The 72089-nt window shown below is 35.5% G+C and overlaps 1 long non-coding RNA gene across 1 annotated transcript; it reads right to left on the bottom strand.

The window, feature by feature from the left end:
- Positions 1 to 1278: 1278 nt before the first annotated feature.
- Positions 1279 to 34834, bottom strand: LOC125690724 (uncharacterized). The gene is made up of 5 exons (XR_007375757.1): positions 34763 to 34834; positions 11932 to 11990; positions 5417 to 5482; positions 2106 to 2209; positions 1279 to 1601 (listed from the first exon to the last, which is right to left on the bottom strand). It is a non-coding gene; the product is annotated as an uncharacterized LOC125690724 (long non-coding RNA).
- Positions 34835 to 72089: the final 37255 nt, after the last annotated feature.

A 72089-nucleotide genomic window follows, 5' to 3' on the forward strand; every position in this document is an offset into this window, starting at 1 on the left:
CAAACCCTTGGTCTTCTTGCAAGAACCCCTTGGGTTAACAGCAGCCTGCTGGAGTTTTAAGATCTTCTAGACCCCTATCAGTAAAGCCTCCATAATATACTGTAGAATGGTACTTACTAATTTGTAGTCTTAGAAGAATTCCCCACCCTCCACCCTTGCCAACAACAACAACAACAACAACAAACAACAAAAAAGGTTGTAAATTCTTTCTAGTACTTGTTATGGATTTTTTTCATTTGTTGCTGAGCTCCAATTTTATCTACATCATTACTGATAAGAAGAACTTATTTCAAATTTTGAAGGAGAGGTACTTTTACAGGCAGCATATAACAAAATAATACATTACTTATCAAGTAAATAATTCTTGCAACACTAGAGATAATATGTAAGAAGTTTCTACCTTCTTGTTTGCAGCACCCAAAGATTTCAATTAAACTAGGAACCCTTGATTATTATAGTATTCATTCTGAGATGTTTAAAGCAAATAATATTCTTGTTTTCTAGTTTGGTTTGGTTTGGATTCCTTAAGTAAGTTGGGGAAAAATTATTTCATTAAGTAAAGATTTATATACACATACATGTACAAAACAATGAATATATAAGTAGTTATGAAATGCTATTTCCTCAACAGAAATATTCACTTAAGATTAGACAGTCCCTCTCCTGAAATCCTACTTCATTCCACATTCAGTACTTGGAAGATTATAATGGATTTGGGAAAAGAATAGTATTACTTAGTGAAATAGTAATATTGATGCAGAGCTACATAAATATTTCCCCTTGCTTTACCATAATATCAATAGAATATTAGGAAGACTTCCTTTCCTCAAAATCTTAGAGATTCTAAACTAAAGTATGTGGGGAAAAAAAATTGAAGTTAGGACAAAACATGGTTATAACAGTAATACATGTTTTAATCCTACAAACAGCATCTTACTACATTTGTTAACTTCTTTTTCTACCATGGCACAAGATATACTGAAAAAGTTAACTCTACGCTTCTGTCTGCTGGCACTAGAAATTTTTTTCCAAGGCTCATGTGTAAAGTCTGATTGTGGATTTATGCCATGCAAATAACACTTTAAACCCATTTAATTATTCTAACGAAATTAGAAGCAACCTTACTGTTGAACGTACATTATGACAGAAAAGCCTGAAAAATAAGCTACTGCTTTGCCAGCTGAAATTAATTAGTTCCAGGGATGCAATCCATTCTGATATCCCAGTTCCCATCCAAAGCCTGGGAAACTCAGAAACCATTCAAGGTTTGTACTAGTATATTCCAAAAAATACTTTGCATTGGCTAAGAGCCTGGAAAAATACATCCTCTAGAAGTCAGGTCTTACAATTCATGATGAAAAATGCCTGGGGGGAGTTTAAATCTTCAGATAATTCAGTTCTTTAAAATTACAATTTTATTATATATATATATATATATTTTCAAATAATGATGTTTTAACATCTACTGTACTAATACATGAGCGGCTATTCAAACAAGTCTGTTAAGCATGTTATTTAATTACTTCAGTAGATGGGTATAGTTCTAAACAGCATCAAAATATTTACAATATCCATTTGGGCTGTAATAAATATCAACAACTCTGCCAAAAAAAAAAAGAGAAAGAGAGTAATTATAAGGTTAGAATTGGAAGATGTCTAAAATGCATTGTGCACATGAACAAAAATTCTGATATCTTTTAAGTAGTACATGACATTCATTTAAAAAATGTAAACACAGACTACATTCTAATGACAGCACATCTGCAGATTTTTTGTTTACTTACGTTTTACAAAAAAATTTGACTTTTCCTAAAGCACAGTTTGTATCTAACAAAAATAACAACTAAACCAGCTTTACAATGCCATATCTGACAATATTATTTTCTCTGTAGACTATTTTTACTTGATTACATAATGAACTTCAAGTACACATACAAAAAGCAATCTTTTTTTTTTTTTTTTTAATTATTTTCTACCACTAGAAATGGGCACATTTTTCTAACCCTCAACCCTAACACTCAAGGCCCAAATAATACACCTTGTCTATATGTATCTTCAACTTCAGAGTAAGGTGCTTTTCATGCATGAGAAATTATATACTTTACCATATTCACATGTGGTAAAGTTGGAAACATGCTCCAGTTTTCATGAAGCCAGCTTATGCATGTATGTTTCTTCCTTCTGCATGACACGCATTTACCACAAAAACCTGCATAAAAATATATATTTTTATATTATTAAGATGAAAAGAGTACTGATTTTTTTAAATGTTTTGTTCCTCTAAAACAATTAAATGATATGGAGCGATAGTGTTGTAATATCTATTCATGTTATTTCCAAATTGTGAGCATAAGTACATTTCATCTGCAGTTCTTTATGACCCTGTACTCATAATGCTTCTTCTTACGTTAAACAAGAATGGCTTGTCCAAAGAACACATCTAATTGACAAATTTAAGGAACATTTGAACAAGAGCAAACCTCTGAACTGCAAAAAAAGCTTGAATTTAAAAATAACATTCAACTCTAAGGTAGACATATCTGTCTAACATATTCAAACAAGCAACTATTTAATAATCATGGTATGAAGATCCTTCTGAGAGAAAATTATTTTTCCCGCAATCACGATAAGAAGTGTAAATAATTATATATTATTTTTTGTGATAAGTATATGTAAATATGAGAATTTCAAAGATTTGAATATTCAGTATCATAGTGAGAAACTGCACCATGAACCTGTGTATCCATCACCTCTTATCATTACTAGATTTCACATTATAGTCAAGAGAGATAGGATGGTTGCTGACAGAGCAAGTCAAAATTATTTAATGACTGACGGTCAAAACCTGAAACCTAAAGGAAGCCACTACCAGGTTTACTGAGAATTCTCTGTTAAATGGTTAAATTTCAGCCAGTGTGAGAGGGCAGGACTCACACATTAGCATGATCAGCAGTATCGCTTACAGAGGAACAAATAAAGGTATATTTTGCTGTGAATGATATATAAGGTTGTTCTTAATTACATGAGATTCTTTCTTTTACTCTTGCTCCACACATATCAGTACTTATAATTTAAATGTCCTGAAGATTCTCTTTCTTCTTTATTTAGATACTTGAATGCCAACAAATCAGTAATTTTTATTGTGGTGAACAACTCGTCTTTTCTTTTGAAATATATATTTTTTAGTCTTCTGATTTTTTGTTACCCTTTTCTTCCAGAGAAACACATTCACTGAAGCATCAAATAAACTAGAGGAAAAAAAAAAAATCTGCAATGGTTAAACAGCCTGATTCATAATATAATTTAAGTTAGTATGGTATTGTTACTCACTGTAATTCAAACTGTCATCTCAGTTATCTCACTTCTTATCAATATGCTAAAAAAGATAAACCTTTCTTCTTCTGTATGCAATAAAGGAAAATATTTTTTTAAAAAGATTTCGTTAGCAAACCTTTCTCAGGGGAACAAGATTAAAAATATTAGATTCATTTTAGAAAATAATTATTATAGTTCAGAGAAGAAATTATATTACATGAACGCGTTTTGCAGTTGAGTTGGTGGTACCACGCAGTAATTGTGTATGGTCTTACTGAAATCCTGCTTCTGTGTTGACAGAAGAAAGCTACTTTTTAAATCAAATTGGAACTTTTATTGTATTAAGTCATTACAGAACTTAAAAGATAAACAGATTACAAGTGTTGTTTATGACCTTCAGCCCTGATGCTTTCACCACAGAATATGAAAGCCATAACAATTTATCACACATCAGGTAGAGAAACCTACTATCTCAAAGCTGATGTCAAGAGCAGGTACCTTTAAAAACATTACAACTTGTCCAACAAAACAAAATGGCTGATGTTAGGCAGGGCCTCTGTGTCCATCTGGTCCAACATCCCTGCTGAAACAGAGCCACTCAGAGCAGGGTACCCCATACCATCCTCTGGTGGCCTTAGAAGATCTTCAAGGAAGAGACTCCTCTTCTTCTCAGGGCAACCTGTGCCAGTGCACAGGTCATCTACACAGTAAATTAGTGCATCCTGATATTCAGAACAAACCTCCTGTGCTCTAATTTTTGCTTATTTCCTCTTGAACTGGCAGAGGGCACCAGTGAAAATAACCTGTTTCTCCTGTGAGTTTCCTCTTGTGCAAAATCAACAATTCTCTCAGTCTTTTCTCATAGTAGAGCTGCCCTTCATCATCATGTTGAGTCTTCACTGGGCTGTATCAATTATGTCCATGTCCTTCTTGTACTGGGTGCCCCAGAACTGAACACAGTACTCTAAGTGCAACTTGAACAGTGCTGAGACAAAGGCTCACCTCTCTTAACCTGCTGGAGATGCTTCATCTACTTCAGCCAACATTAAATCAATTAAGACTCAATATCTGCTAAGGTAACCATATTAAGGATACTGTAATTGTTATAAATTTACTTTGAGAATATACCTATTAGCCAATCCTCTGAAAAGATATTTTAGAAAACACAGCATTATCTATGGGAAACAAATATAAAGAAAACATGAACACAAGGCTTGATTATTCACCTAGTGCAGTCAGTTATATTGATTTTCTATAGACACTGTATTTTCTTTCAAACAGGGATTAGGCTTTTTTCTTTTTCTTTTTCTTTTTTTTTTTTTTTGTTTGTTTGTTTGCAGGGTTTTGCTACAACAGCTTATACACAAATGCAGTTCTAGCTAGGACTGCACTTTCAAATCACATTTTGCAGTTATTGCTGACTTATCTATGGAGTCGTAATGTGAACAGTGTTATTTAAGGATGAAATAAAACTAGAAGATATACTGCAGAATTTGGATTAGTTTGAAAATAATCCAAAGTAAAAACCCCTGAAATTTTATGTCATGAATTCAAGAAGGAGCACTTAACTAAAGCAGGAAGAACCAAGAGAACCCATCAAGTGTTCACATTAGAAATTCTACCCATGAAAAATCTTTACCTTTTCATGAAAGAAAAATCAATCAAATATTTTGATAGCCAAATGTTTGTATGAATAGATAACAAAGGAGGGACTTTCTGGCCTGAGGCTTCTTACTTTTATCTAAAGTAAGAAACAGTTTATAATTGATATTCTGGTGAATATTTAATTACACAAAGTAGAAACATTTCAAAGGCAGAGCTGAGAGTACTCCTCTGCTAAATGAGGGTGAGACTTCTTTAGAAAATACTGTTGAGTATCCTTACAATCCTGCCACACCATAGGAAAGAAGGTTGCTGCAAGAGCTGATTAGAAACAAAATACTCCTATGAGTATACAAAGACCTAAACATTTCAGTTCAGAATAGGAACGCACTTATCTGCAAGTGAACAGTGATTTTTCCCACTTCAGCTCTGTGGCTCACATTGGAAAAAAAAAAAAAAAAAAAAAAAAAAATCAATGTACATAAACATCATTGCTTACAGAGGAAGTCAAACTGGAAGATGCACTCCAGAGATGAACAGAATGAACCTCAGCTCCTTCTGTGCCCTACAGAGCAGATCAGAATAGATACACTCAGAAATAAAGTTGTCAACAGGTGTAGTGTAGATTAACAGCACACTCAAAATCAACTGCTTCACTCTATAATTTATCTCCTAACACTTAACAATATTTATTAACATGGATGTACTCTGAAATACAGGTGTACTCTTCTCTCATTTTTAAAGCAAAGACTCATTTCTGCTATATACTATCAAATTTACTTCAGGCTTTTAATTTCTCACTGACACTGAACTAAAAAAGATGATTTTAAAATTTGAACAGTAGCAAACAAGTCTGCATGTACCAGCACCATATATATATACACACTGTTTTGCTCAGACATCAAGTTGAAATAATTACAAGCTTCTGCACAGATAGGAAGCCTTCTGTCTTGCAATTACTTTTCCTTCCAAAAGCTTAATCAATGTATTTATTGTTTCATACTTCTAGCTAAGCTTTTCAAAAGAAAATGAAACCCAGCAAAAGATAAAGCTTTCAGGAAACTAAGGAATGTAAAAATTATGATGAATTGGCATCTAAGTAAAAAGGTAGCTGAGCCATAAAGACTGGTAACACTGTAAGTAGAACATTTCACTTTATTTCTTGCAAATAAATGTAACTAATAGCTCAAATTTCAGCTTTATTAAGTGCATTTGGCACGCTTGAAAGGCTTTCTTTTTTAAACACTGGTAAGAAATAAGTTTTTCCCCTCGAGCTATCATGCCTACAGGATGCTCCCTGGAATTATATGAGCTTACCATTCTTCCTGAAGCCTGGCTTGCTTCACTAGTACAAACGGAAAGCCATTTCCATCTTGATTAACATTTAACACTGATAACAGCTACTTACTTTACACTGCAGGACAGCAATTTAATTTTATTTTATAATTGTATTCTTAACAGTGAATTAGATAGTTACCTCCTGAACAATTTGTATCAATACAGTCTGATTCACATTCCAGAAAAGCAAGGTTAAGTGCTAACCCTCAAACGAAGGAAAGCAGCAGCTGAGGATGAAAGTCCATTTGAAAGCACAAACCTTAGGCTAACATACTAGCTTCTTAAAGCAAGTCTTACAGGTTTAGAAATTGCTGTGTAGTAATGTTTAGTCACTTGTAAATCCAAGCATGATACACAGCATGTCAAAGGATAAGAATTTCCAGTATAATAACAATAAGTAGATGTCAACCAATGTCTTCTTTTTTTTTTTTTTTTTTTTTTTTTTTTTTTTTTTTTTTTCCAAATATATTTCTCAAAGAAGCTAGTAAATCCTTTCAAGTTTAGGCTGATTTGAAAATTTAAGCTTTCCAAGTTCAAACTCCTGCTTAATTTCTGGAACCTCACAAAGTGTCAAACGCTTTGATCTTTTAGCTGCTTTACATTGAAACTTTGAGCTTCTAGTTCTTTTTATGTAACCAAAATATATAAAAGTTCATGATGAAAGACTACTTTTCTAATTACACGTACAAAAACATAGGCCAGATACATGTTTCCAGAAAGTAACATTTTGCCTGCATTTTTGTGTGCAGGTGTTTATGCTCTGGATTCTACTTTCAAGAGTTTTTCATACTACTTGATAATGCCCCAAACAGGCCTACTTTTTCAGACAAATTGATTTCCTATCCATTACGGTCATTATATATCCCATGGTATATTTTTCAGTTGGATGCTCTGTATCTCATCTTCTCAAATAGAATGTTCTTGAACTACACTGTGCCTCTTATTACTATCTCTCTGCGTAATTTTCTAATAGTGAAGGGAATATTTTGCCACTAAAGTGGTTGTATATTACTGCTATGATGTTGTGCACAATTAAACAGCTGTTGCATAAGTAATGTCACAGAAGTGACTATATTTTATTGTGCTCTGTGGGCATATTTTCTTGTATACATCTCTGATAAGGATAGACATGAGACAAATTGCATTTATCACGTGTCTCCTTACCTTCACTCTGCACACTAATCCACATCCCTTAGAGCTATGTCTAGTTTAAATGAACTTTAACTAGCCTCAGAAAAGTCTGCTGGAAAGATATTCTTGGGGACAGTATCTTACTCTCCTCAGTGTTGTGTGAGATGAGTAGAAAATAGAACTCAATTGATTTTCAAGGTAGCTTCTGAAAATGCATTAAAACAAAGGACACTCAAAACAACAACAAAACAAATACCAAAACATCACCTAAATCCACTCATGTAGCCTTTTATCTGGCTAAAACACTTTTCCCTTCAGTAATTTTATTCCAAAGAAATATGGTGTTGTGAAAAAAAAATTTAAATAACAATATTTGTGGAGTTTCTATACTAAAAAAAAACAAAAAACAAAAAACAAAAAAACCCATACTTCTGGAAGAAGTAATTTACTACTCATCCTTCCAGAGATAACTTGCACATGAATAAAAACACTTATATGTCATTAGTTAAGATAATAATCCAGGACAGAGTATGACAGAGAATTAAAATCAAATATGCTGAAGTGAACATCTCATCCACCAATTTATGCAATTAAGTTTGCAGAAACAAAAACAGATTACATTTGTTGTGCATTTACTCTAAGTCTCTCTCCATCACATGTGCAATAGAAAATTCATTAAGCATAATAAATGCCCTCAACAGAGATTCCTGTTTGGAAATAATCATTTATATCTAAAACATAAATAGACACTGAAATAGCTAAAACAATTCCACAACTCAGTAGAATAATTTTGAAAATATTGTTTAAGTCCTTTATAGGATAAAATGCAATTACATTTAAGTTTTCTGTTTTTCCTTGATGAAGACTCACCTTATTTTGGAATTAGAAGATATAAGTGTGTATCAACATACATTCAAAAATTTGAAGAAGACAGTTTTAAAGAAAACTTGTCATTCATCTTTTTAATTCAAATATTTAGTTTTATTATGGTTTAACCAGTAGGTGGTTGAGAACCACATTGTTGTTTGCTCACTCCTCACCTCTTCCCAGTGGGATGGGAGAGAGAGCTGGAAAAAGTAAAGTAGAATTCACAGGTTGAGAAAACTATTTAATAAGACAGAGAAAAAGAAAATTGTTATGACTATGTATGTATATGAATGTTTATAACCAGCGATGCACAAGTAATTGCTCATCACCCCCCAGTCAACGCCTAGCTAGCCCCCAAGCAGCTGAAGAGAAAGAGAGATGAACTCCCACCTCTTTCAAAACACTTTCTGTATGATGTCATCTGGTATGGACTATCCCTTTAGAAGTTTAAGTCAGCTGTCCTGGTTCTGTTCTCTCCCAGCTCCTTGGGCCCTGCACTGTGAATAGCCTTGGTTCTGTACACTGAAGGCAGAGGAAAACTCTTCCTGAGTTCCATCGTATAAAGAATATAGGAAGCTGAGTTATACAGGCAAATGAATAACACCCTCAGTACAGTGCTTGATTTACTTTCATATAAATGCTGTTTACTGTACAGGCTGTCCCCAAACTTTCAATTTTGATGTGCTGTATAATTTTGCTCTGGAAATACTCATAACTTTGTTCAAGTTGTTAAGGGGAAATTTATCCCTCCAAAGAGTCACCACAGATTCTGAGAGCTGTATCACACGCAATGCTTTTAGTATGGATGGAAGATGCAATCAGTGAAATTCACTCACAACTGGTATGTCATAACAGTATGTATTAGAAAGCAGAAAGACAAGTGTCTCTTGTAAAGGAGTTTCTACATTTAACAACAGCGCATTCTCCTAGCAGCTGTGCCAAGGACTGAAGCAATAGGCTATGCTGAAGAAGTTCTGGAAACCCTGATGTTTGGAAATCCAAACAAGCAGTGGCTCCATCTTCCACTCTGTTATAAGCATTGGGCGGGTTTTTTTTGCTCATAATAATCAAGCATTCTGTAGGCCTAACAGTGGCCAAGGTACATACTGTCTTTATGCAAGCCTTTGCCTCTCTAATCAGTACTTCTGTACCATGAGAAAAGTGCTAATTGGGTCTGAAGGATAGTTGGAAAAAAAAAAAAAAAAGACAGTGTTATATAAGTGAAATAATGATAGCACAACCAGCACATTATTTAAAATGTCAGAAATACTTTCATGGGCTCTTAACTTAGATGTCCCTCCCTCAGAATGTTTTCTCCTATCTAAAACCTGTTTTAGACAGGAGATTGCACTTAATATGCAATTTTCTCTTCTCCTATGAATATTTTTAGAAGACGGCAGTTTTTCTGTGATTCAAAAGCTCCCAACATTCTTCACTGTTTTTTAATTTTTATGCTAACAAACACATGAATATTTAACAAATAAAAAAGTATTGGCAGACGGAAGAATCCATCAGCAAGACATTCCTAAGAGCTTTTCTTCAGTGAATTTGGAATGAAAATACTGTTAGATTTAATAATCATCCATTCTCTTCAATGGTTGCTTACAAAAATTAGGCTTAGTAATTAAAGAACTGGCAAAGTTTATAAAACCAGGTGAAATAAAATTAAACACTAAGAGGTTGCATTAACATAAGCCTTGATTTTGTGGTGGTCCAAATTGCCAATTTTGGAATAAAAACATTAAGTATACCATACTGCACTTTGTATTACATGAAGAAATCACTCACTTGAGCTCCATATCACATTAGTAAGTCCAAAGCAATCCATACGAACACACTAGTCCACTCCCTATCTAATTCATATACTTTCACTTTTCTCCATCCCTGCTCAGCTTCCAGGAAAAAGGAGAGGGAGAGTGAGGAAGTACACTGTTGCACAACAGTAACTCTTCAAAATGCACCTGTAAAAAAATATTTGGCTAAAAATCTCAATATGAAATAAAATATTTTTATTAGAAAAGAGATCTTATTTATCCTTGTGACATTTATAGAATTGTTTGGGTTGGAAGGGACCTTTAAGATTATGTAGTTCCAAACAACTGCTATAGGCAGGGATACTTCCTACTATACCAGGTTGCTCAAAGCCCCATCCAGCCTGGCTTTCAATGCTTCCAGAGAAGGGAAATCCTCACTGAGCAACCTGTTCCAGTGCCTCACCATCCTCACAGTAAATAATTTATTTCTAACATCTACACTAAATCTACCCTCTTCCAGTTTAAGGCCATTTCCCCTCATTTTATCACCTCATGCCCTTATAAATAGTCCCTCCCCAGCTTTCCTATAGGCCCCCTTCAGGTACTAGAAGGCCACTGTAAGATTCCCCTGGAGCCTTCTCCAGAGTGAAGAGTTCAGATCACTCAGCCTGTCCCTGTAGTGTTGACACTGTTGACAAGTGAAAAATGCCTGTTGTGGATCACTTATCTGTAATGTAATGTAAAAGGAGAATTACTTATAGGCTGATAAGCACAGATTTCTGCAGAGTACAAATCAAACCCTAAATTTTCATCGACCACAGGAAGCAGCAGCTTGCATATTAGGATCCTCTTTCATAGCATTATTTAAATGTATGCTAATTTCAAATATGAGAAGACCTAAAGAAGTCAGGGGAAACATTTACTGCATACAAATTTTAAGAGACTGCACCACACTACTGATAAAAGGATTTTCTCCCTAGAGGTTTCAGCCCTTTCATCTCTATAAATGCAGCATTAAAGAAAAGTACCAAAACGTAGTTTATTTTTTGTCCACATCAAATGCATTTGCTGTTTTTCTCACATGGGCAGTCTTTACATTTACTGTAGATGTGCGTATATAAAATCCAACTTTTATCCGTAGATTTATATAGCATCATCCTTTATACATTACTTGGGAGTAGCAAAATATGAAATCACTGTATCTAAGGAATCGGCATCCCAGCTGAAATCAAAAGGGTCTGTGTATTTTAAACACAAAGAAGAATTTCTTTATTTATCCCTATGAATAAATGATTAGTGAAAATTTAGAAATCCAAGATGTGAGAATAAGTGCTTTGTTGTCGTTCAGTTGCTCAGTGCTTTATTTTCTGTAATATAATATGTTGATGTACTTCAGCTTTCTGTCCAATGATTTAATGTGCTCCCTCTGTATCATCTTTTTTGCCCTTCCAAAACCTAATATTACATGAGTATTTTTAAGAGATTTACTGATGAGTGTGTCCCTCATATATTTTTCTTGATATGTTCCTTTACCTCTGGAAGTGCTTGCAATTAGAAGATAAAGAGCTTTAAATATCCATAGAAATTGCAAAATAAAATTAATGTTAGGCTATTTAAAAATAATAGAATTCCTGAATAGGGCAACAAATTATTCTTCAAAACAATGATGGCAAGTACTTCCTAAGATGAGACCTTTCCATTTTAATTAATTTAATCATAAGTATGCTCCATGCCTTGCAGTTATTTCTTCACAATATTATTGTAACTTAACAGCTCTATTAATTTTCTTGCCCAATACCTGTTTTATTCCAGTGACAACTGAATCTGTCATAATTTTTAAAAAGCAGAACTTAATCTCACAGTGTCACATTTACATATATACACACACACTATTCACATGGCACATCGCACACATTTCACTTACAGAGAGATAAGTACGTGTATTAGTTTGGTCTTAACCATCTTCAGACTCATCATGCGTCCCTGAAAAAAAAAAAAAAAAAAGAAGTCTTTTAGTCACAAGTACTCAGAGAATTAGGTTGATATTCTTAATGTTTCCTATACCTATATTTCTGTTTACAGATGTACGTAGGTTGCTCCTAAGTAACGCCTCCTATTTATTTCTATCATAATAGATAGAAGCAGCACAGTAACATTTGATGGAGAAAATTCTCAACTACGAAATGATATGTTTTCAACACAGTCACTAACCTTAGCTGTGCATTTTCACCAGTAATGAACAAGAACCTGCATGCTACACTCCTCAAAATCTGCACAGCTATCTGGAAAGAAGCTTGTATTTCATGTAGCTGCATCTAAATTGACAACATATGGCCACATAATGTTTTTTATGTTAACTTTTCCACCACCAATTTTAATTAAAGGAAATGTCAGCAAATTATTGACTGCCGAGGAACAAGTCCAGGCAATAGGATACTTTCTGTACCTGTTGTAGTCCCTGGAACTTAAACAACTATGCTGAAACGTATGTAGCTGCTGCTCAAATGTACATTAGCTGCTGCAATGCAGCACTAAGAAAGCCTTCTATTCTTAGAATTGTCCTTCAGTGATCTGTTCAGTGGCCATCATCAAACAAATCATATCAATCATAGCATGTATGTGTAACCTCTAATATAAATAAATATTTTTGTTCCACTATTCACATTTCTCACATGGCCTGTTCGGATTCTTTAAGTCATTAGCATGCTTCTGTCTTGTTTACTCGAAAATCCAGAGAGGAAGTCATTTCAGAAATACTGAAATGCATGAAGATGGCAAGATTTTTTTTTATTATTTAGAACGTTCATACTTATCTTTTGAAATAAGTAGTAGTCTAATAGCATTTCTGAATCCATTGCGTAAGGTATAGCTATTGATAAGAAAATAAATTTGATTTTGTGAGATAAGGTACGCAAACATGTCCCCACTCCTAGAATGAAAACAAAACCTGACATACCATATTAAGAAAAAAAACTAAGCAGTTCCCAAGAAACTTCCTTTTTCAGATAAAAAATGTAGCAATTTCATTATTCATATGCCTGCAGATAATTCAGTGCAACTATTAAGCTTCATAACTCATCGGGGAGTAACGTTAAGTCTGTTTCACAGAAATCATTGTTATGAAGCACTCAGTGACAACACCACATGCCAGATACACTTGCTTATGATTATTGTCATTCTCTTCCTAAACTCAAAGACAATGGAACAACTCTGGAAGAGTATCTTATCTTAAACAGCATCAGGTTTAAGAAGTTGCACCACCTATTCATTCTGACAATTTCCCAGAAGCCACTGTGCTCAGATGGAAAAATAAAATCTGAAATGTTATGTGCCTATTTAAGAGCCCCGAGAGCCAACAGCAGTACCTTAGACATTAATCTATCTTCGATCTTAACAACCATCTAGACTCCTTTTGTGCACTAATAGTCAAAAGCAATATTTACTGCACTAGCCTCAGGCCAACAGCTTTTGTTGTTTTTGTGTTGTTGCTTTGTTTCTTCTAAAAAGCTCTTTACAGCACTCCTCTAATATTGCCCAGTACTATACTCTAGTGTTGAATTGAGAAAAGGCAGTTTTCTGAACCTGAAAATGGCTTCTGGAGGGTGAAATATAAAATTCTTAACAATGTAAAGTAAAATAATTTCAGATCAATAGTTTATTCACAATTGCATTAGTTAATTCAGCCTTCCTTGTCTCTATCCATGCTGTACACATACACTTCTATGCATTCTTAAATTACCATGTAATTAATATATATATTTTGAATACAGCAGGATAAAAAAAAACAGCCATCCAGATGCTTTTTAATTATTGTCTTCAGGATAGTGCGACCAATCTCATTCTGCTATCAGACTAAGGTAAGGACATCTAAATGAGAAGTCAGATAATAGACAAATCAGGTGTACAAGATGCTTAGGACTTTGACTTTCTTTGAAGATCATGGATTTCATATGACAAATTTCTAACATCACTATCCATAAAAGAAACGCTAGCGGACATTTGAGACAGTGTCCTAGCTCATCCACAGACAGTTCACAGGCAGATTTAAGGCTCTGGAACACGTGAAGATGCAACACTGACTGTAAATCCCAGTGAGAGAATATTCTTTTATCTGTATTGCTGTCTGAACACCCCTGTGTAAAAGGGAGAGGCTGTTATGACAGATTGCTCTCCAGATTCACCAGCTTTCTTCTTCAGTATTCTATATCCAGGGCCCATTTCTCTCTGTGCTTCAGTAGATCATTCAGCTGTTCTTAGCAAGTACGTTAATACCATGAATACTACGCAAGGAGATCCAAAACATCTTTTGTTGGCTTTTCTCTCTTTCAGACACCTTACTTCACAGACTGATGGTATTATGCATCACTATTATTCACAGGCAAAAAGTGAAATGAAGTGCTGTTCACTTTCCTGATGTATAATAGAGAAGTGGCTTTTACTACACCATCTTCAGGGAGTAATGTAATAGAAAGACCACTTTTTGGCTAACCTATTCAAATTGGCCCTCAGAGCCACTAAATATATTCCTGACATTTGTATCTACAGACTTTCCATCCTTAACAACTAAATAAAGTTTTAAATATAACCTATTTAATTTAGCTGAAGGTAAATTTAATGCTAGAAAAATATTGACTTGAGAATTTAAATTTAAGCCTTCTCAAAGAAGAAACACAAGATTTTCTGCAAAAAAACTGCCTGTGGATAAAGCATGTGATGAATGTAGCAGAGCGTTCCAGTCACTTTTTATGTGGATAATTCTGTATAATCAATTTCCACTCATTTATTTTTGTCACCCTGATATGTACATCTTGACTTTTTTTTTTTTTTTTTTTTTTAAACTTTTTGCCTAGGACCTCTCTCTTCTCTACAGCACTGAGTTTCAGCATTATTAACACTTACAGATGATTGAAAATGATTTCCAAATAGACCTCTTTCCTCAGTTTTCCACAACGATGTGCATGAATATACACTCAAATGATTGATACTAAAAGGTTTCCTAAAGTATCAGATTACGTTCCCTAGTCATAGATACTGTCTCCCATTAATTTTTAAGAGACATTTCTGCTGAAGATGTGAATATAACGCAGTACTTGCCTTACTATAGTCGCATTTACAATAAAAAAAATGAAGAGAACACGTTATGGTGACAAAGCCAAAGAGACTGGTAAGAAACAAGTCAGCAGATAGAGAGTTAACTAAATTCATGTACATAAAACATTCATTGTTAACTAAACAGAAGAAATCTAAAGAAGTTATCAAGATGATACATTATAAAACTTCTATAATTTTTTTTTAAGAAAAATACATTTTTACATTTGCTCATCCCTTAGTTGAAGTACGCTGTATTACAAATATTTATCCAGATTTGAGATAGAGAATAATTTACTTTCCTTTATGATCACATAAATATTTTACTTAATGTTTATAAATATTATAAATATTTATATTATAAATATATACATAAATATTTTACTTAACTTTATGATCACATAAATAAAAGAAATCCCAAGAATTTCTATCATACAAGAGCAAGAAGCAGTCTAGAGTAGAATACATGTATGGAGCAGTACATAACTGAGAAACTCCATTGCACTGTGCTTTGACAACTTCTTTCAAGAAAGTACAACCCATCCCATAAAAGGACAATCAGCTAATTTTATGAAGCTATTCCCTATCCCACAATCAACTATTAAACTTGGATTTCATCATCAGTCACTTCAGATTCTGCCTTGGGAGCTTCAAACATATGGTTCCCTACAAAACTTTTTTTTTAAAAAAAAAAAAAAAAAAAAGAAATCACCAAGATCCTGCCTGTGCAACTTTTTTTTTGGTTTTGTGGCTATCTGCACTCTTGCTAGTATTAGAAAAAGTTCACCTTAGATGTCCACAAGTAGTTCTGCAAAGCAAGAACTTATAACTAGATTAAAGAATAAAGCATACATACACCTGTTTTTGGCCAAGTACATAAAACTCAATTTAGCCTTTGACTTCAAAAGTTTAAATTAGATCATAGCTTCATGATATGAATTATTAATACACTAAATCTCAAGATGCATGTTAAGAGCTACACTAACATGTCAAATCAACGTTGCCAGAAGGTGGTAGAAAAAAGTACTAGAGGAGAATGAGTTTAACAGAAAAACTCCAGCATGAATGGAAACTAAGGTAAAAACACTTCTTCTAACACAATGGAATACAAGAGCACTATAACTTCTTAACAGGAAAAAAAAACAAAAACAAAGAAAAAAAAAAAACCCAGTAATACCATTGCAATAACATCAGTAGGTCAATAATGTTTGGCATAGTATGCTTTGCAGATTGAGTTGTGCTCATTGAGAATGCTATTACAATACCCCACAGCAAGGGAAAGACAGTGCTACATGTAAAGAGTCCGGGCTTTGCTTAAAAAAAACTAATGTACTTGAATTATTAAGGGAATTACCCATGATACAGGAATTACTTGATATCAGATCTGAACGTTAATAAAATAATTAGGCTATCAAGCACGTTCAATAATATATTTATTAGTTTGGCTTCATAGTTTTCAAAAGTAACTTTAAACTTGATAGCTTTCTTCAGACTAATTCCAGCTACTCCAATTTTGTTCTAGCCTTTGAAATCCTCTTTCTTTCTCTTCTTCTCAGATATTTGCCATCTAATTTTAACATTAGATCAAATTGTTTTTTATCACCCAGTATGCTGAATACTCAGTTTGATCATGTGTTCAGGCAAAAAAAAGTAGTAACATTTCACTGCCTTTATTGCTATTGAAATACAATTACCTCAACAGTCACATGTGTAACATTTAACTTTTCTTAGGTAAGAATGTTAAATCTAGCCCAAAATATGTTATTTCCTTGTTTCTAAACACGTGGGACTTTTTTTGTTCATTTGTTGGTTCTGCTTTCCTCTCCCTTCTACTGGACAGCATGGCCATGCACATACACATTTTCCAGCTAATTTTCAGTGATTCAAAGCTTCACTCTGCAGTCATTTTTAGTTCTCAGTCTTGTTCTTCTTATTATTTGCTACCACAAAAATATCTTTTATGATAGATTAAGGGAAGCTTTTTCATCATGGCACAGATTAAAGCTTTAAAGCTTTTCGTTTGAAACTGCAGCTGTCTCCTTGATCTTGAACACTTTGGAAGCTGCTTTCATACTTTCTATTAAGTCAGACTTAGGATTACCTTTTCCTTTAAAATTTTCAAACTTTCACAGAAAAAGGAGGCAGCCCACTTTGGAAATTTACAATGAAAGCAAAATCATTACAAATGCTGTCACTGATACTTTCCTTAGAACTTCTAAGGGCTCCAAAAGTAATGCCTCTTGTTTTATGATGTTGGCCAGTGACAGCAGAGATGGATGTTGGTGGAATGGCAGTAGAGGCTGAACCTTCCCACTATTATTCCATGACATTTTGTTGCTGTGTGACATATGGCAGCAGAGGGGCAGTCTGACAAAAATGCATCTGACAGAAGTGTGTATGAAGCAGAATAGTGTCACTGAATTCCTCAGTGAGGAAAAAATTGAACACATTGACATTCACTGATGCTGGGTTTTGATGGAGACCAACCAGTGCACATGAGTACAGTGAGGTGATGGGTGGTTCTTTTTAACAGTGAAAACCGTGGCAGTGTGTCATCTTCACTAATGCAGATTTTTATGAACACAGCAGGCAGGCTCTTGTTCATGGATGGAAAGAACACATAGCTAACGGTGATAGCTATGATGAAAAATGGTGTTTTGTAGCTGACAATTTGCTCTATCAGACAATGTCATCGTGCTCACTGTAGTTCTTGTAGCTTCTGTGGTAATAAGTAGGAGGCATTACTTAAGAGCAACCTACAGATTTCTCAAATTCCTTAAAAATCAAGCAAATACTCCACTTGTTTAGTACCATAGATCATGCTCATATCAAAATGCTATTCTACAGTAAAATTCTCAAACATTCTTCAAAAGAAAATATTTAAAATGCAAACTTTTGCATTGTAACAGCTACTACAAAAATGAAAATATTCAGTTTAGAACGCTCTCCTCCTGAACAATTATAAAATTATAATTCACAGGCTTGTGCATACTTGAATATACGCTATTATTTACTATACTTTTAGCATTTTATTTCAAGTAATTTTCTCATTTTATGTTAATGATAAGCCCCTAATTATTATAATATTTGCAAAATAAATAAGAAGTAGTAGTAGTAAAGTAGTAAAACTAGTAATTAGTAGACCAAGTTACATGGCCAATCTACCTTCCTTCAGCCCTCTGAAAATCCCCAAACCCTGAAGTTTAAGTAATGTGAAGGACTGTAGCAACTTATAAAGTTAATAAATGACGCAGCCAAGAGGTACGACCTTTCTCACTTTTGATTATCATAACATAAAACAGACCACAGGATTACAGCACATATATCAACTGGAGTACTATGAAAGACAAAACTGCTTTTCTTTTTGTCTCAAAACTTACTTTGTGAAGCCTTTCTGGTGATAAGACTCTAAGTGACAACTGCAAATTATCTAGGGGGGCAAGTGGTGGCTGTCATTGTGCCACAGAACATCTGCTGATGATTGTAAAGATAAGCAGAAGCAGGACAAACAGTCTTTTTCCAGGGGTGTGGCTTGAAAGAGCTGACCACTGCAAAAGGTGATAATGCTTGTGCATGGCAACGAAGGGATCACTCCCTGCTGGCTTATCTGCTGGCTTATCTGCTGGGCCAGGTATGTCACACTAACAGAGAGAAAAGAAGAAAAAACCCAGAGAAATGGGGGATAAAAAGGCCTTCACTAAACTGAGGATTTTGGAGAAGAGCACCCAAAGAAGCCTTTGAAAAATTCCCTGAGAGGAAAACCTCTTTTGAAGAACCACTCCCCCTGCACTCCCAGGGCCTGCTTGCCGCAAAGCTTGCTGGCTTCCTCCCATCCCTTGTGGTGACCAGATGAGTTCCTGAGACCTTGCTGGACACACGGTGGTGACTATCTGTCTCTGGCTTTCTATAAAGATTCCTTGCTTTTTATTTCTTATCTCTTCTCTATCGCCCATCTCCCTTTCCCTATATCTCTAGGAACTAGGATTTGTAATAAACTGGTTGGGCTAACATTTGATCTGCTATGTCTTAATCTCGCCATTGAGTATATTAAAAGAACCTCTTCTCCCTCCTGTAAATTGGAGTGAGACAAGTATCGTTTTCCATAAAACATATTTCTGCACTCTGAAACACAACTTCACTGCAGTTGACTCCTCCTAAACCTTTTGCATGTACTGTTCAAGTGCATTACTAACACTTTTTTTTTTTTTTTAATATGCATGTAATATGAGCTTATCTAGTTTCCTGTAATTGCAGCTAGGTATGTCATCTTGTTTATTACTTAACTGCCAATTACATTAAAATGATGCATCTTCTTATCGTCCCTTATAATCTAGATTAAGCAAATGTTTGTAACCACTCATACCAGCTACAGATTTATTACACTGCATGAGCAGAAAACATCAACATCTTTCTATCTCAATTTTCTTTGTAGTTGGATGCCAAAGAACTTTAAATAACTTACTTTTAGCAAAATTGAAAAATCTTACTTTTTCAGTTTTATTCATTAGCTGAAATGTGTTTAAAACTATCTTTGAAAAAAAAGCATTATTTTGATATTTTTATTTTTCCCTTAACAACAAGTGCATTTGTTTTGAATATCTTCATACATAATCCACCATGAGAGTGAGATTTAATACCAGTACACTAAGGAAAAGGCACAGAGCTTAAAAAAATAAAGCAAGTAAAAAAATTTTTTTTAAAAATGCACAACAGTACAAGTTTTTTGTGGTTTGTTTGTGTTTTTTTTTTTTTTTTTAAGGACTGTTTTGTTGACATAAAATTCTGATTCTTAAAAATAAGAGTGCTACTGACTGAATTTAAGACTAAGCATGCTCTCTCTGTATTGGTAATACATATATATTGTTTCAAATTATATGTCAGCTGACCCAAACTACTGAAAGGAGGAAAGGATTGCTTATCTACTTCAGTGAATTCTTCTCTCCAATGGATAATGACTATTATCAAATGAAATACATTGAAAAAGCTGGATTAGTCACAATTTAATTCCTTGATTACAAGGATTTTTACTGGAAAGTTTCTATGCTATGACAAACAGCTGCAACAAAACAATAAATCAAGGAATTGCCAAAGGTGAGTTGTTCTTGACAATTAAAGAAATCTGACCAACTTTTTCACTCAATTTAATGTTTCTCAGAAATAAATGCAGACTTGGATACTTCTCATCTCCCACCAAAACAGCAGTCCTGGGACAGGCATCATGCATGTGTCACACCTCCCTTTTGCTCACCTGCAGTTTGGTTCAAACAGTATTCCCAATATCCATACTTTAATCACATCCCTTTCCATCTTCATAAAACCCTTACTCTTTATTCAGACTCAGTTGATACTGCACCTAAACATCTAGTATACAGTACTGGCACACAGTATGAAACATCTTAGTGAGCATTCATTTTCCTGACAACCTTGAACACCAATAGGAATCAACAACGAGCAAAGAGCACTAGAGAAGCTAACTTCCTTAATGTGAGCACTAGAAACTGGACTAAAACAAAAATCAGAAAAGCTGGCCTTTTCTTTTTATGGAGATTGCACATTTGAAGAACCAGAAATTTCAATTTTGTATCAGGAAAAAAAAAAATCAGGGCTTTCAATCACACACTTTCCAATCTTCCGTTGTAACATGCTGAGCCAGCCAACAGCAAAGACATGGCCTATGTACACCCTCTGTTCCCATAATATTTTAACACATTCTTATCAAATGTGACACAGCAGAAGTGTTAACATCCAGCAAGTCTAACCTTGTAGCAGCCAATGGCTCTGAGCCTGGACAGCCGCTTCCCCCCCATCTCCTCCGTGCTCTCAGAAGCCTGGCAATGACAAATCCACTGAGATCACAGGCAGTATATATACATGTATATACTTGCATTTGCTCCGTTATGAACTAACTACTCCTTTCTTGATGACCTATTCTGCAGATACGTTAGCAGCAATAGCCATGCTTTTCTATGTCCAATGCCATTTTCTTAGATTTATTATCCATACAGGGGGGAAAAAAGAACCAATACCATGAATTCCTTGACTGAATTATTTCTAGCAGTAACATAAAAACACCAGCAACACATTCCCCTGTTCTCCTTCCTCTTCCCCTTCTCCCCTCTACACTTCTTTTTATTGCTCCCAGAGCTATTAAGCTTCTTAAAAAATAATCAGACTTGACAGTTCTGGGGTTAAGCATAATATCTTGTCCTCTTATGTCCCAGCAGACACACACTGAGCAATTTGTCACAGTCCAAGCAGCAGGGTTGTACTATCATATTAAATGCAAGAGCTTTATCTAAAAATGCGATCCAATGTGTGTTTTGTGAATTCAGTTTGAAATACTATGTATTTATTCAGATCTCTGTTTCAGTGTTAATCCTTCATTTGGCAGCACCTCCAAATCCCTCCTCTAAATACAGAAAAACAAATGCCATTTTATACTAATTAAAATGAAATATTTCAGCCATTATTTATTAAACCAACCGAGATGCTTGTAAATAAGACAGAATCAGGGCAAGGGTGTGGAGGGAATGGGAAGAAATTCTTCTATTATCTTGTAAATTGCAAAACTGAACTGTAGAGTATTAACTTTTGTCCATAAAAATCAATGATTTATAGCAGAGCTAGTTATTTCCTCTTAGAATACATCACTTATTACAGATCAACTATGAAGAAACAGTAATTTTGATGCAGTTACAAGTGTAATAAATATACCAAGATGTAATATTTTGTAGATAACAAAACAACAAAAATAATTGACTGTGAAGGGCTTACCCTAAACTTGACAAATTGGAGTAGCACCAAAATATAATTGCAGAGAATTTCTTACTGGACTACATAACATTGTTAATTATGTATTATCCTATGGAATTTCTATCTCATTCTTCATTTCCACAATCATCCCCTTAGACAGGTACATAACAAAGCATACACATACCTTTATGTATATATAAATGCATATACCCACACGCCTCTCTTACGCAAAGAACGTGCAGAATGTACAGAGTTTGACACTTTGATCCTTCCTGCCTATTTGAGTCAGGCTAGAACATTATTTTGCACATATCTCTCTGTTGTGTCTTCCTTCCCTTTTCAAGAAGAAAAAAAAAAAAAAAAAAAAAAAGGCAACACAGTCACATTACCTACAGCATGAACCCTCACTAAGTATTTCGGAGGAAGGGAACAACAAAAGCCCTTCTGTCACCTGAAGATGAAACTTCATGGTATGGGAGAAAAGGTCATTTCCAGAGGGAGATTTGCAAGACTTTGGAAGACTGACCTAATTCTTAGGAGCATTCAAATTTGGCAAAGAAATCCAGACTGAAAATAAACCCTAAAAATCAGCCTGTTTATCTTCCTGCCAGATAGTACTGCAGTCACATCAGTACATTTCTCTACACCTAACCTAACTATCTCTGTACCCCAGCAAAGTATACAATCTTACTCACCTGTAAGTTCAAGAAATAACTCACCTATATACCTACAAATTACAATGTGTTCCTACCTTGAGGAACATCTTCCTGAAACTTAAGCCTGAATTAATTCTTCTCCCTCTTTTCTGCATTACAAATCTGTTTAAATGCATCAGTTTGGCTGTGAACTCCCAGGTTGATTTGTAGAATCTATACTAATTTCTTCTGGAATGCCAGTTATTAAGATAGGCAGGTACTACTTGCTGATGTTCTTAATTACACAGAGGAATAGCAGAGATCTTTTGTTTTATATAAATAAGCAGTTAGACCATAGTGCCTGCTGTAGTTTAATCCACCACACAGCTAAGCACCACACAGGCATTTGCTTGTTCGCTCTTCCCACCGCACACATAGTAGGATGGAGAAGAAAATCACAAAGTAAACGTGAGAACTCATGTGTTGAGATAAGGATAAATTAATTTAAAAAGAAAGTTTTTCACAACACAGTCTCTCACCATCACCCAATCAATGTCCAGTCTCCTAGCAGTGTCGGCCCCACCAATCACCTCCCACCACTTCTATCATTCAGCACAATGTTACATGGTGTTGGACATACCTTTGGTCAGTCTCAGTCAGCCATCCTGACTATATACTCTTCCAGTTCCTCTCATACCCCTAGACCCTTGATGGGGGAGCAGCACAAGGAGCTGAAATGTTCATGATTTAGTGTAAGGACTGCTCAGCAACAACTTAAACATAGATAAGTTATCAACACTGCTCTTCTCCTAAACCAGAAACTTAACATTATACCAGCTACTAGCAAGAAAATTAACTATCTGAAGCCAGGACAATCTCATAACAAAGACTTTTCATGGCTGCAGGTAACTGTTTCACCAAATAAATGGATCTTAGAAAAATTAGAGCTACATCATATATCTCAATAAAAAGATATTTAAAGAACAAGACCACGTAGTAATTTCCTATCGATATACCTTCGCTCAGTTATGTGAAAGCAACTCAACTTTTTCCCCCCATGTTTCCCTGTAGCCAAAAATTATACTCATGAGTACAATTCTTGTGTGAGTTCTTAGTCTGCTACAGCATTGTATAGAAAAACTGTAGATTGCAGTTTTTAGTGTCAGCCAGAAAAACTTCAAATATTCTTTATTTAGTCCTTGCTTGTCTCTAGAGTAATACATTTAACTTTTTCTAGTGAGTCACTATACATAATGCTTTTACTGTTTTCTATTATATTAGTATTTTTTGTTTTAAAAGCCTCTTGTATTCAACCATATTTTATCACAGAATGCCTTCGTGCCAAATCCTCCTGCATAGCACAGTATTCCACTGTGACTGCTCTCATTTGGAAGTTTTCATTTACAGTGAAAATAAAAGTGATTAAGGCATTTGCAGCCCTGATTTAAAGTGTCATACTCCCTTAGGAATTTAGATCAAAGCTTCCATAGACCTCTTCAATTGCTTTAAGGTAGTGAAAATGGTTAGCCATGTGCAAAACCATTTATCAGAATTAACGTACTAATGAAAAAAAAATGAAAAAAATCCAGTGCAGTTTCCTTGCACTCTACAACAAGTAACAAAATATGTTTATAGATAACAAAAAAAATCACTGCAGTGATATCAACTGAACCAGTATTTAATGAACCATCAGCAAAAGGAAAACATGTATTTAGAGACCATAATGTTTACCTGAATCTGGGCATTAGCAACACTGATTGTTTTAGTTATTATCTCCTAACTTCAGAATTTATTTCTTGTCCACATCTTCAGGCCACATTTTTTTCCTCCTTTGTGAGCAGACTCCTACTTCCACCACTTTTTGAAAAGGAACAAGAAATTTTCTCACAATAAGATGACACTTGTATACGTATTCTATTAGACAACTCAATATGATGTACTTCGAGAACTATATCCACTACCACAACAGAAATAGAAGTGCATTACAGACTGAATGTTAATCCAGACTTAAGAAATTTCTGGCTACCTTCTTTGCTCTGCTGGAAGATTTCTGTATGAGGAGCTTGTCTGTAGCAATTAAGTATAATTTATCTGCACCTTAAATATGGTACTAGCAAATAAATAAATATGGTACTAGATTTTTTTTATCCCACTCTCAAATTTTCTTAATAAACAAACATCTTGTAAGTTCCTTGTTGAGTGTTTTTTGTTTTTTTTTTTTTTTTGTTTTTTTTTTTTTTTGCATTTCTGTGCAGAGATTTATCTTAATTTAGAAGCACAGGAAAATATTATGATTATTTTGCTTCTTCTGAGGATAATTTAAAGTAACCTACTATACCCAAAGGCAGTGAAGCAAAGTCTGACTAAAAACTGTTGTTCGTGATTATGACCATTCAAACAGGATTATATTTCAACAATTCAGAAAATAAGACCTCACATTAATTCACTTTGTGTTTTAAGAATTAAAAGTAACTTCTAAAAATAATGCAATAAATTGTTATTTTTGTGGAAGAATTTATGGGACTAGAAGTCGGATTGTTTATGCCTTTCTCATTCTAGAATACCAGTGATTCTCCCAGTGATAGATTGGCTTAATTCTTGATCCTACTAATATGACACATTTTATTCACACCATTTCTTCTAAAGAAAATGTAATAGTTTCAAGTAAGGTTTAAGAATGATCATAGAATCACCAAGATTGAAAAAGATCTCTAATACCATCTAGTCCGGCTGTCCACCTACTGGTCAGTATTTCCTCATGAACCGTATCCCTTATATACAAGGGTATCTAAATTTCCAAGCCATTTTTATAGTCATGTACAAGAAATATTAAATTGAGAGGGTCACTATTAACAAGCAGAGGCAAAGCATCCAGTCTATCAGTGAAAATACAAACAGTAACAGGCTATACTTCACACATATTTGCCAATATTAACATTGAAATCCTAACTTCAGGAACCACAAAAATCCAACCTCCTAGCACTCAATTGAACAATGCTGGTATTAAATAAATGAAAGGGAGTTTGATGGTTTTGCTTTTAGTCCATTAGTTACTTAACCAGGAAGCCTCAGTGCTGAGCTAGATTTTCAAGTATACCTAAGTTGACAGTCTCTTAATGGCTTTCTGTAGATCAAAAACAGCTTGAGAAGAAACTTCAGGATACAGCATACAGAAAAGAGAACTGCAAAGGTAAAACCTCTATTGAAATAAAAAACACTGAGCTCTATGTTCCATATTTTCTTTTTAGGAGTTTTTTTTAAAAGGTATTATTTTTATATAAATAATGCTCCTGGAACAGAAATAGAAAGGAATTCTCTTGTGATCTCAGCTTTGAGAAATTCTGCAAGCTTGTAATGGATTCAGCACCTTTGATAACCACTGGACTCTGTATAATAAATACTATATGAAAATCAGTTTTTTCTTTTCTTTGGACTACAGTCAAAGAAACAGATTTCAGATACTTAACATTTCACCTTAATGTCCCTGAGTAACCACCAAACAAACATCTTATCCCATATTTTAATCCTTCACTATTAGCTTCTTCAAAATTAGCAACTATTTTACACTATTAAGTTACATATAGGTTGTGTTTTGGAATTACTGTAGTGTTTTACCCTGGCAGCAGCTGTTTGCTTACTTCCCCCCCAAGCAGGACAAGTGGAAGAGCTAGAAATAAAACAGAACTCATGGGCTGATACAAAAGCCATTTACTAAGGCAGAAGAGGGAAATGGAAATAATTATAACATATATTAAATATATTCCTAATACATTATATTCCTAATGCAATCACCCAGTGATGAACATACAACACCAATACAACGCACTACTAGCAACCCATGGAATCACTCTCCGTGACCAACACTCTACAGTTCCCAATCAGCAAATAACTCCCAGGTAACTGCCCACAGCATTCTGCCTACATCATCTGGTATGGAACAATCCTTGACCTAATGCAGGCACCTGCACTGGTTCCACACCATCCCATCATGGCAGTGGATTTGTCTGACACTGTCTGGGCTGGAATAAGGATGATGACAAAAACCACAGAGCATATATGTTTATCTGGTTAACTTGCAGTAACTGGGACATGTTCTGTATCAAGTCCTTCATCTGTGTCTCCCACAGAATATTTCCAGTCATTAATGTCACAGCTGACAAAATAGATGGATTTGTGGGAGTGTATTTAAGATCTCAAAGAAGAAGCTTTAATGGTGATCCACATGCTAAATGCCCACTCCACTAAATTACAGCCTTCATTCTTATAGTAGAAATATTGTAGTAGTAGACATACTATAACGGTATATATACTGTACTATTTTTTTTGTAGCATAGGTACTTCCATTTTGATCTTCTAAGCTACTTCTACACTACTCAGGTTGGATATTTGGAAAAAAATTTATTCTCCCCAGGGAGGTACTGGAACAGGTTGCCCGGGGTGGTGGTTGAGTCACCTGAGTCACCATACCTGGAAGCGCTCAAGAAACATGTGGATGTGGCACTGTGGGACATGGTTAGTGGGCATGGTGGGGATGGGCTGACAGTTGAACTAGATGATATCAGTGTTTTTTTCCCAACCTCAGTGATTCTATCATTCTGTGATCTCAATATAATCTTGGCTAGGGGCAACATTTTGGGCCTGAACAGACTTCCTATAAAAGCATGTGATGTATATATTTATATATATACAAAATGTGTTATATTATATATATATATATATAAAACACAAAACATATGCATAAATTGATGCCAATACAGTAACAATCAGATTTCCAGAGGCGCAATAAGATTTTAAATAGTCTCTGACAAAAATCTATAATTTAAAACTATTTGGTGAAATATCATGATAAGCTTAAAGATCTGAACTCTTCTCTCATTGTTTCTTTAACAGTAGCCTCTAAAAAACTAAGAAAGGATGTCTTCAAAACTGAAATGTTGCCTTGCCTCCTATGCTACTAACCCTAACCAAGTCAGGACCAAATAACTGCACATACACACCAATATGATGAACAGCAAAATGGCGTTTATTAGATGTGAAACCTAGCTTATATACCCTATGTGCCTCATCTATGCCCCTGAAGCATGTGCCACACATCAATCATAGAGCTTGGGAGGTCCTGCTGTGTCACATCCCGACAAGTGTCTTGCAGTTGCCTACTACGCCGCAATTCCTAATTTGATGTTCAAGTTTTATAAAGAAGTTTGCTTGTCATTCTTCAGTTTTGCAGACTCCTGAGACTGATTTTGAAGTTTTCAAAAGACTGGTGCTGGAATTTTATTAAAAAACAAAAACAAAACACTATCCAACATCTATAAATAGTAAGAAGCATTGAGCTTTAAAATAATTGCACTAAGTAAACAACTAGCTTTGAAAGCCTCTGTTTAAATGTGTTTACTTATGTGTGACATTTTTTTTCTTGCCCTGCCCTGGTCCTATTAAAATAGTGCCCATGTTTCCTTAAACGAAGCTTATTGATAATACATACCTGTCCTGACATTCCCTTTGAGTGTTTAGGGAAATAAAAATTCATAGCAATTGATTGTCCTGTGTACCCCTGGCTCTAGTTATCCTTTCAAATATTCATAATGATCTTAAAGGGGTCCCTGTGGACCCCAATTGTCTGCTGTATATTTATATAGCCTGCCAGTCTTCAGAAAAATTGTCAAAAAAAAGTCACTTTTGCAGCTAGATCTTATTGACTCTTTCTACCTTGTAGACTTTTGTATTCTCGTGCTGTGTACTGTGAGTGAAAAAATGGAAGATGAAGAAATGCTTATGAATATAATATACAGTCTTAAAAGTACTTCATTAAAGCTAGCTGCTTGAAAGCTCTTTCTGACAATAAATAGATGAAAGAAAATGACAGAGGTGTTAGAATTTGAATCGAGTGGAAAAAAGTCTGAGATAAAAAATGAAGGACAATAATGTCACATTTCCACTCAAAATCAGACCACTGAATTCAGAGTTACGTGACTGCTGAGCAGTCAAAACCTCTTACTGAGATCAATGTGAATATGAAATACAAATATAAAGCCATTTTCTGAAGTTTAACTTTGTTTTAGAAAGTATTTCAAGGGTACCAAGTTTGTGAAACTTATCTTTCTCTCATTCAACTGGCTATTTAAAGGGATCCTAATGAGTTATTCATTTGCAGATTTCTGAAAAAGTTGAGAACAACCTCTAAGCCCTTTTTAGATGCTTTATCTTACCTTTTCTATTCAAAAAGCTGTTAACCAGAAAGAGTTCACCCAACCCCATAAAAAAAAAAAAAATCCATATCAGTTTGCAGGATAAACTTCTAGACACAATGATTTAGGAGTTAGCAACCAGTTTCCATTTCTGTCTTTCATACTTAATGAGATTTTCAACTCCAGTTTTTTTCTTAAGATGTCAAATGTGTGTTCAAAAAAATGTTCTAGAGAGAAGAAAATGGAAAACTAAAGTGCTCTCTGAACTTTTCAGTCCTTATTCTGTTCTGCAGATCACAAAGCAAGCAAACAAGGCACTTCATAAAAAGAAAAAAGAAACAAAAATATTGGGCAATTAAAAGAACGAAAATGGTTTGGGAGTAGCCATTTTCCAAAGCTGCTCACTGTCAGCATCTAATGCCAGCACAGAGAACATTTGTGGTTTAACCTGGCCTGCAGTGAAGCACCATACACCTCTTCACTTGCTCCCCTCTCCCAGAGGGATGGGGAAGAAAAAAAAACATGGTTTGGGATAAAGAACTATTTGCTAAGTCAGAAAAAGAAAAATAATAGTAATGAGAATACGTACAAATATATATTTACAAAACAAGGGATACAAAATATTGCTCACAACCCATTCATACCCATTAATTACCATAACCTTTCCTGTCATTTGATACACACATACATATATCATTCCAGTGTTTCATGGGTTGTCCTTTTAAATTGTCTGTGGACTTGACTTGGTCCATGATTTGTGCTTCACCTGTTGCTGGACAAACCTCAGCCCAAGTAAAACTCCTAAATACCAATGTAGCATTTAGAAGGCATTATGTATCCAACACTGTAGTAGAACATAGGGGGTGTTTTCACCTAACATGTACTGCAGCAGAACAAAGGTACATCCTTCATATGCATTCCAGTAAACTATGACTACTTGTTTGGAGAAAAATCTGCAGTAGTTTTGAGATCTCAACCCCACCTCTCACATTTACACACATTTGGTTAGTTCCAGCAGACCAGATAGATGCATTAATTTTCAAGATGCTCCCAAAAGTCAATAGCCATACAGACAGCATATCTGTCACAACAGCCCTTCAGGGCAGAAGGTATGATTAGCAGTATTGTTGGACTGTTGCATGCTGATGCTAGTTATAGTTCCATCAGAATTCATTCTAGTTCAGTCTGAGGTTGAGTCTTTCTTTATTTTAATTGATAGGAAAAAAAAAAAAGAAAAAAAAAGAGAAAAGATTCTCAAGCTTGATCTACACCTTGAATTAAGTCTGAAAATAACTGCTAGCCATTGTCATTTTATGTGCTGGGTATGCTAATTTCTCCTGTCACCTTAGTGGGCAAGCACCATTTGCTGAAACCAAAAGATTCTCTCTCATACAACTAGGACTATTAAATCTGAATGATGATAAAGTGGAAAATTTTGTCCTGAATACACTGGATAACATCAAGGGTGTGGGAGTTGCCTTGTGAATAGTACTAAAAATTTCAGTAGATATTCTAGGATATGCAGAAGTTGCTTGTTATGCTCCAGTTCACAATCTAACATGAAGACAAATGCAAAAAAATGTGACCATCTCATCCTCACATAAATTCTAGTGGAATTGTCTCTGTTAGCTTCAATGTGAGAAATATCTAGTTCCAATAGGCTCATGCAGAGTTTGCTATGAATCACAATTTATTTAATGTTCTTGCAAGAGCGGATAACCTACCCGCTGTAGGCATACCACACTGGAAAGATGCAGCCATTTATGATCCCTATTGCCAAACTGCAAGTGAGCCTTTCCCCCTTTTCCCATTGGTACTTAGGGTTCACATTCTTCTTGACTAGCCTATCATGCAGTCATCACCCACTGTAGGTATCCCTTCGGTCATGCATACTTTGTAATTTGGATTCAGAGTTCATTGCTTTGACCAACTGGAGTTATCTCTGCATGTTGTTTGACAAAGTCCATCTCCCTCTGTCTTGTCAAGCAGGGAAGATTTACAAGTAATTGTCAAACTAGCATCCCCTGCTATATATCTATAAGATAAGTTTATTTAACCAATTCTCAGGTTTACTTTGGAGGACACCTTACCCTTTGTTCTTTGAACTCAATTTCCCCTTTGTCCTTTTTACCATGGAGTTGTCCTTGCAAACCTTCTCCAACAAAGGCCTTATTATTTCTCACTGGTATTCATCCTGTTATCACTCAAGGACACATATTCTATTCTTGGGGTCTAACTGAAAGCTGAAACTTAAATTGTATCACAAACCCTGAGGTACATCCCTTTGGTTTCACAATATTTTATTGTTATGCAAAAACATTCTTCCCTCAACTCTCTACAACTCTGCAAATTGTCTGCCAAAAAAAAAGTTGCTTCCTCATGGCAGTAATTCCGAAGGAAAAAAAAAAAAAAAAAAAAAAAAAAAAAAAAAGGTATTTAGTAAATGGAAAAAAAGGAGCAGAAGAAAAAAAGAAAGTTAATGCATTTAGGAGATTCCACCAGTAGAATTTTTATCTTCTGTATTTTAGGTCATACCTCCCCATTTCTTCTCCCTGTTTACATCACAGACATAAAAGTAACTCTGGTGAAAAATCTGTTAAATTCATGCTGCATTGTGCAATCATCATCTACAGAGAAACTTTTGTGATAAATATATTCAGACAACCTATAAAAGAAAACTTTGGAGTGACTTTCAGTACATGTGTAAATACACTACAATTTTAAATACATTCTCAAACCCTTAAACTTCTGATTTCTGAAACAGAAAATACTTCAACATTTTCTTCAACTAAGAATGAGAGGCAGGAAAAAAAGAAAAATTGAATCAGTATCACAGATGGAAACCACACTCCTAAGAAAGAGAGGGGATACCTTTATTGATGGGATATAGTGATACAACAACATTTAATTTTTTTATGACAGCAATTTGATGGCATTAGAAGTAGCAAGGCACTCTTGATTATTTACATCATAGAGAATAGAGTCAAACACACCCAGGAGGCTCTCCTGTTGATTCATAAGGTTTGGAGTGAAGCCCACTGCTTTCTGACCTTCCTGAACCAGAGAGATAAGGAGCCCAGGTGCAACTGAATCCACTCGTAATCTCAGAGTTGGTCAGTGATTTATGTCTGAAGGATTACATGTGCACAACCAATCTAAACTATAATCTTTGATGAGCTAGCAAAGCTTAAAGCTATTCAGTTACAAAGGATCTCTATCAGTAAGGAGCCTATTGACATCAAGTCCTAAGGAAACTCCGCAGCAGGCATAAAGTCAAGACGCATCCCTATTCAAAGGAACATCCTGCCACTCAGCCACTTGCCAAGCAGAAGTGCTTAAGGGATTTTCAGGATTACCTCTATTTATGGAGTAAAATGACTGACTCAGTCACAGTTCTGTTGAATGCTCAAATGGCCTTCCAATACCAAACCAGGTTTCATGTATGCCATCAGTTCTTTGAGCAGTCCTCTGAGCAACCAATTTGAGACAGTTTGACCAATCTGAGTTTCAGAGGAATTTTTTAAAAAGCATCTACTTAATCAAATTGAGAATGCACATTTACTATACAGCCAAAATTAATTGTAATGTGTCCATTTCTCCTCTAATTTCTATGTGCTCACATATCAATTTTCTACAATCCTTCATTCAACACACAAGATGGACTGTGCTTTGGAGCTGAACAATTTCTAATTAAACATGATAGGAAGATTCACAATTATTAAAGAAATTGTAGTCTAAGACATTAGTATGTGAAGTGCTACCCCGAAAAACTAAAAGTAGTTCTGCGCAGATTTTGAGAAATACTGTGTGTTTTAGGGAAAAAAAACCCACAAAATTATACTTTTCCAGGGTTCATTGTAGCTGTGCCCTTCTGCATGCCAACAAGAACTTGGGACTCTGAAGTTTGTTCACTAAGACATTGTTGCAACATTTTGAAAAAAATCAGATTTAAAATAGTGACCACCAGCTGACAGCAATAATTTTGATGTAAGGGACCTGTTAGGAAAATTACTGTTCCAAAAAGCTTGCTCAGTCATCTTTATCCCAAAAAGAGACAGACAGAGGAGTCCTCAGCTTTCTTTATTTGAATAAAGGGAGAGTCCACTGGGGTATACCCTGAGGGGGACACAGCCCCTCTTTTATCCCTGTATCCTGATGCTAGTGAGCCCTTTGCCCTTTCCCCATTGGCTGAGTTACTTGGGGTTCACATTCTCCTATGTTCACCCATCAGCCATCCCCCCCAGTAGCTACTCCCCCCCAGTTTCCTCTTTTATTCGTACTTTGTAATCTGGGTTCATAGTTTCTTATTTTGCCCAACTAGAACTATCTTTGTATCTTGTATAGTCTATCACTCTTTTCTGCCCAGCAAACAAAATTTACACATAGGTGCTAAACTAGCATCACCTGATATGTAAATTTGTACAACCAGATCCTTGTGACAGAAACTCTTCTCAGCTCTTCCTTTATCTTGTTTTGGATAGACCACCTCTATCCTCCCTTTGTTCTTCCAAAATTTTATTTTGCAAAGACATTTTTCCTCATTTTTCCTTCAGTACTCATTTTTGTCATTGATAAAATTGTTTTATTTTGCCAGGAAGGCAATGATTTTACTCTAGTGATAAGACTGGTATTCAACCTTTGGTTAATGGTACAAAAGAACTATATCAATCTCACCTAAGAATTCTGATTAGTCACTTCATAATATTAACACTGCAACAGACGTTAAGTGGCTAAGATTTCTAACTGCCATAAAATAGAGATTCACTGCTACAGAGGGTTTAGAAGTGGGTATTTAAAGCAGCCTGACACCCATCTATCATAAATTTAGACACTTAAAATTCTTTAGTAATTGAAAACGTGAATGGGAAGAAAATTCAACAAAGAAAAGTAGAAGCACGTGTCTAAATTTTACAGAAGACTTCAGAATAAAAAACTGAGTAGAAAAGTACTGTGTAGAAAAGCACGGACTCTTAGTAAAAAGCGGCTTCCTACTCCCTTTAGTTGTCAGATTTTACTGTCAGTGTTATTCTATGCAAGTTTATAAACTGGTTTTGTGCAAGTTGATTGCTTTTATTCCTTATACTATTATTACTAAAAATTTTTGCACAAATGCTAAAATGATAAAAAAAAAAAAAGGACATGAATGGACAAACATCTATTCTGACATATCTGGAAAACCTTCAGAGTGCTAAAAGCTTAATTTACTACAAAAGATCTAACACTAACAAAGACAACATTAGTAAGAGAAACTGAGTAATTTATTTGTGGTAAGGAACTGAAAGAGGGATTCTAGCCCTTTGTCAGCCATTAAGTCCATAGACATTTTGCAAAGACATTATCACCTTTGGCATTTTATGTTCCAAACACCTAAGGAAGCCAATAAATTGATCTGTTGCTTCATTAGCACTCCTCATGTTTAGAGAAGGACATTAAATCTCTCTTACTGAAGACAAAATAAAGTGTTACCTGTTTAAAATGTGGTTCACTAAGACAAATATGGTGAAAAAAGTAATAACTAGAGGTCCACAATGTTAGATACAAATCATGCATCAGGCAATTTACTACAAACTTGATGTAAACAATGTATTACCCAAGCTTTTCAACTGAAAAATTATGTTACTGTGTTTGGTGAAAGAGAAATATGCATCTTACTCTGTCATTTCAAAGGAAGAAACAAATTGTGCATATGTATTCAGTCCCTGACACACTGACTTCTGCACGCATTGAGCATAAATTTAAGTTATGTTTTCATATTTCTTCCAATACTTTGCACAGTATACAATACCCATTGAAAGTGTTTTGTGAAAACCATCATGGCTTTGAATTCATTCTTCACAGTTACATTAATGATCTTAGTCCATTTGAGATTAAAATTTCCCATCTTATTTTTAATTTCATCATAAAATAACAGCTTCAATGTAACTCTTTTTCTCTTCATGATAAACGAGACCAAATCAAATAAATTCTGATGCAACATGAGGTAAAGAGCAGCAATACCAGCAGAGCAGCAAGGCCTACAGCTACAGCAAGTAAGGATTTGCTTAAATACAGCAGCCCTAGACACAGAAACAAAGGAACAGAAATTATTTACCTTCAGAAGGCCTAAGGTAGGCATAGATCTCCAGCAAGAAACCCTCACCTCCAGTGCCAATCCTTAAATGAGGTCTGGGAAAGGATGGATCCTGGCTCCATCCCTTCCCTCAAATGCATCACATACACCTGAGCTCCCCTAGGTTGGCCCTGCCTTCCCACCAGGTGCTCAATCACTGGTTCAAGCTATGACTCAACATTTCCATTACAAGGGAGTAAGTACAAGGCAATCATTTGGTTTCTTAGATGTTTAATCAAGAAAAGATGTGCATAAGATTCCATTAGATAAAATTACTTTTTTAAAAAAAGCTGAGAGAAAAAGCTCTTAGACTTGTTATGTATTTCCATCAATGTGTCCAGTAAGACAGAAAGAATTTATCAAAAAATAACTTTAAGGGCTTCACTAGCTGTTGTAACAACTTCCTAATTATTATGATAAAAGTCAGTAGTAGGGAAGTGGTGGGATTCCCTTTTCTTCAGAGTTTTCAGACTGCAGATTAGCTTAAATAATCTACAGACATTCTGTCTGAGGTTACAAGTAAACTGTAAATAATTACTATTAGTCATTATGAGGAAGTTCTCTTGTGTTGCTTAGTAACCACTGTTAAACAACAGCACCAAACAAAACAACAAAATCAGGATATGTTATTTATTATTGAATTTACACTTATTCAGATAATAAAATGGGCATTTCTATTTTAGAGATATGTGGTAATATTCTCCTTTACTTTGGTATGAGAAACTTAATTGTAGAAAACATAGAAGGTATTCATTACAACCTGTAAGCATTGACTGCATTTTCAGAGATCACTCTTAGAATGATGTTTTCATTATGGATGCTGAAAACATGATGCAGAATAGGATTACTTTGTTTCTCTTGTATTTGTTGCAAATTTATTTATATTTGCTTCTAACTAGCTAGCTCATGAAAGATTAAGAGATAGGGAACATCTGTCATAGGAGGAGAGGCTATGAAAAACCCATCAGTCTGGAGGCTGGAAGGCTCAGCGGAGATCTCATCACTGCATATAATACCTGTTAGTAGGCAGTAAAGAAAAGGGACGCAGGTCCAATCATGAGAGAAAGAGCAATAAATATAAACTGGAATACAGGAATTTCAGTTTAAAGATGAGACTATTCACTCCAGTGGTAGTCAAATACTAGAACAGTTTGGCCAGACTGGTCGTGGCAACTCCATCCCTGAAGATAATCAATATTGGCTGGATACAAGCTTGACTGTTCAGACTGTGCAGACTGTTTAAGCTGACTTCAATCCAAACAGGGTGACTGGTCTAGATCTAGATTTATTTTTACCAAGAGGATTAAAATGGTCTTTTTAGGAAAGCAAAAAAGAAGAAAATATTAATTTTCCTTAAAACAAACAAACAAACATAGAAACAGGAAAATTTTATCAATAAAGTAGTTGCTTGGGAAGACAAATGCCAGAGCCATGAATGTTTCCACTTTGACCAAGCCTTCATCACCAAGCACAATACCATATACCAGAATGCCCATTTTGCCAGTTCAGATCAGCTGTCGTGGAGACACACCTCCAGCCTGCTCACTGTAGGGACACAGCTGAAAAATTAAAGCAAAAAGGAAAACCTTAATGATCTGCAAGCACTGGTCAGCAAGAGGCAAAACATCAGAGTATTATTAATACTGTATTAGTCACAGCAAACTACAAACTACAGCACCATAGAGGCAGTTACAAGAAAAAATAACTCCAACTTTTTTCTAAGTCTTCCTTAAAGATCATTTGCAACAGCTTCTGGAAACTCTTTTCAAAAACAGGTCACCATCATCTGAATGGAACAAACTACTTGAGAATAATTGCAAAAATACCCTATACATTTCTCTTTTGTTTTCTATTCTGAGGAGTTCAAAAATTTGTAGAAAATTTAATCTGAGAGTTATACTAAATTTCATCAGTAGATTTCACCAACATTTTACACCAGTTGTCTGTTAGTGGTGTTAGGTGTTCCTCACCTAAGAAACATGGAATTGAGCTTCCAAGATATTGCCACTCTTTTTCCATCCATTTTGCTGTAATAACAGATAAGAAAAATCAGAAAACTTTAGTTTTCTAGAAAGTAACTGAGAGGAACAAGAATATGCAAGGCCAGATATATGACATTATGCAGTAAAGAAGCATTTGGTAAACTACAACATCTAATTATTTTATGGAGTGAAATTTGGAAAAAGACAACAAAAAAAAAAAACCATCAAAAAACACAGTGATTCCAGATGAGTGTTCTGCAGATGCAAGTCTGTTCCAAGAGGAATAATATTAGGCAATATCTACATAAAGAACCAACTAGTAAAAAGAAATGGAATTCATCAAACGCTGTCCACAAAGGCAGTGTAGTATTTCACTATTATTAGAGAATAATGTTCTGGGAAAACAAAAAATAATAATAATCCCATAATATCTTAATCTTCTCATGTATTTCCACAAAAAAAAAATCTATGTAATGTGAAAATGACCCCTCCAACTTATTCCAGCCAAGTCATGAGGCTGATTTGCCCCTAAATAATCAGGTTCCAAAGATTTAATGAGGGTACTTTAAAAATCATGAAACAGAAGTCTAGATGAAACTCAGAAACAAGAAAGGATATTTTTGGGCTAGATTTTCAATATTAACATTCCTCACATGCTTATCTCAGTAAAATAGCTCAGCTGTTTTTGTGGCTGTTTACTAATGATCTAGAGCAACCTGTCACTGTGCTTGCTGGTAATATTTCAGCAGCGTACAACTTCGTTCAGATTATAATATGACCTGTGCATTTTCAGTTCCTATTCATGTTATGTTCTTATCCACGGCCAGAAACATTCATTTTCCTCATCACTAAAGTGAAAAATTACCTCTCTACCAGGGGAAAGAGAAATGACATTTCTGGCATGCTGTCTAGATTTAAACCTTTTATAAACATTCAGGAGATAATGCCCATAATTTAAATTCTATAACAGTCACCACAGATATATAGAGACAAGCAAACTTATGAAAGGAAAAAGAGCTCTCCTCAGTGCAATCTATGCACATAAGAAGTAATTGGGCAGGATTACAATTCATATTATCAACATAGTCATAATGCTTAGTATACTTTAGTCAAGTACATACAAGATTGATCTGAAAGTAATGCAGAATTACTGCTCTTTGTATCTGTTGTAGTTTCCATGGAAATAAATAGGAGGCATTACTTTCAGAGCAACCTATGTATTTCAAAAGATAGCTTATGTTTTCCATTCCATAATTTCGTGTATGTTTAGGCATACGTTTCTTTCTGCCAGCACTATGTTCAGATGTACATAAAGGGAACTCTGTTTTTAAAAGCCTTCTTATCACAAGAATACATTTGTCAAAATACTGCTGGAATTGCTATTAACTTCATCTGCTACCACACAGACTGAACTCCTGAACTCCCTGCTGCAGACTGATATTTAAGGAGAAAAAAATATCTACACAGAGAACAAAAACAATCCAGTCCAATAGAAAGAGTCAAATAACATGATCAGTTATGATGATGATCACGTTTTCCTGTTTTATTACCATATGTTTTTTCAGGAATCTCAGATTCCTGTCATTTTGTGAAGAATTGATCCAGCATGTTGCCAGATGGGAAACACAGTTAAGGTTCAATTATCGTGAAAGATTTTTATTAATTATTACTTTTTTATCTAGTACCCAAATTGAAAAAATATATTTTTCCAATATAGGAAAAAAAGAAAACTAAGATTTATTTTGATTTTTCTAAATTTACCAAATGTCTCCTAGATTTCTTTGTTCTTTTACAATGCCTTTAATTGCTTGTTATCTCAGAACATCCTTACAATTCAGAAAGTGGCTTTTCCTGCTGTGGCAGTAATTCTTCTCTGGATGAGTTCTTGGCATTTCAGAAAATATAGTAGGTCAGGACATTTTCAGGTTGCATAAATTATGGATCATACAAACATCATTTGTTATCATCATATATGAAGACAATCACTTCTCCACACAACAAACAGAAAGAATGCCTTAAGTGACCAAACACACTGCACAAATAGCAACTACGGAATATTGGAGTAAACAGTTCATAAACACAGAGAAGCCTGAAAAAATTTCCTCTAAGTTACATTGCACATATTTTGAAAGACACTATTCCTAAATATTTGGTTGTTTTGGTAATTAAGAAAAATGTGAATGTGTAAATCATGAATTATTAGAAATATGATAATAAAACCATGATCATTTATCAGTATTATTTATGAACAAATGAATCTATTCTATTGAATTTACATTTGTGCAAGCAAATTTTTGAATTAAAATACACATTACTCAACCACTGTTGAACTTTATTTGCTTCATATAATCTCACGTAGTATCAGTGATAACTGTTTCTTTATTGTCTTGCTGGTGAATGGACTTGATGGAAAATCCAAGGAAACGGCAGGCTTTTGTTGGCCAAACTGGTGCTCCAAGAACAGGGGATAGAAAGATCCCAGAGAGCGATTCATGAAGGAAACTAAGCATAGGGAACAGAAACAGCTATTAAGAGATGTGAGCTGCAAGACCACCACGATAAGGAACACAAGCAATTAGTACATACTATTTCATCTGTGCTGCTCCTCCCTTATCACTCTCTTTCTCCGCTCCGCGTGGATCCCTTCCACACGTACTATCCTTCCTGAACTGATCCTGCGAGAGCTTCCCACAGACTGCAGCTCTCCCAGCACTACTCTGCCCCAGGTCATTCCTGCAGGGGTACCCATGGGCTGTGCTTCCTTCAGGCCTCATCCATCACTGCCCTTGCGGGCTCCTCCATGGCTGTGTGGGCAGATCTGCTCCACGTGGTGCCCATGGGTTGGAATGGGGCAGCCTGCTCCTTTGTTGGTTCCCTCTCTTGGGCTGCAGGAAGCTGCTGCTGTGTGCCTGGAGCTCCTCCTGCCCTAACCTTGATGCCTGCAGGGCTGTTCTCTCACCCCTCTCTAATGGCTGCTATTGCACAGGAGTTTCTGCCTTCCTTATATCTGCTTTCCCACAACACACTCAGCACTGCTCACAGCTCAGCTCTGGCAGCAGTGAGTCCCTTTTAGAGCCGAAGCTCTGATCTGACGTGAGGCAGCACTGAGCTCTCCTTGCAGAGGCTGCCCTGCAGTTCCTGTGCTACTAAAACCCACCACAGAAAACTGGTTGCCCTAGGTATCCACATATTCTGATGGCTGTAGCAAGTATATTATGCTGTGTGGTCTTATTTTAAATCATTACCCTTTTAAGTTCAAAAATGTCCTTCTGAAGACATTACTGCTAAAGCAATCCATCGTGACCTGCAGACATGGATGATATGGAAATTAATTCCAGAGCTACAAGTTCTAGATCAATATTTCTATTAGAATGAAAAATGCAGACATGAAACAGTAGCTCATCTAATTCCATGTAGAGGAATGAGACACAGCACAATGAACAAAACAAGTCAGGAGCACCAGAGTGGTCAGCAGTATATCAGATATTTTCTCATGGAATCTACTGTTTCTCCATCACAAGAGGAGAAGTAGGAGGCCAGAAGGGTCTATGATTGGTTCATAAATGCTGCAGCTGCTAATTCCATTCCACTCAGTTTGTATATTAACTATTTCATTACAATATTTTGTATGAGCATTGAAAATTTAATGAAAATAGGCAATAACTGAGTGTGTTTCAATGTAACACATTTTGGCTGATAGCTGAAATGGCTATCCTTGACCATTGTGGATGCAAAGCTTCATATTGAAGACATGGAGTGGTACCTTTAAAGTGTAGACATCATAAAATGAATCCATCACAGAACACAAAATTGGTTGCAACTAAGGTGTTCTGAGTTTGCTTTGCTGGCAGTAAGTCTAAATACAACCCCAAGTGCCTGGAGAAGCTTGAAGAAAATGTGAACAAGGAGCTAGAGAGTTCAGTCAGACAATCTCTGGGCTATTCTAGAATTTAGAGAGAGTAAAATGGAAGTCCTCTGATGCCTGTAAAATGAGCTTTTTAGATATCAACAGATGTTATTAAAATATATAAGGTGTCTTTTAAGATGCGTTCTCAAGCACACATTCATTACTCCTACATGCTATCAATTAAAACAGTAGAAAATTGAATATACCAAAACAGGGGACAACTACCCTGATAAATCCAAATTGTCATTATTCTTTTGTAATACCTTTAAGTTAACAAAGATATGGATAAAATGTTAACCATAGCTTAGCCATAGCTCTTTTTCATATAGTAAAACAAAGGAGTTTCAAAGGATATCTTTCTTTCTCAATAACTGACATACTGACAATACAGATTCACAACATGCTGTGCTATGTGTGTGGTAGTGTAAAAGTGATAGAGCATCATAATAACTGAGGATGAGGCTATAACAGAAACAAGGAAATGTGTGACATGTAAATTACAAAGATAACTAGAATTTAGATGCTTTCTTAAAGCAGCACTCGGAATCCTTTTAAAGGGAGAGAGTGTAGCAGAATCTTAGAAGTAACAGAACAGTAAAAATTGTGACAGAGAAAGCGATTTACTTCAAATGAAAAACTAATACAGGAGTTCTTCGGCATGGATGAGGTGCAAAACAATAACTTTTGCTGTATTTTTGAAAGCGAGAAATAGAGATACTCCCATAATGCAGTTTAGGTGGTAGGAAGCACACCATACTGTATTCTTAATACAACATCAGAAAAGGGGGAAAAAAAAAATTAAAAAAAAAAAAAAAAATCAGTAGATTAAAAAAAAGTCTGTAACTAAATAGGACTTTCAAGTTTATGACCAACAAGTTAAATGCAATGGAAAGTTTTGTTCTATAACATGGTAACAGTTTTACTGTGGGAAACAAACCAAAAATGTGCCTTTATTCCCACCAGCTGTTGAGGCAAACTTCTGCTGTTCCTGAAAATGAAAGTGAAGCTCTTAAAAATTGAGATCCTGACTGCAAAAATTTGTGCATAAAAACACAAAAGTCATCACCTGTTAATTATATTATACACTTTATTATGCAATCAAAATAGACCTAAAACCAAGTAACTGGGTTGCAAAACTGCTTGCCAAAACATTATGATGTCAGTTTTCAACATCAAAACTAATTACATTGCAAAGAAAATTTTGTTCTACTGTGAAGAGAGTACTGGTGAGCTATCTCTGTCTTTTCCCAGGGAAAAAAAAATGTGGAGACCTTACTGGTATGATTTTTTCATCATATATTTATCTGTTGCTAAAGGACTGTATCATTCTGATTAATTAATGATGGTTTTATCATGACTGGCATTACCATTCTAGTCTCTTAAATTGAGAATAGTAAATTCAGCCAAAATCTCAACTTCAAGGCATGAGCCAGCCATAAATGAGTAACAACACTTCAGTTTTTTAGAGGAGCAACAAATAATCTAATATCCATTGAGTCAATGCATCTTCCTTAATGCTGGGAGGAAGTGACTCAAGCAGTGAACAGTCTATACAAAAATAGTTTGATATTGACATCCCTGTACACCAATAGACTTGAAATGATGCAGCTACATCATTTAATATTCCCAGTTCATGCTGTAATGCCTAGATTTAAGGAATGAACAATATCTGACACTTTTGCAAGTGAATATGAAAAGTGAAAAAAAATCTAACTAGATTAGGAAATGACAGAAACAGTAATCTGTGTTGTCATAGGAACTGCAAGCAGCAGAAACCTCAGGCTTCTTGGTTCTGAATGGAGAGAATGAGAGACTATTTTACAGTAACAGTAAGAGTAATAGGTAAAAAATTAGAATATCTGAGGTTCAAAATTCAAACTTTGCTGCTTCTTACCTTCATGTACTTTTATATAATTTGCAACTACAGCCTGATGCACCATTTTTCCCATCTGTTAATTTTCTTTCACTGTTCAGTATTAGTTTTGTCCTGGTTTTATAGAGTAGCTCTAGACTAATTAAATATAGTATTGAAAACCTGAGCTGAACATTAAAGTATTAATTTCTTCACACATACATCCTGGGCTACATCAAAAGAAGTGTGGTCAGGTCGGGAGAAGTGATCCTGCCCTTCTACTCTGTGCTGGTGAGCTCTCACCTGGAGTACTGTGTCCAGACGTGAAGTCCTCAGTTCAGGAGAGAGATGAACCTATTGGAGTGTATCCAGAGAAGGGCCACAAAAATGATCCAAAGAATGGAACACCTCCTTATGACAGGCTGAGAGAGCTGGAGCTATTCAGCCTGGAGAAGGGTCTGGAGAGACCTAATAGCAGCCTTTCAATATCTAAAGGTGGGCTGCAAGAAGGAAGGGGACAGACTTCTTGGCAGGATCTATTGTGAGAGTCATCAGAATTTAAATCAACAAGTATCAGCAAATCCCATCCCTTTTAATGAAAAATGAATTCTGATTTCTGAAGAGGTAAAACATGATTTTGCGTTGTAGAAATTTTCATCTCAGAAACTGAATATGCATAGAAGTACATGTCGGCAAAGAAAGAAAAACTCTCTGAAGAGCTGCTCTTAATTCTCAAAAAGAAAATAGTACTGAAGAGCAGATTTTTTTTTTCTTGTGTCATTTGAAGTACTGGGTCTTGAAAACTCTAAGACATGATATTGTAGTTAATACCAAAATGTCAGCCTAGATTTTTCGGTGACAGAGCTTGAGAGTTTCCATCAGTTTTACAGACACCATGAGGTTCTTAAATAGGGTGTCTGTATTAAATGCACAAAACTGAGGAAGTGAGGTGAACACCAGCATGCTCAAATATATTCAGAATATACTGTACATTTTAAGTACTTCACTTGAGTAACTATAATAAAAATCAGAATTTAATCATATTCACATAGAAATACTTCTGATCACATGTATACTTACGTGAGAATTAACCTAAAAAATATCTTTGGTGACCAGAACGTTACTGTACGTGTAACAGTATAACACTAAGATATCTGGCTTTTGAAGGGTATTTTAATGAAGTAAAATTAGTCTCCAAGAGAGTAAGTCACCTTGAGTATCCCAAAACTGATAGATAATATAGGTTATATCAATATATTAATATATCTACTACAGAAACTGTATTAATAGAGATTAATATGAATGTCTTTTTCACATAACTTTTCTTTATTTTACTTAGTATTTTCTCTCTTCTTTGGAGGCAAAAGAAATACAAGTTCAGTATTTAGTACTTTCAGCACTTGTAAGTAGCTTCACTCATAAAATTATTCCATTAATATTCAGAACATATTTTCATTTCTTCTTCTGCATTAAAATAAACGTCATTTTTATGTAAGAAAAAAAGAAAATTCATGCTTCAGCCAAGTACAGTTTTCAAGAGGTACTAAAAGTGAGTTTTTTGGAGAAAAGTAAAAAAAAAAAAAAAAAAAAAAAAGAAATACAAATGTGTCCTTATGGCTATAGTTGTTAGCTGCTTCAACTACACAACTTATATTTTCAAATGTGCAACTGATATACCTGACATTCTGAAGGAATTATCCTGCACCTTTACTATGTCTCTGAAGCTCATGATAATTGATTTCTCAAGCTTAAAATTATATATTGTGTCTACCACAACTGAAATGTTATTACTTTTTTTTCCTGTTAGAGTTGTTTTAATAACTGCTAAGGAGTTATTAGACAAAAATATGATGAACTTTACATAGGATTAAATTTGACATAATGTCTTGAGCCCTCTTTAAAATGAGATATTAATATCCTGCAAGGTCTGGATAATGTGCATATATATGTCATAAATGAATTAGGTTCTGTTTATGTACAAGAAGTGAAATTTGCCTATCATAAAAATATAATTACAAAATATATTGAAGTATTTTTCATTACTATGTTATTTTGCTTCTTAAATAGCGTTCAGTTATTTCTAAGCTGTTAGATACTGAACTGGCATTGCATTGTAATGAGAAGCAGTCTCACACACCCTGACCCTTTATCCTTCAAACCTACCACACGGGAACTCATCACATCTCGGATAGAATCCAGTTTAAATATGCATTTCATGGAAAGCTGATGAGACCTGCAGGGTTTTATTCCTGAAGTTCATACTTTTTCCAAGTGAACTTGATGCCAATTCTTTTCTTTTTTCACAGTTTTAATCCTTGTCAAGAATATATGACAAAGTATTCAGCCTTCTGGGCCTAGCACAGATGATAACATTTAATATTAATTATAATTTTACAAACAATAATAAATGCAGATCAATTCAGGAAGAAAAAACAACATATAGTGATTCTGTTTGCAAAGAGCATAGTTAGTTCAGTATGACTGCTAAACTGATTTAAAATACTTAAATAGAAATACTTGTAAAATCAGTAATATAAACATGAAAATCATGAGCCAGTCTGTGACCTCAGACAAGATCACACAACTACCATAGTTGTCCATTAAACTAGCTATTACTGAGGGCAGATTCTGGACAATCTATCTCCAAAGTAATCAACATTCATATTACTACAGTCATGGTTGTATAAATTTCTTGGAAAGTGTGAATGTTCTTGTTCTGACATAAAAATTACGTTCATTTTAATGCAGAATGGTGATATGCACTGAATTACCAGTTCTAGTCTACCCTTAATATTTAAAAATCTATGGTAATTAAAAGAAAGAATCTGCTTTTAAGAACTTTTCTGTTTTTTCCGTTTTCATCCGGTATCAAAAGATGTTACAACCTAGTAATAAGTCCCATCAAATGAAAATGTTTGTTTGATGTCATAAGTTGTACATTCATGTTTTATTTCTTTATTGATTTACAAGTTAATTAAGCAAGATTTGAAGTGAGAAAGAGTAAAATTGGGAACGAACAGTTTACGCAATTATTCAGTTTTGAATTCCCTGCCACATCTTTGCATTCTCAAGCTAAATAGATCTTTCTGTAGGCTGCTGAGAAAATTAAACCTAAACCAAGACTGATACACACAGTACTTTGAAATGTAGATGACTGACTACTGACTGTTTCATGTTGTTCTTTGGAGTGTGTGAAGCAGTCTTCTTCTGTTAGCTGTAAAGAGAAAATTAGAAACAGGGAGTGCCACAACTATCCAGATGCATTCTGCAATATTTGCAAGCCAGCTCTTTAAATTCTATTGATCTTCCTACTGTACGATTTTGAAGTAACTTTTAAAATTTCACAGACTAAACAAGATCAGAGATCTTTTTTTTTTCCCCCCCAGAAATACATACCGTATCTGATTTAGCACAGATTCTGGGAACTGGGACAGAACATTGAAGGTGCCCTATTAGTATACTAGCATAACAGTCAGAAGGATAGTGTGACAGCATGAAATAAAATTTTTATATGACAGACACAAAAACAGTAAACGTTGGGTGATAGAAGCTCAACAAAATATTATATTTTACCCTAAAACAAACAAACAAACATGCTTTGCTTGCAAATAAATATGCTTGGCTACTGAGAAATAAAATATATGAAAAATCACTTGAGAGAAATAAAAAGATGATGATAACAGTGTTCAGACCTGTATGCCTTGTAATCTCATCGTTATCTCATTCTTTGGTTGCCAAGGATTTTTCTAGGAATTTTGAGAACACCATCAACACATCTGTCTTCCAATTTAATAAACATGAAATCATGATTTTTTACCTGTGGTGAAAGAAATACAAAATGTTCGTAATTGCACATTAGACTGAGATAACAAACTTTAGACTAACTTGATTAATTTTATTTCTTAAGGAATTTCTGGTGCGATCTATCACATTTAGAATGATGAAATAAATGAGTCATTCTTAGTTGTAATAAAAATATTTGTCATTGCAAAAGAAAAATTCCTTAGTTTATTTAGCAGTGGATGAAACCCAATAGAGAAGAAAAAAAGAAATGGCAAGCATGCTTTGGAAAGTTCATAATAAATTTAAAGTGGTTTATTAAGAACATAGAAATATCAAATAAATGTAATCTCAGAACATTTGCGTAAATACGGCTCCATATGGCACCAAATATATCTTAGACTTCCTTCGGAATAGGTGACCTACAGTGCCTCTTTACCCTTTTTGACTTTTTTTTTTCCCCCCCCCTTCTTCTTCTTCTAAACATAAGTAACACAGAATGAATATAACACCTCTGCTGCGAGGACTGAGAACTGGGGCTGCTCAGTCTAGAGAAGAGAAGGCTCTGGGGAGACCTGAAAGGGGCCTTTCCATATTTAAAGGGGACTGTAAAAAAGAAGGGGACAGACTCTTTAGCAGGGCCTGTTGTGACAGGACAAGGGGAAATGGTTTCAGACTGAAAGAAGGAGGGATTAGACTGAAAGGAAGAAATTTTTGATAACAGTGATAAAGCACTAAAGCAGGTTGCCCAGAGAAGTGGTGGAAGCCCTCCTTTGGAGACACTCAAGGTGAGATGGGATGGGACTCTGAGCAACACGATCTAGCTTTTAGGTATCCCTGTCCATTGCAGAGTAGTTAGGGGACCTTCAAGAGTCCCTTCCAACTCAAACGATTTTATTATATTTTATTGTATTTTTATTTTTTATTCTGTTTTCTATTTTAATTCTATTCTCCAAAGTTCATTCATATTGTATAGGTAACTTAACAAAGTAAGATTAAAAAAGTAAGATTCAAAAGTAAGATTAACAAAGTAAGATTCAAGTAGTGTAACACATTCAGTTTATATAAACTATTTTATATAAACAAAGTATAAAAGAACATCTTTTATATCGAAATATATATATATATATTCGATTATATATATATATATAATCGAAAATGAACATTCTGTCACTGGCTTTCAGTTTCCACTTCTTAGAAAAGAACATTTCACAGTCAGGAGCTTCTACAAGCATACAGAAAAAAAAAAAAAAAAAATACAACCACCACCCAAAGTGAAATTAAGCATCAGAATTCCATTGTTCTTATCCCTGTTACAGCAAAAGAGAAATTTGCTTTTAATTTATCAAGATGCATATATAATTGAAATGGGAGTTTAATGTAAAATACTTCAGTTTCTTTAATTAAGGCTATTAAAAAGACTGCAGGAGAGTGTTGGGGAATAGTATTGTATGTTGCTTTTAAGTATACAGGAAAAATTCTTCATTTATCTCAGGATCTCAAATGTATGCAGATACATTTACAGCTACAGGATAATCACTGGTAGGTAATGTTAGTGTAACTGGTATAGAAATCACATGCACCTTGTTATTTTCAACGCATGAAATACTGTTTCTCCTTCCAAGAAGATAATGCTCTTCTAGGCCATTAGACTTCCTGATGCTGAGCACATCAAGATGACCTCAGCTTTAAATAGACTGGTAATATCTCACTTAAATAACAAGGGTCTCATCTCCAAGTGGAGCATACAAGTTCTAAGCCTTTATACTCTGGGCATTTCAAACAAAATACAGTTTTAATTCGTAACACTATAACGCAATGGAAAGCACAGCAACAATAGCAAGATAGCAAAGCCCCAGGGTACAGGAGGAAAAATAAATAAATAAATAAATAAATTAAAAACTGCTTACCTTTAGAAGGCCCCAGGTACATAGAGACCCTTACCTCCCCTACCAACCCTTAAATGAGGTCTGGGAAGGGACGGATCCTGGCTCCACTCCTTCCAGTCACTCAGGGGCACTGTATGCAGCTGAGCTCCCCTGGGTTAGCCCTGCCTTCCCAGGTGCTCAGGTCACTGTTTAAAGCCGTGACTCAGCATTTCTGCTACATTTTTGATTAACATGAATTACAGAGGAATATTGTCTATATGATTAGTCTCTGTTTTTTAGAAACACAAACTGTCAGGTATGTTTCCTCCTAGAACCAATGAAATATTAACTCTTAACTCTATTAACTATTCAAGAAATTTCAGTATTATCTTAAATGCAATTCTGAGTTTCACTGAATCTCTGAAATTTCTGCCTTCTATTTACCAGAGCTTCAAGGATTAAATCTTCACTATAAATCACTGAAACACAGTTCAGAGGTCCTCCTCTTGTTCCACTTTTTATACATGTAGTATAGAAGAGATTAGTTCCCTGGCCACAGTTCCTTAAAGTTTGTTGATATGCTTTCATCCCTTCCCTATCTTCAGTTTGTCACTAATTGTGATCTCATATTGGTTAGGAATAATCAGTGCCACCTTGTAGGTAATCAGTAGTAGGGTCCTAGTGGGGGATCTCTTTGATTATAAAAATACAAGTCTTCAAATACCTGAGGGGGAAATCAATCAATCAATCAATCAACCAACCAACCAACCAACCAACCCGCCAACCAACAGCTCTACTTCCTGTTATAGAGATTTAAGATTTATTTAACATGGTATTCATTGTCTTCAAACATTCAGTTCCAAATAATTGCAAGAAAATCATAATTAAAGGAGGAAACTTCATGAGATTCAAAGCTGTGAGATTTAGTACATTCTGTAAGCTCTGCTTGCTAAAATACATATTTTGATATTATGTCCTTCTTATTTAACTTGAAAGTATAGAAGATCTTCCTCTAAATATTTTTGAAAGCAGTGAATAAAAATGGAACAGGTGGCAAAATCCTTTGTGCAATATCAACACAGATGAATAACCCATCACAATGTTTGGTTGTTAATGGACACCAGATGTCCAGACAGACAAAAAAAAAAAAAAAAAAACCACTAAAAACTCTACCTTTTCAGCCCTGTTTTAATGCAGTTTCATAAACAACTTACAGCTGTAACTACTATTATCAATGCCAATCTAAAAAGAACATAAACAAATGATGAAAATAAGTAAAAATCTAATTTCTAACAGGAATGTAATACTTGTTCAGTCTGACAGTAATTTGAATAAGGTATAAAGCAGAATCTTCTAAAGATGTACATAATAAGCACTTATACATATATTAGACTCATAATCAAATCAAAGTAATGGGCAATGAACCATTAGGAGGGCTAGAATTCAGTTATATCTAGTAGTGTTTCTGAACATCTGAGTCATACATGAAATATCAAGCCAATATGTTGATTTTAAAAAAATGCAATTTCTTAATTATATAACATTTCAAAATAATTGTTGACACTCAGAGCATTCAGTCTTCATAACATTCAAAATATTTGGCAGACACTAAAATGTTATGACAATATATCATTCAGATCCAAGCTTTGTATTTTGTTTTTTTTATTTTCCTATAGACATCAAAAAATAATAAATTGAAGTTCATGTTTAATATACAATTTTTTACATTTAGAGATAAACAATTAAAATGCTCTTTGAAAACTGATGTCATAAAGAATTCATTTTGCCTATAAAATAGCAAGGACACTGTAACATAGATTTTATAGTAGGCTGAGAACAGTTTTTTCTTTTCTGTTTATACATTACACTCATAAAATTCCGAAATCATTCAGAGAAATATCAAAACCCTGTGTTTCATCTCCTTTCGGCACTTGACTGGCATCCTCCGAGGAACTCTTTTACTTAAAGCAATTATATGTGACAATAACCACTGATCTGAAGCAGAATAAGGTCAGTTGTGTGGATTCCATGTGTTTTCCCTGAAAAGAGAGAATGGAGAACAGTGTTATTGAAAATGAGAAATTAGTTTGTCTCTCTCTTTTACAGAATCTGTAAAACATAGTCTTTTTTCATTAGGAAAAAAAGAATATGAATTAATGTTTATTCCATCAGATACTTTCTCTGAAACAAAAGTTAGAGTATATTTATCAACAGATACTTCAAATTCTATCTGTTGGAACTGGTCAGGAATTCAGAATCAAAAAGGAGTAAGAAGTTATAGTGTGGCAAGGTCTCTGGATGAGCAACCACCTAAAAATCGTCTTAGTTTCATCTCCCTTGCAGAAAAACGGAACTCAATCAAAACTTGTATTTTTAATTGCTCTAAGAGTTTAACTACAGGACTTCATGATCTTTTCACGAGAGGAATAACTGAAATGATCCACTAGTTTAAATATGATTTATTCTATGAGTTAATAAATAATATTATACTCTGAAATATCACAACTAAAAGAAATGGCAGAAATCCACTATTAAATGACTTTGATAGCTTAATAACAAGTGGTAGAGTTAAGTTTCTCCCAACTTGCAATTCCATTCTCAAATGTCTAACAGAGATATCCTTCATACTAATGAAGTAAAGTTACAAGTGTCCTGTGATTTCAAAGGCATTTATTCCACATTCATTACTAATATAATCATACCATCATACTAATCTAATATACAAAAGTAAAGGAAAAGTGCGGTGCATTTTTAGGCTTTCTAGAAACCAACATATTTTGAATTAAAATGACATAAGAAAGTGATGTTCAAAAAGGCATTGCCAAAAAATCAGTAGGTTATAGGTCTCATTTTAATGTAAAAATGTATACTTACATAAATCCAAAATCAAAAAAGTCTGTGAGGACAGAGATAAAAAGTAGATCTATATTTCGTACTACTCTTAACAAAGGTAAGTGGCAATAAAGATTTTTTTAAGCTATTTGTTTTGTTCTGAATTCTCTGTTGTGTGCATTCTTATCTGACTATTCAAATAAAATGTGCTCTTGAATATAAATAGTACACACTGTATGTGAGGGAGTGCTTAACTATAAAAATGCTGCTATAGAAAATGATTTACAGCCCTTAAGAAAAATGTAATTACTATGTTCACATTTAATATAATTAAATAAACCGAAAAAGAAATGAAGATAAATGTTCTTAAAATTGATGGTTAAAACTATGCTTTCCGAGACACTTAGCTGAAATCAAGTAATTGAGTACTCACTGTTACAGATTCTTCTTCACTGTCTCTTTTGCTTGATCTTGGTGAAAAGAAAGCCCTTCTTTAAAGAGATAAGCTAAAAAATACCCAGCGGGAGCAAATAAACTGTCTAGATTTTTAAAATCCCAATGATTGAAAGATATGTAAGCTTCAGAAACAAGATAAAGTATTAACGACTAGAAAGAAGAAGGAGATGACACACGAAGGCAGCAGGATTTTTGTCTTCCTCAAGACCAATCATGCAACTACAGAGGGAGAAACAAATTACAAAGGCTCTCTTGATTTAAAAAAGAATATTTGTGGCAGTATCTTTCCATTAATCAGACAAGCAGGAAATACATACAATAAAATGATCTTTCCTCTTACCATTGGGGATTCATTTGAAAGAGAACCTGGACACAGCTAAAGGTACATGACTAACTGCTTTATTAAAGCAAGTTTGACTTGTCAGTATGCCTTCTCTTTCTCTGGCCTTTCATACCTAATTAAAACTCTTAAGTATCTATTCTTTATGAAAAATGGTTTAACTTCAACACTACATTTGCCTTCCACTAAATTTTTAGGATTTACACTTTATCTTTTATTGTACAAATGTGTGTTCTTGAAATGGAACAGCAGTTGCTTTAGATTAACCTAATTAGTGACATTTTCATATTAATTTTAGGCAAATTTTAAAGGACTTCAATGGCCCAATTTCTCCACTGCTTAATATTACAGAGATTTCACTGAAACTGGATGAAGCTTTGAGCAGCCTGGTATAGAAGAAGGTATCCCTGACGAAGTATGGGGGTTGGAACTAGATGATCTTAAAGGTCCCTTCCATCTATTCTATGATACATTCTATGAACTGGGCAGTTTAAAGTTCCTACTGAATTGGTAGAGAAGACTGAAGTTGCAAAATATTTATCTTAATACTCATATAGATTTTATATAAATTTTAATAGTCTGAATTTTAATTTCATTATCTTTTTCTTCATCATGCCTAGGGTTTATGTTGACTACCAGAACAAAATACAAATTACAAATTGAGCTTACTTGGAAATGTTATAAACAGTAATAAACACAAAAGTTCTTCTTATAATTAAGCATAAATCAAAGTACAAAAAGTACATTTTATATTGCTTTATTTTCATTTTTAGGGTGTTGGCAGTTTGTGTTTATTTATCAATTTCCAAAATTCTGTAAATCACAGGATATCTCACTATGAATGACTTATTTGTACTTGGTCAAGAGGCTCTTATAACTTATTTTACTATTATAACTATTATACTCTTAAGAAAAAAAAATTATATTCTCTGAAGTTGTAGAGAATATATTGCAGAAGGCAGTAGCTATAATTTGTAAACACAAAAATATAAATAGTCATTTTCTGTCTCGAACCACAAAAGGCTGGAAACATTGTTAAGCCTCCTTCTGACTTTATTAATTTAGCTCTGAATTTATGGCTTCTTAATAGTGAAATACGTCTTGGTTTTAAGAGCAGCTGAAATATATTTAGGATTAAAGATTTTCTTGAGCACTATTTTAGTTTTTAGAAAGACTGAAAAATTCTAGCTAATTATTTTTTAATTAAATTGCCAGTTCTCTTTTAACTCTACAGTGAAACAGAAGAGTTAAAAAATACTCAGATTTCACTGAAGTTCCTTTTGAAGTTCTTAAAGGATAGGCTTAGCTTTGGCTACACTGTGAGGGAGAAGTTATAATTAAACTGAAAACTGAGAAAAGAAAGTTTTCAGCTACAGGTCATAGAGAACTATTATCAATGAACAATCCAGCTCAAGTTCATTTCAAACGTATATTAATGGGAAGTGTTTTAGCCAGCTAACTGAGATGTGCTCATTTCTCTATAAAAATAAAAATAGAGAGAACTAACTTATTTTGTCAGCCACCTACCTCTCTGAAAAGAAAAATTAGCAGCAGATAAAAATCAGGTAATAACAGATGAGAGATGGCTGCCATCCATGGAAGCCTTCAGCAAAATTCAGAGACAAGAAAACCTCTCCTTTCTCTCATGTAGGGCAATGAACAGTGTGCTATGCACTAAGCCTTCACTGTTAATCTGGATTGGTTAGGGACTTAAGGCTTGCTCTGCTGCACTTAACCATCTTATTTTCTGGAAGCAAAGCAACTAATCCAAAAGATGTTCTATAGTACACAAAGTTGTGCTTTCAAACGAACTAATTAATTAGCTATACCAGGAAATATAGTCTTAAAAGTGTCTGGGGAGAGAAAAGAGACAAAAACAAACAAACAAATAAATAAAAACTAAACCAAAGCTCTCAATTTCACCATTCTTGTAGGAAATCAGCTACCATTACAGATGTCATTGTTTGTACCTGTTTGTAAACACAGCAGAACATATTGATCAAAAGTATTTTCCCATACCTAAAGGCAACAGAGTCCATAGGAGCTGTACTACAAATGAGTCTTTAAACTAAACTTTAAGAAGAAATAATAACAGAAGGAATTACATTTTTACTTGTGTATTCAGTATAGTTGCTTTGATATCCCTAAGGTTTATGTCTTCTTACAAAATTCAAAAATTGAAACAGTACATGAAGATGCAAGCCAAAATTCCACTTGTTCCCACAGATGTGGCTTCAGCAGCACGAACTAGGTCCAACACAGGTGGAAACATGTTACTGCATAGCAACTTCTATAGGATACTAGGAAAAGTTATTTAAGCATTTGAAAAATAAATTGAAAGCATAATGCAAGGATTTGGAAAAAACTTCATGAAGCAGTCCTTAATCTGAATTCTTTTGCAGTCTCAGCCACTCTCACACTTCATATATGAAAGGAGACCAACGCTTCTTCAAAGGAAAGCAGTGGTGAATACTATGCTTCAATGGAATTTAACTGTGTCAGCCTGCCCTGGTACTGCGCTCCTCCCACCATGACACACACAGCACCACTACCCTGGGCCACAACAAAGATACACATAGCACAGCATCCTGTCCCCAGCTGAAGCCTACAAGAAGCAACTTAGGAGCAGTATAATTAGAGGACAAAAGTATTTTGTCTTCTCTCAAAAGCAGCTTTTCCATATCTTTGATAATTCTTATTGTCCTTCCCGGGACCTTTTAAAGGTATATTTTTGAGAAGAAAAAAAACTAGAATGCTACAGAGTATAACAGAAGCTGGTGCACCATGGTTTTAAGTAAAGAAGAAAAGGATTTCTAATCATTTATCCTACTTCTGACTGCTATTAGACATGGAGATCATATAAGGTTTTCATACGCTATTTATTGCAACTCCAAAATTTCATTCCTGAATGATAAGGCTAAGATATATCACTGCACATATAGAGGTTGAGGTGGGGACTCTCTTTAAATCATTTCACCTTCTTTGACTTCCTTCTGGCATTTTGTTCTCAGGTCAGTTAGGAAGCCCTTTTGACATTTTTGCTTTTTTTTTTTTTTTTTCTTTCTTTCTTTGAGTACTTTCATTGTCCACTTGGAGTCACTTTTTCTCCTTAAGTGCTCCTGGTAGCTTCTGAAGGAGTAAGAACAAAAGCTGTACTTGGAGAGAAACAAGCGGAGTTATCTCTTAGTAGCAGTCTATCTCAATCTCAGTCTCAAAAGAAAGAAACCCTGACTATGCTCGGAGCATTTTTTTTTTTAAAAGCATTGAGGCTTGCTTGTTAAAGTAACAAAACTTAAATTTTACCAATGACATCCATAGGGGAAAAAAGAAAAGATTAAACTTAGGTTCACTTTGGGCACTCGTATTAACTTGTCTGGTTTAAACATCACATATAAGTCTTTTGCAAAAGACCAGGAGCATCTCTTTTTTTTTTTATTTAGACAGCTCAGTAATATTATAACAAACTCCACTTGTTATTTGTGCCTCTGAAATTTCATTTCCCTTGACCAGATAACCCCTTAAGCAAGGCAACACATAAAAATAAAAGGCTCAAAAAATGCCAGAACCCTTGCTGAGTTCAGTCTAGTTCAAATACTGGCTAATGGTGTGAAGCTTAACATCTTTTTAAACAACAACAAAAAAAAGTTTACTCAGTCCCTCTAGCATATTTGTCTTGTTTTATTTTAGAGAGAAATACAGAATTTATTTTGGCATATAATGTTCTGAAGCATCCAGACTAATCTCTAGTACACTCCATTAGCATCTAACTTGCCTGTCAAACAGTCTGTATCATTAGCAATAGCATCTGCTACCAAACTGCAGAGAGAGCTGCAGATTTAATGAACAGGTGTTTATTTAATACTGAATTTATTTTAAAGGTGTTCTATTATCAATTGATATGCTTCCAGCTATACCAAGATGCTTCAAGAATAAAAAGTATCAGGCACTTAATGAGAATTCCGTCTCTAACAAGCAAAAAAAGACTATGAAACAGGTCAAATTCTCCCCTTGGCAATACTGGTTAAAAAAGTTTTCCTTGCAAATGCATAAAAATAAGACAACAAAAGTTACAGCTGCTAATAACAATAACCCTTCTTTGCACACTATCTCATATAACTCAAGTACTAAGAATGTCAGGGGAAAGTGTGAACTCTTTCAGGGGTTCATAGGAACTACAGAAAACTGAAATTCTTACTTTTAGCCTCTGCTTACCCATCATTTCTGACTGAGAGCAGAATGTATATGCAAGACCATTAACTCACCTTTATAAATGGATGAAACTTTCAGACTAAACAACTCTAAAATAAAAACAGAAAACACATAGATCATCCACATGAAATTTTGCAGCAGGTATGTGGGAATCAAATGTTGTTTCTGCATTAGAATTGGATAATATTTTTTTATTTCATAATCTCCGCTGTCATTATTCTTTTTGGGTGTCTTTCTACTTTACCTGGTGGGGGAGGTCTCTGATAGTTTACATCACTTATCCTCTAGATGAACCTTCCCCAGGAACGCACGCTCTGTATATAGGTGTTTATATGTATATTTGTCATACACATTGCAAGAATATCTTGCACGAGATTGATCAAACCAGAGAACAAGTGATGGCATGCACAAGGAAGCACCTGAAAAGACATCAGAAGGCCTGGCATCATGCCCCTCCAGTACTCATTGTATAAAGAAGACTTTGAAGAAAATCACCATATCAATGTGACAAGAAAATCACTGAGAAATCTTGGAAAGAAGAGGAGGATGGGACTGACACCAGATAACAAATAAATTAACAAATGTAAGCCTTCTGATGAGATTGTGAACCTGCAGTACCCAGCCAGGGGAGGGGGAGGAGGTAAGGGGGAGAAAACAGGGTATAAATGCTGTCACGTTGTGTCCATAGGTGCTCCTGCTTGCAGGACACCCACCATTGCAATCGCGAATAAAATCTGCTTTTATCAGAGACAGCGTCCTGACAAAAATTATCTGTATATTTCCAACAGATAGTAACTCTAGCCTCACCAGAATCCCATGTGCTTATACCTTGCTTGTTAAGCAAGAGTTCATAGTATACCTCTCTGACCCGGTTAAATAAAAACATTCATCTTGTTTTAGACAAAAATTATTTGCCAACAAAGTGACGTAAATCTGGTTATTTTTAGTGCTGCAGTTCATACTCAAGTCTACAGGAATGACTTTCAAAATGGGTGGACTATTATTCCATTTTTCACATATTATCAAAGAGCAGAAATGTATAGAATTAATTTGTGAGACCTCCAGTTTATATGAATCTTTGCAAAAAGCCATAAAGAAAGTGATGCACAAAGATCCTAAATTAACATAAGATCAATAAGCTTACTCTATTTAAACTTTTTTCTGATATGTAAATGAGAATGGTCATGGTTTTTTTTCTGGCAAAATGATGTTCTATGGCTGTGGTAACTGCAAGATAGAACATCATTTCAGCTGATACTATCTCACAGGATTCTCGACTAAATTTATATATATATATTTTTATATGTGTACACAAAGGTCTTTAGCTAAAAATAACAACGATAAAAATCCATTTGAAAAATTTCTGTTGTGACCAGAGAAATTTACTCATTTTGAAGTACCTGGGAGCATTTGTAGCACAGTGGAGATTTTTAAGGCGCCTATTTTTTGCTTCTCTCTCTCTCTCTCTTTTTTTTTTTTTTTCCTCTAACAGTATTTAATCCTCAGGGGCTTTATTTTCTTCACATCTGCTTCCTTGTACATTTTCTCAATGCCAGCCCAGAAGATGAGTGGTAAAGAGAGCTTTCTTACAAGAGGAATGTTGTTCATAATTTATGAAGGAGTGACATAGAAAGATATGAGGAGAAAGAAAAGAGGAACACAGAGAAGAGAATGGCAGCCCTCAAGAAAAGTCTAATGAAAAGAACCACGGGCATGAAACAAGGATGTTTCTTGAAACTCATTTGTTGAAATTTTGAATAAAAACTAGTAAGCATTAGGGGACTAATTTAAAGTATTAATTGTAAAGTAGGGCTTGCAGTATATGACATAAGAAGAAGGATATGTTCAGAAGCTGGTGAAAAAAGGAGAAGGGAACTGACATCTGTAACAGAGATTGGGAACTATCGAAGCCATATCAACACAGCCAACTCCAAAATGAGACTCTTGTCAACTTCACCACTGTCAGTACTGCTCTCTCTTCTCTCTAGAGCAGCTTTCTTTTCTGATTGCTATGTGGAGTTTGTACCTCGGGGGATAACACCACATTATTTTTCACTTTGTGGGTAGTCATCTGTCTCTTTAAATTGACATCAGGTGACAGCTCAGGACCTTCATACCAAAAAGCTCTTAGTGACTTGGTGGAAAGTAAGAAATGTAACCCAGAGTGCAATCTGTTTTTTTTCAGCAGATTTTTTATGAGAGCAACCTCAAAGAAGACCCTGTTTTTACTTGCTTCTCTCCCTGACACCATTGGTTCATATGCAAAAGCATGCTACTCTGGGTTAATTTGTTTTACTGGCACAGAGTGCACTGGGGATTTAACAAGAGCTGGTGCTGCTGACTTGTGAAATAATTATTTGCAGTGACTGCCGTGCCATCCTCTTGTGTGGTTGTGTTTTGGTTTTCGTTTTTTTTTTTGCCTTTTTTCCCCCCAGGATTTATGCATAATTCAGAAGAAGGGAAGATGTGGAAGTGGAAATCTGTTCACTGAGAAGACACAAAACTTTTTAGATGCAGGTAGCTAATTAATGTGCAGACAGGAACAGAGTTCCACTGGCTACAGAGCACTAGCCATCCTGCACTGCCCATGCCTAAGGCAATTCATTGAAACCCAGAAACTAGCCACAGCAACAGTTCTGCCAAGAGGACATTAATGCCAAGTAACTAATCAGGGGCAAAAGTCTTGTTCTTTGCAGGCAGGCAATGGAACCTTCTCTAGATCTATATTGTATGTTCTTTTTCCACTTGATATCACTACTGACTGGTATTTTACATATTCAGACCCCAAAATATGTAATAAGGACTCTGATTTCTTCCTTTACTTTTAAATCACGGAAGTTCCCCTTTACAAAGCAAAAGAGATAAAAAAGGGAGAAAGCGGGAATCAAGACAAATGATAAAGAACAGATTCAACAATTGCTGTATCCACTTTGAATGGCTCTTGATGAGATGTACCTGTCCCATTTTCAGACAAGGATCATTTAAGGAGTATGAGAGAAGATGAAAGTATTGAGAACAAAGGTTTTTTTTTTTTTTTTTTTTTTTAGGTACCATCATTACTGCAGATCAGAAAGAAGACTCAATGTTAGAGCTGAGACAGGAGGGAATTGAAGGGACATATCCACTGTAGATCAAGAGGAAGTGATCTAGTGTTAAAGATCAGAAACAGAGAAAGAAGGAAGGGCCATTGGAAACAAGCAAAGTAGCGAAAGATGAGAAAGGAGTAGTAAAATGGGGGGATTGTTGCACAACACTGCATTGCTGGAGAGGGAATTCAACAACGCTCCAAATATTTAAATATTTAGGGCAGCATATTTTGTGCCCTTTTCCCAGACTAACATCAATCCACCACCTCTCCTCCTCCTTGGGGTATCACCTCTTCATGTGGGTATCCCACAACCATGGTCTCTCAGAAGTCCCTCCACTGTCACAACGCACCTCCTTCCCAGAATGTGTCTCCAACCATGCCCCCAGCAATGGTCCCTCTGTGCTTCCTCCACTTCTCAACTGTCTTCTTACAAGTCCTCTTTCCTCAGTAGCTGGAACTCTTTCTTAAATATTTCAGGGATGAAGCTCCCACTAATTGTTCTCATTGGCATCAGAACCATCTGAGACTGTCACAGGTGTCTCATGGCCTCCCCTACGCAGGGCACCCTGCAGCACCCTGCCTAAACCGCGCAGTTGGCTGCACAAGAGCTGGCATAGATCAGGAGACAAAGTAAAGATCACTTAAGGCCAGACCTCTCCTAGCATTAAGAAGCATTCATATGCAAGTCACTCGATCTCCAACGATGTATATAAACAAAAGTACATATTCATGAGGATTAAAAGCAAAGCAGAATGATTAACTAAGCCCCCTTCAAGAGCTGTCATTGTAAAAAATACCATCCAGAAATCCTTTAGATTCCTTCATATAGTCAGCTGTTAATTACAGGCCTAAAATTGTTATCAATGAAAAGAATAATTCATTTCATCAATAAATAAAGACTAAAGCTGCAGAGTTTGCCGCATAAACAGTAAATACATATAATTGCACTCTAAACTGATCTCTGTCCTTTCTTTAACCTGTCAATTAACTACAGTAATTATGATTGGTTTAATCACCTGCCTTTCCTTTACAGCTAGAATGAATTCTTACACTCTGTCCTTCTGTTGGAAATATCCAAATAATTTTTGTCAGGACAGTATCTCTGATAAAAGCAGATTTTATTTGCCATTGCAATGGCGGGTGTCTCGCAAGCAGGAGCGCCTATGGACACGACACGACAGTTTTTATACTTTGTTTTCTCCCCCTTGCCTCCCCCCCTTCCCCTGTTTCACCACTGGCTGGGTACTCCAGATTCACAATCTCATCAGAAGGCTTACATTTGTTAATTTATTTGTTATCTGGTGTCAGTCCTGTCGTCTCCAAGATGTCTCAACACTCTTCTTGTTCACAATGATATGGTGATTTTCTTCTGACTCTTTGTTAAACAAAGAGTACGGCAGGAGGTGCCCGAACCTCAATACCTTCTTTAGGCACTCCCTGAGGCATGTAAGGAATTGTCCTTTTAATTTGCGCAGGATACTCTTGCAATGTGCGTGACATATATTTCCAGTGCTGGCTATACATAAATTGTTACTAGCTTATATATATCCTTTAATTCTCTATTTTTACCTATACTCCGTCTACCTAATCTCTACGGATATATATATATATGTACATATTACTTTACTTATATACTGAGTTGGGGAAGATTTATCTAGGGGATTAGCAATGAAACTTATCAGAGAACCCCAATAAAGTAGAAAGGCCCCTTGAAAAGAACTATTAGTTCTAATAAAGGACCCAAATGGTAGCAGAGCCCATGAAATTAACAAAATTCTTATTTCGTTCTGATGCAGAAACTACATTCTATTCCCACACTTAGTGAACAATATTTTCCCAGTATAACTGAAAATAATTTTTTGCTTACTTGTAGCTGTCTTTACAGTAAACAAGGGGATTAGTTGTACTAGTTTTTAAATAAAACACTATATTTTTGCCAATATAGGTCAAGATCAGAGATGTTGCTTTGAAGAACTGTGACAATTTCATTAAAGTCCACTGGCACAAACAACCTCAGAGATGGCTTAGGCCTCTCTCTTCTAAAGCCATTTGTAAGACTTCTAGAACCTGTCACTGAAATAATGAAAACTAGAAGTTTGTCTGACAAATACTTAAGAAATAAATCTCCAACTACTGACACTAATTTTTATGATCACTATATAATTGAATAGAAGAAGCAAAAACAATGTCCATAAGAGCATTTTTGCTTGAGAAAAAATAAGAAAATGCATTTGATTACACAGAATCACAGAATTGTAGGGGTTGGAAGGGACCTCCAGAGATCATCGAGTCCAACCCCCCTGCCAAAGCAGGTTCCCTACAGCAGGTCGCACAGGTAGGCATCCAGGCAGGTCTTGAACATCTCCAGAGAAGGAGACTCCACCACCTCCCTGGGCAGCCTGTTCCAGTGCTCCGTCAACTCACTGTAAAGAAGTTCTTGCGCACATTTGTGCAGAACTTCCTATGCTGCAGTTTCCAGCTGTTTCCCCTTGTCCTGTCTCCACTCACCACTGAAGAGTCTGGCCTCGCCACTCTGCCCCCCACACCTTAGATATTTATAGACCTGGATCAGGTCCCCTCTCAGTCTTCTTTTCTCAAGACTGAACAGACCCATTACATGAAACATGAAAGTGATTAAAAGAACTAGGTGCTGCCTGAGCAGGTGATACACTGCCTTCAAACCAGCCTCAATCAGGAACACACGATGGCTAAGTGTAAATGCCTTGCTCTCCAAATATTGGATTTCACTGAATTGATATAATGTCTCTTTCCTTTCTTGTTTTCATCAGGATTGGCTTACAGCACAAGGGGGAAGAGGGTAAAAGATGCTCTGCAAAAGTCAATTCAGGGGAAATTTCCCTCATTGCAGCCTATCAATACCTGAAGGGAACCTACACCCAGGAGGGGAGTAAACTCTTCAAAAGGGCTGACGACAGCAGGACTAGGGGAAATGGTTTTAAGTTGAAGGAGGGAAGATTTAGGTTAGATGTTAGGGGGAAGTTCTTTACTAGGAGAGTGGTTAGGCCCTGGAACGGGCTGCCCAGGGAGGTTGTGGATGCCCCGTCCTTGGACGTGTTTAAGGCCAGGTTGGACGGGGTCCTGGGCAACCTGATCTGAATGTGGATGTTTGGTAGCCCTGCTAGGCAGGGGGGTTGGAATTACATGATCCTTGGGGTCCCTTCCAACCCGGGTGATTCTGTGATTCTGTGATTCTGTGTGATTCTGTGAAATTTTTAACAATCTAACCATTTATGTGCAGTGTAGTTCAGCGTAATGTATATGTGTTTGTTTTTTTTTTTTTTCCAGAAAAATAAAAGGCATCGGAATAGCAGCACAGATGTTGAAAAACAAACAAAATAACAAAAGAAAATCCTATACCCTGCTGCCTGGGAGCATTGCTAAGGTTTGGAACAAACAGATTTCTTTGCAAAAATTGTTGCTGAGCTTTCTTAGCAACAGACATCTAATCCAAAAGGGAAGGTATTATACAGAAACCAGAGCAAAGGAGGTGAAGGAAAAAGAATATGAGAACTAAGCATAACTTCAAGGCTTTGTCTCATGCTTTGACTGTTTGAAGCAACTTACCCCTTACTGGATTTATTTTGAGTTACTTAGGAGAGAAACATTATTATGCTAACTTTTGAGCCTTACAGGGAGAAGGTGCGCTGTTAAGTTAAAACACAGCATAGAAGAACATAAACTCTTGTTTGCCATACATCTTCCCAGATTGCTGTTTAATCAGTGTCTTCACAAAACCATGCATAACGTACTGAGCACGAAAGAACTGACAAAAGTACATAAGCTGTCAGGAGGCTGGCTGGACATTTTGCAGCTATAACCAACATAAAATGTAACCTTACTTATAGAACCACATTTGTATGGTCTTTTGGTACAAAATTTCTAAATTAGTAGTCTTTTCAATACCAGAGTTACTCTTTGATGCACTCTTCTGAAGAAGCTACATTCAGCCATAGGTGGTTCATAGAGTTAAGAAAAACACACCTTGTATAAAAAGGTTTGTGATGTCCTGCTGACAGTCCAAGTTGTCATTACTTGCTAAATGACAAACTTATTTGCTAAATGTCCGGAGGATAGAATTAACTATAATTTTGCTTTAAGCCTGACTTGCCTCTGTTGCCCTTTAATTGTCTTGACACAAATCACAGATATTTTAATTACAAATTTCTTAACAGTTGTCCTTCCTCTTGGCTGCCCTACGCTACAGATTAATTGCACAAACGTATACCCTATCTGCAGAGAGTCATGCAAATTACCATTACCAATCTGCAGCCACCCAGCAGTAAAGATCTTCAAATCCCCCACTCATTTCCTCATTCTTCAATTCTTGCCGTTTGCTCCAGTCTTCCAATTCTCCAATAGGTGACTTTGAGAACGTTAAAAAGAAAAAGAAAAAAAAAAGAACAACAAAAAAACCACCAGACATCACACACAAAGTCACACCTGGTTTTAATAATAGCTGCCTGATGTCCCCACCCATTGCCCCTGGCTTTTTCTAAATGCACAACATCAACTGTCCATTTTAAGTCATCCTGAGGAAGAAATAGTGGAGGTTCTTATTACTGACATAAAAGTCTAACACATTGTAAGTGGAAAGAGAATTTGGAAGGCTTTCAGAATTTGAAGTATGATTTTCAGCTTTTGTGTTTTCAGTGATTACAACAACAGACTAGGCTCTGATTACTCATTCTTATGGCTGTAGGAAAATTTGTGACTCTATTCTCAGGTTTCTGAGAATGCTTGGGTTTCACAAAGTTCTAAAAATATAACACCATACAAAGGAATGTGGAGTTCTACATCCTTCTACTGAAGTGCCTTTGGTCCTCTATAACCAATTCTGACAAAGTTTATAGTCATTCTATTACTTGGAATGAGTACTAGGGAACTTCATTAATCATTGTTTTTCAGCTCAAGATTTCAGTGCAAACACATTTAATAGTAGAAAGAGTTGACATATTCACACTCAAGATAAATGCTGATATCAAACATTTCAAGCAGCTAAAGCTGCTGATTTATTTCCCAACTTGAGAAACTGGAAACATATTTTTAGCTTTTCTGACTTAAAAACAGTTCCATAGTAATGTTTCAAATGAGGTGGTCAGCTGTTTGGTGGTGGAGCTCCAAAAATTTGAAAATTTGAGCTCAAAATTTTTGTATGATATTACACATGGCACAATGCTTCAGCACTGTAATTAACATATATTTCAAAAAGGTCTATGCTATCTGTTATCATGTATCTGAATATCTCCTAGGCCCATGTATGCACACAACAGTGAATTTCTGAAAAGAACTTGTGAAATATAGACTTTTCTCTCTTCTTTAAAGTAAATAATTATACCTAGAGTAGCATTTGTCATCTAGCTTTTAAAATATTCTAAGTGTTTGTTTTTATGGCTTCTTTTTTGACGCTTTTCTTATTCAGTCCAGACAGAATATTTTAAGTGTTTGTAAAACTCTGCTCTTCTGATTTGTGGTATAAATTATGTAAAGCAACGAATTTTCTTTAACTTTGTTTTGTGCTGCTCGGGGTACTCTGTGTTTTATTTAACACAATTATTTAAAGAGAAACAACAGCACATTACGTACATCTTCCCAGAGACTTACTGTAAAGACATAGAACTTACATAAGCCTCCTTCTCTAATGAGTTACAATGTATGCAAAATGTTTTCACTACTTGTTTGTATTTTATTTTTGAAAGGCTTCTATCTCCCTAATTTTCATGTGTTGGCTTCTGCTGAATCTTGATTTCTGCAAAAATGAGCACAGTTAAATTATGCACACATACAAAATGCAGTAACTGTCAAAAGTTTTGCATTGTTACAAAGGACAATCCAGATGCAAAAGCAATGGAACATACTCTACTAGAGGTAACATCAGCCAAACTTAGCTGGCAGATGGTCTTACATTTGCTTTTACTGCTGTCCCTTTTACTGCCATACTCTCTGTTTCTTTCCTTGATACAACCTTGTTCTTAAAACTAGTTATTGTTCATTTAACTGCTCTGTTCTATGCAAAATTTTAATTACATTTTAATAAATGCATGAAATAAAAGAGTAATTAAAGAAAAAAATCTGTGTCTCTACACTATAGGAATTAAAGTCAACTCATCTGTGAACCATATATCTGTATATATCAAACTCTAAACTCAGAAGTTGTGTTGATTTTTTAAAAATAGGACTTATGCATGTGTTATAGTTCACACACCATCTCATGAAAACTTTATATCTGAGAAGCAAAAATCAAATTCTAAAATGACGAAGAAGAAAATTGTAAACTTCTTAGTTTTCATACAACTGTAATTAAAATACTTATAATAATCTCTTTCTTTTTTTAAGAATATTCTCATTTATAGCAAGGAGTAAAATTTCTAAACCAATTGATTTATTTTTGTCCAGCACTTTAGAGTGAAAACTATACATACCTGATACTTCCATTGCTAATGTTCCTGAGCTCATACCTTGCCACTTACAATGAAAAGTGAAAAACCATGGGTTTGGATTTCACAACTAAAATTTCTTAATCAATTTATCCCGTGGTAAGAGTGGCTAAGGCAGATCCAGTGATGGAACAAATCCATATATAAACTAAATGATTGAGTCTACCACAGTTTTCAGACAGTTAAACACTAGGGTTTGCAAATACTGTTAACCAAAAGTCACTGTATGATGCTTAACAAGTATTGTGCTCTACCATCTGTGCCACCCACCTCTGCTAGCAGAGGTTTTGCATCTTTGAAAACCTGTAAGGAGAATGTCATGAATTACAGATGGCTTTTCTAAACATTCTATTTTAATTTTATCTTTGTTCTCTAAATAATTTTTAAAAAAATTAAAAAAAAAAAAAGAAAAAATAAAGCCTTAACAAAACCTGTAGAACCAACTCAGGCAGCAATTGATGCCAGAGATCTGATGTCAAAGATCAAAGCTGTAAAAAACAATGACTTTAATTTTTCCCAGGCAAAACTTATCTACTCACATCTACTTATATCAATTCATCTACTCATATCTACTTATATTGTTACAAAAAGAAAAAAAAATTAAATGAGCTAGGTTATCATGAGCCTAAAATGGTGCATCTTATCTACATCCATAAGCCAGCAGTGAGCCCTTGTAGCCAAGAAAACCACTGGTATCCTGCAGTGCATCAAGAAGAACGTGGTCAGCAGGGTGAGGTATGTTATCCTCTCCCTCTAGTCAGCCCTGGTGAGGCTGTATCTGGAAGACAGTGTCCAGTTTTGGGCTCTAGAACTTCTAGAGCTTCTAGAGAGAACACAAAGGGCTACTGAGACGATGAAGGAACTGAAGCATTACTCATATAATGAACAAAGAGAAAAGAAGGCTCTGGGTGGATCTGATCAATGTGTATAGAATCTGAAGAGAGGGTGTCAAGAGGATAGGGCCAAGCTCTTTTCAGCGGTGCCCTAAAATAAGAAAAGAGGTAATGGTCACAAACTGGAAGACAGGAAGTTCCAATTGAACGTGAAGGTGACAGAACACTGGAGCAAGTTGCCCAGAAAGCTGTGGAGTCTTCTTCCTTGGGGCTGTTCAAAAACCGTCTGGACATAATCAGGGGTAATGTACTTCAGAGGACCCTGCATGAGCAGGGAGGTTGGACCTGGCATTTCTTCCCATTTCAGCCTTTCTGTGATTCTGTGGTTCCCTGATTCTCAGTCTTTCAGCAAAATCATAGCACGATACAAACGAAAGGTAAGATAGCTATATGTAGCAAATGGTGTCCTCAAATTGGAATGTTAAAATGTAAAAAATATAAGTAAATGAAGACTTTCAGAAGCTTAGAGATACAGCATGTGAAAAAAGTAGGCAACTGTCATCCTTTTTATAAAACAGAAAGCTTGAAAGATCAGATTGCACCATCACAAGGGCCACATCGTGAAAAGTGAGAAAATAAAGTAAAATTCAGGAGAGAATTTGGCACACAAATGGGAAAAGCAAGTGAGAAAGCTCTCCAGAGTTGAGAAAAGTTGTTGCCATGATAATGATATGACTTGGATTCACTACAACATTTGCCAAATATGCGCTGATTCACTTTAGCTCATGAAGTGCTTGGCAAGAGCCTGGTAAAGTAGATTATACTACTGGCACAAGAACTTGAGAAAAGCAGTCTGAATTACTTACTCAGATAAATAAACACAGTGTGGTCATTTGCCAAGGCCAGTACCAGCTTGTTATGTTTGCTCAATGCACTTGCAACATAGACTTCTGATCACCCTCAGAATTTTGACTTTTCAGTATAACAGATGAGCTCTGGGGCCTGAAATGTTGAGAGGCATTGAGAGTTTTGTCATCACTGTATAAACATGATGACTATTCTGCTGAGGCTTTTGCTAGTATCTTTCTTGTAAATAGCTGACAAAAAACGTGCAATTTCAAAATACAGAAAAAACACCACTGCAGTAAATAAAACGGTTCATCCTGCACAAGGCTTTTTTCAGTGTTTTTCCATTTCAGTGGGAAATGAATTAAATGACTGTATCAAAGAAGAAAAAAAAACATGAATGAGAAAGCATGATAAGTCCTAAGAACACTGGGTTGGCTGCAAACATTTCTATGCTTTTATAAGACTCTACAGTCTTTATGTCATTAGATAGGTGCTACATATAAAATAATGTTTTTATGTTACTCAACACGGTATTATAATGTTGGCTGTAACTTGCTTTCAAACGCACTTGTAATGCTGGTGAGAAAACCTGGACTCCTACAAACTGCTATTTGACTGATTTTCACATAATACCATGTTATAACAGAGTATTTGTATGCGTAGGCTAAAGTTGCCGTCCAAATTTGTTTCAGAAGACTGAAGAAAAATTCTGGACCTCACATCTGAAGTAAAATGACAGTGAATGCCAGTGACACAGTCAGAAGAACATTATTAGCCTCATCCACCATCCAGGACAGCCACTACTTCTTGGCAAGGAATACCAACCATGCACTGTAAGAGGCTTTCTGGAAGAGCAAAAACAGCCAGTATGAACCTGAAACAAAGCTCTCTCCCTCACGGGAGAAAATGACTATTAGAAGGAGAATGAATGGTCCTTCTGCAGAGTTGAACAGCTGCCTGAGCTGGCTGATTCAATGAATGCTGAGTTCCAGGACAATCCTCTGGGACACAGATTTCACAAAAAAAAAAAAACAAAGAACAGGGCACGGCACATTCCTGAGGCCTAAATCCCATTTGTTCCTTCCAGAGGTCCTGCAGGTTTCCTGCTTTCCAACCAAATAAACATGAAGGTTAGTGAAGAAGGTCACTGCTAAGTGATACAGAGGGAGGTAGCTCTGCAAAGGAAGGTGAATCAGAAACTCAGTGACACAGCATAGGCAGTAGAACAAAAGCCTCTCTTGAGGAGGCACTGTACAAAGCTTCCCACAGCTCCTTCTCACATACTGGGTGTCTTCATGACTGCCTCTTATTTAAGGTTACAGCTGCAGCATCTCTGATCAGAGCTTGGACACAGGAAGGAAACCTCTTTTGGTGATGATAGGGAGGCTGCACAGGGAGCTCACAGAAAAAAATGTAACAGACAATCAGGACAGTTAGAATCTGTTGATGTACACAGTCTTTCACTTATTCCCGTAGCTATCCCTTAGCCTGACTCTCAGCTTAAGCTTTTTCCTAAATTACACGAAATAGACAGTATGAAAAGGATCAAATGCTCCTACTTCAGGATTTTATATCAAACATAAAAGTAATATAACCAATAGTACTGAACAAAAGTTCAAAACAAAAACATTTGCTTTTCATAGTACATTATGTAGTCATCAGAATCAGAAATTCTACTTTGAAGGATCTATTAAGATTTCTGTAAATCACAGTATCATAAAACCATCACGTCGTTTAGGCTAAATGATACATTTATCTCCCATTCATAGCTATAGTTTTCCACCAAAATATCCCACTCATATCAAATGTGCAGAAATCCCAATACAGTAAATACTAGGGCTATCTTTCTTTGAAATACTAAACATTGAATAAACCACTGAGCAGATGTTCTCATTTGTTCCACAGTATTTTACTGGTCTAAAGCTACATGGGGCTAGAAATTAGTTGATTAAGGCAGCTGTGAGTCTCCCAGCAACAGAGGAATCATAACACACAGAACAATGCATCTATCTCCTCCTTACAACAGATGCATGGGTGATACTGCAACTATAACAGAGACTGTAAGCACTGCCATCAAGCTAGCTGCTGAACGATCCCTTGCAGAAGCTGCCAGCTAGGATGAGCTACAGCAACTAAAACCTAAAATATCCTAAATAACACTGCAGATGTGCTGTAAGAATTGGAGAATTTGAATTTTTTGGTCCTAATTAAGTATTTTCAGAATAAAAACAACATTCTGTATTTCTCAGATTTCTTTTTCTTATATGTAACTATTTGAAAAAAAAAAAAAAAAACAGTGTATATTTTACAGCATTTGGCCAATCGTGTTGTTGTTGTTATTATTATTATTATTTTTATTGCTGAGAATGGCATGGCAGTTGTGGCACAAGGGAAGGGAAGGGAAGGGAAAGAGGAAAAGGGGAAAATGGGAAGGAGAGGAGAGGAGAGGAGAGGAGAGGAGAGGAGAGGAGAGGAGAGGAGAGGAGAGGTTATAGATGAAAGCACGATATCATATCACCTAACCTAAGCGTCCAAGTTAATGTAAGCCAATTTGCAGCAAAAAGTTCCTGCCTGATGCTAAGAGCAGTGTCCCCACCCCATTGCACTATAAGGACAGTATAGATGCAAATAAACATCTGTCTTGATGTCTTACCTACTCCTTTTGCAATCTCAACCACTCATTTTCTTTCTTTGCACATAGCAGCATTTGTCAGAATGCCAAGATAGAAATTAGAGAAAAGCTGTGGAAGCAAGTCTGATCAGTACTTTCCTCAGAGGAAAAGGAAATTTAAAGGAGCAAAATTATCGTAAGGAGAGCTAGAGATTTCCTGTTAAAAGTTGTGTGTTTGTAAACTGACATTTAGAAGGATCTGTCAAATACAAAATGCAGTGAATCTTCTTGATCTCAGATAGGATACTTTGCTAACCTCGTGTTAAAATCAGATTTATACTTTTTTGTAAGTGGATAAACTGCATGACTGAATGTATATTTACTAGTTGGAATCACTTCCTAGTGTTAGTATATACACTTAAATAAAACAAATTTACAATACCATAAAAGAGACAGATACAAATTGCATGTGGCTCCGGCACTGTGCAGTACATAAACCCCTGTTCTTCTGCGCCACAAGGCAGAGACCACTTCCAGATCTCCCAGGTGTATCCCTACTCCAGCAACCTTGTTAGCAATCCTCTGCTGCCAGTCCTTCAGTCTGCACTGCCCAGTCCCTCTCTAGCAAATACCATTTAATCTAACAAAACACCTCTTGCATATCTTCAGGGGATATGAAACATCTATTGTTTTAAGTATGTGCTTTAAACATGTCATTTCTTTCACTGTTTTCCTTCTCCATCCTAGTCATTACCTGCTGTCATGTCATTCTGTCTCCTCTCTTTCCTGGTCCTTTAAGTTTCATTGCTCTCCCATCATTCTCTCTCCATGTTCTACAAAGCCTCTTTGCTTGGAAGTAGTGTAAGTAGCTGCTTTCCCTCTTTTGTAGCTCAATAGCTGTTGCCCCAGTCTCTGTCCATTTTCACAAGGTACGCTGGGATTAGTAATTATTTGTTGCCATTCCACCACGTTACTCTATCTCTGATTTCATGGAGAAAGGCAAACTTTGACTGGAATATAAAAATTACAGTATATTGCATACTTTTTTAGGTGTATCAATTCTATTTTAGTCCATTAACTCCAAAATATGTTTTTACACAATTTAATGTCTGTGCAAAATATTCTATGCAAGCATGCCTTAAACTCTATATTGTCCTCAGGCTGAAAATTTTAAACCAAGGATGAACAAGGTAAATGTGGAGACCATTTTGATAGGATTGAACGTAGATTTTGCCTATATAAATGGAGAGGCAAAATTGAGGTGGTAGATTGTTTGTCACCCTTTCCTTTCCTCCATAATTCCACCTTCACCTTCTGCATATTACATTCAAAACAGGAGATGCAGCTACTGCTAATCATCTGCTTGATAACTCAGCTCAGCTACCAGTCTCTTCTCACCGGTATTTATATTCCAACTTGATGTATGTCATGTCCATAAAATGGAAATACAGCTTGTACCTACCAATGTCTATGAGAAAGGAGATTGACTTGCCTGAGAAAGGAATGTTGACTTCAGTTCTGTCTTGCTCTTAGGGCAGGGAGTGAATTTTGGCACAGCTTTTTTCCTAGGTTGGCAGGGAGTTCCCAGTGGCTTAGTTACCTGATCATTGCACACAATGCTTTCTTGACATAATTGCATAAGTTTAATCTATTCCAAAATATAAACCATTTTTTGTTTTGTTGTAGCTGGCTTTGTTTTTCCTTTGTTTTGTTTTTTTCCCAGTTTTACAGCAAAATTGTACTGTATGGTATAAGAAGTACTAACTTCAGATTTTTTTTCTCCAGAAGCAGCTGGAGTAAGCAATTAATCCTGGCAAATGTGGTACAGGTTAAGTGGTTTGTGTGACTCAGGAATTACTGTGACTGACAGACTCTTAACTTGCTGAAATCATCTTCCCTTACTGGAGTGTGAGTTCAAAGTATGGCATATGCAGTGTTTCCAGCTGGTGAATGCATATTTTTGTAGCATTTCTCAACAGTATGCTGACTGGACACAGCATGATGTAGTCTGCTGTGTGAAGAACTGATAGAGAAAAATCACATCTATTCAAGCAACCACAAATAATTGTTACTACAATTGCAGACAGAGGGGAAGAACCTAGAAAGTATTCATGGAAATATATCTTTCACAGCCTACTATTTTAACACACTGTGAAGCTAACAATGAATCCAAGTACAAAGAGATGCCCAGCTGATTACAGGCAGAGACCTTAGTGAATGCACAATAGTGAATGCAATACTCAGCAG

Source organism: Lagopus muta, chromosome 3 (genome assembly GCF_023343835.1).
Source record: "Lagopus muta isolate bLagMut1 chromosome 3, bLagMut1 primary, whole genome shotgun sequence".
Classification (NCBI taxonomy): domain Eukaryota; kingdom Metazoa; phylum Chordata; class Aves; order Galliformes; family Phasianidae; genus Lagopus; species Lagopus muta.